Source organism: Thalia democratica, chromosome 2, assembly GCF_965202585.1.
Source record: "Thalia democratica chromosome 2, ktThaDemo2.hap1.1, whole genome shotgun sequence".
Lineage (NCBI taxonomy): Eukaryota > Metazoa > Chordata > Thaliacea > Salpida > Salpidae > Thalia > Thalia democratica.
In genome coordinates, this window is record NC_139166.1 from 25,205,695 (window position 1) to 25,277,783 (window position 72,089).

The 72,089-nt window shown below is 25.4% G+C and overlaps 4 protein-coding genes across 5 annotated transcripts; 2 read left to right on the forward strand and 2 right to left on the reverse strand.

Moving 5' to 3' along the window:
• The first annotated feature begins 16,093 nt into the window (after positions 1–16,093).
• On the forward strand, positions 16,094–23,544 carry LOC145828479 (uncharacterized). Its single transcript, XM_082936234.1, has 8 exons — positions 16,094–16,372; positions 20,416–20,605; positions 20,667–20,766; positions 21,493–21,635; positions 21,941–22,061; positions 22,219–22,413; positions 22,841–22,959; positions 23,384–23,544. Exons 1-8 carry the CDS (start codon positions 16,094–16,096, stop codon positions 23,542–23,544), a joined length of 1,308 nt encoding a protein of 435 aa, XP_082792360.1.
• A 19,602-nt stretch (positions 23,545–43,146) lies between these two features.
• On the forward strand, positions 43,147–47,134 carry LOC145829769 (uncharacterized). Its single transcript, XM_082937638.1, has 3 exons — positions 43,147–43,396; positions 44,302–44,418; positions 46,286–47,134. The coding sequence occupies exons 1-3, from the start codon at positions 43,307–43,309 to the stop codon at positions 46,448–46,450; spliced, it is 372 nt and encodes a 123-aa protein (XP_082793764.1). The 5' UTR covers positions 43,147–43,306; the 3' UTR covers positions 46,451–47,134.
• Positions 47,135–54,990: 7,856 nt separating this feature from the next.
• LOC145829217 (GDP-fucose transporter 1-like) lies at positions 54,991–61,075 on the reverse strand. Of its 2 annotated transcripts, XM_082936953.1 has the most exons (7): positions 60,490–61,075; positions 59,737–59,910; positions 58,770–58,984; positions 58,403–58,549; positions 57,168–57,343; positions 56,676–56,864; positions 54,991–56,039 (listed from the first exon to the last, which is right to left on the reverse strand). In XM_082936953.1, the coding sequence occupies exons 1-7, from the start codon at positions 60,543–60,545 to the stop codon at positions 55,983–55,985; spliced, it is 1,014 nt and encodes a 337-aa protein (XP_082793079.1). In that variant the 5' UTR covers positions 60,546–61,075; the 3' UTR covers positions 54,991–55,982. The 2 variants fall into 2 exon arrangements, with proteins under 2 accessions (XP_082793079.1, XP_082793080.1); XM_082936954.1 differs by lacking the exon at positions 60,490–61,075 and having other exon boundaries at positions 59,728–59,855.
• A 126-nt stretch (positions 61,076–61,201) lies between these two features.
• LOC145829206 (uncharacterized) lies at positions 61,202–63,476 on the reverse strand. The gene has a single exon (XM_082936939.1). The coding sequence runs from the start codon at positions 63,461–63,463 to the stop codon at positions 61,493–61,495; it is 1,971 nt and encodes a 656-aa protein (XP_082793065.1). The 5' UTR covers positions 63,464–63,476; the 3' UTR covers positions 61,202–61,492.
• Between the last annotated feature and the right edge of the window lie 8,613 nt (positions 63,477–72,089).

Below are 72,089 nucleotides of genomic sequence, written 5' to 3' on the forward strand. Positions count from 1 at the left end.
ATAGTAATGTTTTAAAAGCACATGAAAATATAAAAGTTTAATGAGTTCAATTTGTGATTATTATAAAAGCTATTCTATGTATTCAGACTTTTCGATTATTTAGAAATAAATACAACACGCTATACTTACATAAAAAACTTTTTGACCATAGCTTTCTATTATTACGACGTATTCTAAACAAACAGTTTTGTTGCAAAAACATAAATAGCTTATACTGACAGATGAGATTAATTAATTGACAATTCAACTAGCTCAAATAGTTCAATGTAGACAAAAGTCTACCATTAAACACATTATTTAAAACTAAAGCCTGCTATACATCAGAAGCCCGACATTCTTTTACCGTAAAGAAAGCAAAATGATTAAAATTTCGAGAATGTTAAACAAAATAGTAAAACAAAAAAGAATTTGCAAGCTGATTTAAACTCTTAATTAGGAAGATACCTGGTATACTGATTACAAAACTAAAATCAATACATCAGATTTTTTGCTGTACAAAAAAAAATTATGCTCTTAAAATATTTTAAATAAAATTAAAGGCTTAATGTAAAATGAGTTTACAATGATCCTAAAACATGATAAAAAACAAACTCAACGGTTAGTTATAAAATCAATGAAACCCTGTTTTTTGTGTAAATTTACAAGTAAAATTTTAGTAAAAAAATTTAGGAGCTATTTATATAATTTGATACAAGTGTAACTTAAAGCTAAACAAGTTTATATTAGCTTACTAAAAAACATTCTTTCCCATGAAAATGAGCTAATTTTTCGGTTACGTGTAATAAAAAAGAATACATATACCGTAAAAAATAAATTAAAAATTTGAATACAGTTTATCAAAGCTTTTTAAAACTGTAACTTTTTAGATACATAAGTGTTCTAAAAAATTATTTAGCTTATTTAGTCGGACTAACAATCATTAAAATATGTTTGACAATGATGCAATTAGTTAAGTATAAAAGTACGATGTTTTACAAATGTTATTTTTGTTAAATCTATTAACATTATGTAAATTAAAACAATTTTTTTTTATCTAAAACTAGTTTTAAAAAACAACGAAAGTAGTTAAAACTTCAATTTCAAAAGCTAATATTCTGTTAGTTTCTAAATTATCAGTTTTAAATGTCTTACAGTTGTAGTTGATTTTGTAATTTTGCAGATGTGTTAATTTTAGCTTTTTATAAATAGCAATAAATCATGATTATTTTGGTAATTAATTATTTGATTACTTATATACGATGCAGTGAACTGTTTTAGTTAGAAACCTACTAGTAGTACTTTTTACTGTAGTAAAAAAGTTTTACAAAAAAAATATTTAAATTTTTTTTTTGTAAGCACTTTCAAGTAATCAAAAACCTTGAAAAAAACTTGTTAGGATAAGAACTTTAATGTATAAAGCAAAATAAATTAATTGCTCATTTTCAGAAGTTAATTTCAAAAAAAATTAAATTCAAACTTTTATGATACTTTTTTATTATTTACCTAACAAACTTTTTTTATTTTTTAACTACCATATAAAATATTGAAACGAGTTTATCCACTTTTATGAGCAATGCTCGGTTTAAGGGTTCTTTCTTAAATATCCTAAAGTTCCAAAATACAAAAATAAAAGTTAATTCTAAAATTATATTTTAGTCAAAATTTTTAATAAATGCAAGATATTCAGAAAAAAAAACATTATCGACTCAAACTATTTATACTTCTTTATATGATTGTTTTTATAATAAATAAAATCTTGCGTTGTTTATAAGCTTGCTTAGGCCAAATATAAAGGTCCAAAATGTTTACTAAAGTAAGTTAAAAACACAATTAAACGCATCTTTTAACTTGTTTTAAATAAATTACACGCAATGTTTAAAGTTTTAGCGTTTTGAAGTTCTTAAAGCACGCGATAAACAAATATTTTGCTTCAATTTTGTTAAACAAAAACAGATTAGAGTTTTGTAAATAATCCTTTTACGGATGAGAATAAATTATTTTGAATATTCCACAAAATTAAGCATTCTTTGTTTAATAAACGAATCTTATTATGGCAGAAAGACTGCAAAACCTGACAAGTAGGCTTTTAATCAGCAAAAAATGAACATGTATTTTTGAAGAATTATATTTAATACTTAAACTTGAAGTTGTTTTGTAAAATCAAAATATTTCCTCTATAACACCAACTGTAAGCTAATTTACATAGAAATATAAAGTTTTTAAACAAGTTATTGCTGATAATTGATACTAAAATCCAACTACTTAGTTTAACATAGTTGCCAAAAGGCATCAGTTTAAACACCCGCTTCGTCTCTGATGTAGATGAAGGCAGAGCTACTTTAAATGAAGGTTTTTTTTAATTCTAAAACTGTGATGTCAGAAGTATGATAATGCAGGTGAAAAAACAAAAATGTTTCTTTAAAATGCTAGATTGAAAACAACTTGTTTCAACAATGCTTTATGGTGTTTAATTATTTTCAGTATAACAGTCTTCAACTTGAACTGATTGCTAAGTTAAATCTGTTTTAACCACATGTTCAGAAAATCTTTCTTTTTGAAAACAACTGTTACTAGCTTATAGATTATAAACTTGTGAAAGGAAAGATAAATATTTGTTTTAATATTAAAAATTTTTGTATTTTTATTTAGTTTTATTTTAATTCTTTAACAAGTTATAAATGTTTTAATTAAGTTTATGAAGTAAAAAGAAAACATTGAAATTAATGTTTGCTATAGAGAAATTGCATATAATTTTACATTTTCAATGGAAAACTTTTTGAATATACACTTATCTATATTATAGTTCTAAATAAGATATTTTGTTTTCGCAACAAGCACAAAAACTATTTTATATATTATTCTAGTTCGTGATAATTTTTGGTATTTAAACTTTTTTAAAATAAACAAACACAGTTATTGATTGTTTTATAACAATTACGTTTTCTATGCAACTGCTTATGCTTTTATCTAAATACTTTAAAGAGTTATATGTCCAATAAAAAACTAATAAGTTTTTCTAAAGAAACTTGTATATTGCCAACACTTTTGCTTAGAAGTTATAGAAAAGCAAAAATAACGTTGAACAAAAAAAGTATAAAATAATAAAGTTCTTAGGTGGTCGAAAACTTTATTAAATACAGTAACCTCTCGTTTAGTTACGCATTTTAGAATTCTAAACAATTAAAAAATATAATTTTTTATTTTTTTAATAGTACACAAATTAGGTTTATTGTACTATTATTATGAAGTTTATCCTTATTTGTGCAAATATTAAATTAAAAAAAGTTGTAGTAACATAAACAGTTTTTATTAAACATTTTTCTTATATTTTACATATTTTGTTCATAAGAATAAGTTCATTACAGCATCAAATGCATATTTTATTAAAAGGCTATAGAAAAAAGTTTTTATATAAACACCACACCGTTTCTTAATTGTAAACAAATGCGTAATTATAAATTGAATTTGCTAAGTAGAACAGAATACAAATGTTAAGTATTAAATAAGTCACATATAAATAAAGATAAAATCTACTTATTATTAAAATTAGTAAAATTTTTCTGAAAATATTATTTTTTTTATAAATCCTTTTTTTTTAGTACATGTATAGTTTTATCTTTTGTTTTCATATTAATAAATAAAGTAAACAAGTTGTTAAAAGAGGGATAGTCCACAGTCTGCTTTTAACTGGAAGCAATATCAAAACACAGCCATTATAGTAAGTATATTTGGTACCTCTCGTATCTTTACGCTATTTTTCTGTGGACACAATGTGCGTAAATAAGTGAGAGGTTACTGTAAGTAGCTGTAAGTTTTAAAGCTCTCAAAAAATAAAAGTTTAAATTGTCTTTTTTTTAGCTAAAACACAAAATTGAGTGTACTATTAAAAAATATAAAGTTTATAAAGTTTTAAATTTTGACGTAATGTTACCATTTATTTTAGTTCATTTTTAAAAGGAGTTTTGTTTTTTAGATACAAGAAAAAAGAATACATATGAGTTAGAAAATATAAGACTTTGTACATTAAGAAAAAACGCAGTTTAATTTTACAAATAGGTTTAATATATTGAAAAAATTATTGATTAAAAACTTCTTAATAGTTTTAACTACAGTGATAAATCACTTTTAAATACTTTAGTGGTTTAAATGCTAATACGTAGTTTTTTAGTCTTAGTCTTTAATCTTTTTTAAAATAAGTTAGAAGAACTTATTTTCTCAAAACACAAATTAAGTATTTATACATATATAGTTATAAAAAAAAAATTTGATTTTATTCTACTTTAAGTAGTTTTACACATATTATTAGTTGTAAATACAAACTTAATACTAACTTTAGAAGAAATTTTTATTGTTTGTTTACTTATTTTTTCCATAGCGTTTTTGTAAGTTAGATTAAAGCTATTGTTTTTCTAAAACTTTTCTTTTTAATGTTGTATAGATGATGTTAAAAGCAAAGAAAACAATTTTTTAATTATAAAAAAGTTAAAAATACGCATTTAAACAATATTAGTTTAAACTAGTTTACTTTCTTTATCTTAAGCTAACAAAACAACGTTTAAAGGAAACTAAATAAATATAGAAACTAGTTGTATAATTAAATTTTTATTCTTTTTGGTAGGTTTGCGCGACTTGTTGTTTTTAATACCGGTTATTCAAAATGTGTGTTTTTAGGTAAACATTTAGAAACAATCAATAAAAATTTTCAATAAAAAAAGACAGAGTAAATAACAAAAGTTCTTACACAGTTTTAATTCTAATAAAATAAGTAATTAGAACTGATGCGAAAACTTCGTATTAATTAAATAAAACCTGTAGAAAAATACTTTTAGAAATAAATATTTTTTAATACTACTTTTAAACGAGACTTATAATAAAAGATTAAAAATTTTTTTTTTGTCATTTCACACAAAAACTATTCAAGTTAAACTTTTGAAATACACATAAAGGAAGTTTAAGTGCAATTCTAAAGTGTATGCAAATATACTTGCAAAAGTCACGTAGCAAGCATGTATTCATGTTTTACTTTGGTTTGTATGTAGTCGGCTTTTACTGAGAAGCTACGGAGTCAGAAAATACGTGCTGTTACTATCACAACGCTTTTCGCTTACTTTAAAATTTGTAAATCTTAAAAGTATTTATTGGTACAACATGTTTCTTACAAAGGAAATTAAGCTGAAAATTTTGAAAAAAAAATATTCAGTTTTGTTTTAGAAAATAGACTTTTTTAAGATAATTTAAGGGAAGTATGAATTCAAGCGTAATACTTTGAGTATGCAATCTGTATTTTTCTGACATAAAAACCTTAAGTACTCAATGATAAATTACTTAAAAGCTCTGTTTCACTTAAGATTTTTTTTCAACTGCCTGAATATAATTAAAAACAGTTGCTTTAAACCAAAATTTAGCCAACGCACTTACGTCTTTTTATCAAATTAATCCCAGACACGACTGGTTATTTTTACTTATATCAAGAAAAACCATTTAAACACGCTGGAAAAAGAATGATAACATAAGTTAGCAATACGCAGTGTTTTTCTAAAAAATTACACCTGTTGCTATTAACGAGGTATAAAAATAAATATATATATATAGTATGAACAGTCATTTGATATTGAATGATTACTGTTTCTAACCACGAAAATATATGTAATATAGCCTGTTTAGAAAGTAATTTTACATAATGGTTAAAATTAAATAATTTTTTTTTACTAACTTTAACTATAAGTAAAACTTTATTTTACCATAATAAAGTAGTTGAGTTTGTATAAAAAAATATTTTTTATTTCTCTAATTTTTTATTCGTCTATTCAAAAGCTTTATAACTTTAGAGACTGTATTTAACATACCATATAACCGATAGTTTTTTTATTTAATGATGCGTTTTTGTTAAATTACTTAATAAGGAAAAAATATGTATGGAATTGTTTTAATTAATCATAAAATAAAGTTTAAAAAGTTTCCAATTGAATATAAAAAAATTAAATCATTTGTTTTCAAGTATTAAGTGTGATAAATAGCTATTATTTTGTACAACAAAACACTAATCTATAGGTATACGAACTAATCTTTAGAAGTATTTCTAGTTTAGATTTATTAAAAACTATAACTGTTCTTTCAGATTCTTTCGAAAAATAATGATTTATTTTTATTTTGAGCGCACGATCGTATTGTTTAAACAAGTTGTTTTTTTAGCGTAACGGTTTAAGTATAGTTTCAAACCTCTGCTTAGTTTGTCGTTCTTATATGTTCTATCGACACAAAAACCTAGCACAGTTTTTGACATTTGACTTTATTTTTCTTCGATTGACAACTGGAAAACTTTATTCAATAAAATCAAAGTTAAGTATAGCATGAAACTTGACAAACAAAACATTGATGCATATTGAAATAGATAGCTCTTTTTACTTAAAAATGTGTGTGCTTCCGGCTCTAAGAGCTATTTATCTTGTATGTGTTACATGTTGATTTTAAAACCTTTATTATTTGAAAAAAACATTGTTTAGTTATCAAATTAAACTTTCCGTCAAGGAATTTTTTGTGTGAAGGAAGTCAGGTTTGTAACAAAAAATTTTTAGTTTCAAAAATAAAATTTAAAAAAAATAAATAATTAGCGTTGAAAATATCTTAAGATTCTCTTAAACTAATTTTCATGAAACCTACTTAAAAATATGTCTTGTTATAAAGTTTAAAACTAGACTTTTACCAACAAATTTTCTTGTAAGTTGTTATGATAAGATAGAAGTATTGCATTATGAAAAAAATATATCAAAAATTTTAGTTCAATGTAGTTTTTTATAACTATTTGTACCATAAAAACTTATTGTTTTAAAAAAAATCATTTGAGTAACATTTTAACTGTTTAAATGACATATTCACATTTTTACATAACAAAAATAATAAATAAGTCTCTTTAATTTAGTGTAACGAACATAATTATACTTAAACGCGATAAGTTTTTTGATTCAACCATTTCACTCTGTTAGTACACGTCTAAACAAGAAAATTTTAATCCCAGAATTCAACACTTAAGTTTTAAAATATCTTTTTCTAATACCTCAAAACTATTACTGGTGATTAAATTAGAAAAATAACAAATTTCTAATACTCGAGTTTATCAAAAACTTACTGAAAACAAAATTTCAATGGTTCTTTTAAACTGTAAGTTATACAAACAAAAGTTGTTCACCTTTTACGCATTTATCTATTACATGCTTTAAGTTTTCTAAATACTTTGAGTTTGAGTCATAACTAATCTGGTTTGATGAATATAACACAATTAAGTTTAGAAAAACAATGACTTTAAGATTTACTGACTTAGAGATATGATTTTGTCCATTGATACATAGAAAAAATAAAGCTTTTACTTTTGTACCGATTTGATCCTTAAAATATTATAAAATAAAACTTCCACAAAAAACTACAATCAACTGCTTAATTAACATTTCAATTGGTATGTGACAATTATAAACTTTGTTTTCAATAGGAAATGTAAGAATTATTAAGAGCTTTGAAAGTAAAGATTTATATTGTTGTCCAAAAATGTCAAGATAAGTTCTCATTGTTAAGAACAATAATCATAAAAAAAGCTTTAGATCAACTTGAGGATATCGTTTTGGTGCCAGTATTTAATCATATTATATATAACCTAAGTTTTTGAATAAAAGGATTAAACAACTTAAGAATAGGTTAAACCTCTTACACGCTTGTCTAGCAAATTTTTTGCCTAAAACTTTGCTTTTATACACTTTTTTTAATTAAACAATTTTATGTTTTTACTTAATTTATCAGTCAAAACAGCTGCATTTTTAAAAAAAGTTTTAAAAAAGGAACCACATTACTACATCTGTTTTGTATTAAAATTAAACTTTATAAGTCAAAGTTTATTTTTAAAGTGTTTATGTAATATTGTTTTGCGTTTTTTAAACTTTGTGATAGTATTTTAATAATTTAAAGTTTATAATCACTTTGTTTTACAACATTGTTATAGTTTATTGAACGACAAAAAAAAGGACGCTCAAAATATTTGGTCCTAGGACCTGGTGCACAAAGAACCTTTCGGTTATCGAGTGTTTATATTAAAACAAAAAACCCTTTACTTACGTTTAAAAATTAGTTTTTACAACACTAGGAAAAAAATACTTGTGTACTATAAGTATCTTTGAACCGCACAACAAAATAATCTTTGATGCATCTTAGTTTAAACACATGTTAAGTTTTTTTTTTATTATTAGTAGAACACTAGGAATTTACAAAAATGAATGTTTTGTTAAAATTAAAATACCTTTTTAAATCAAATACTTACTTGATACAGATTTTAAAAGTTTTAAAAAGACGTGGATTATTAAAATTTAGATTAGTTTAGCATCTAACTCATTTACTATTAGTTAACAGCATAGGGGTCAGCAAATTGCTGCCTATAAGATAAATGTCACCTTTAAATCAAAACCTGTGGCTTGCTACTTTCTTTTTAGCTGAAACTATACATTTTTGAAACAATAAGAGTTTTTTTTTTATGTGAAAACTGTACAACTAGGCTCTTGATTTAGTTGTTAGTATTTACTACTTGTTTATTATTGCATATTTAACACGATTTTTCTTGAAAACAGTGTTTTCCTATTGGTAACTACATTTATTTTTAACAGCTTTAGCCTGCGAAAGACTTTTTGCTATATTGTGCGGCCTGTTAATTATAATAGGCTGTCGATTACTGTGGTGTTTTTTTTTTAGTTACAACAAAAAAAAATTCTTAAAAAAAAAAAAAAACTTTTTATTAGAAAACATTATACAACAGGAAGTATGACAATTTTTTTAATTTACTTAATTTTTTTTGTTTTGTCTACTTATTTTTTTATATTAACGTTTTAACATTTTTATGTTTACTTTAAAAATCTAAAAAAAATGATAACAAAATCCAAAGTAAAAATTACACCTAATTTTTTATCAAGTCCTTGACAAGACAATAAAAGCTATCAAGTGGTGTACGACTCGATAACCGAAATGTTCTTCGTCACCAGGTCCTAGGACCAAATATTTGAGCGCTTTTTTTGTCGTTCAATAAAATAATAAACTGTCAGTAAGTTATTTAATTTATTAAAATATTTAAACATATACGCATGTTCTTATGATTTATTAAAAAGTTGTTCAATTTGATTTTAATAATAAGATATGTTGCTAATTAGAAAATTGCAAAGTAAAAAAACAAATATTGTTAGCTGATAGATTATTATATGTTTTATAAACATTGAAGCGAAAAATTTCTTAAGATATGTTTTAAAATTTTAAATAAAGTTTATTTACAATCAAGCAATTTTCATTGACCATGTAAAAAAGTGAAAAAAATAGAAAAGTTTGTCTATAATTATTTTTTAGTTTCTACAATTTGTAGTCAAATTTTTAATTAAGTTATAAAGTAAGACTTATCTTTGCTAGCATGCTACTTAAAATAAAAATGTTTGTGGTTTAATTGTATCAAGTTTATTGTTTTGTTTATAAAATAACATAAAGTATTGAAATTATATATTTAGATTTGTATTAATAATTAGTTAATAAAAATGTAATATACATTAAATACATATATATTTTTAGGTTACATCAAACCATAAAATTACTTGAATTTTTGTATATATATAAATGTTTACAAGTATATTAGTACACCTCAAACAATTTACGTGTTTAAACTCGTACAGTTATAATGTTTATCAAAATAAAGTTAATACTTGGGTATAGAAAAGCAGATTCAAGTTTTATCTTAAAATATGAGCAAAAACTTTTTTTGTTCAAAACTTAACGTGTGTATGAGACATAAAAGAAAAAACGCTTGCATTATTTTATGAATGCCATTCTTATAGCCCAAATTTTTTAGAGAGTTGGTTTAATAACTAAAGTATTTATAAGTAAAACTGTTTTATTCTTGTTTTTGTTTAGAAATTTAGTTAAGCGGTTGATAGTTTTGTAATTTAGAAAAGTGCTTTAAACAGTACTTTTATATGCTATAAAGTGTTTTTTTTTCAAAAAAACTATATATTTTGTTTGCAAACGAAATTTTTAGTAGCTAAATTTAATTCAAAAGCTATCTATTTAAGGTATTTATTTACCTAAATTGTATGTCTTAGTTTAAACTTTGATAATCAATTGATATGCTTTGTGAAAAAAAAACAAAAAACAGAAATTATAATACAAATAAATCAAGCTGTATTAAAAGTATATGTTTATAAGTATCAGTAAGATAATTGATAATTAAAATAAAATATCTAATTGGTAATTGAAATAAACTATCCAAGAGTTCTAAATGAAATTCTCATTTAGAACCAAAATTATTTTATATAACAAGGCTTGCTCTGCTCAAAACAATTAATGAAAAAAAAGTCAACTTCCTTTACTTCCTTGTCTTAAACAAGTAAACTTTAATAACAAGCATAATGCTAAAAAAAAATTTTGATTATGAAAACCAAGTTTAAAAAATAAGTTACTAGTCTATGATATTTTGTTTTCTCTATAACTACTCGATTTAAAAACTGTCTTTAACTAAAAATGCTTATAAAAGGTATGTAGCAAATGTTTAAATTAGATCAAAATACGATGATTTTCATGTTTTATAAGAACTTTATAAAATTATTGTTTATTGTTTTTCAAATTCAAAAGAATTTCTGAACTACTGCATTACGTACGCCTACTCGTTATGAAAATGAATAATAGAAATTACTATTTTTACTTTATATGCTTGTCCTTAGCAGTATTTCAAAATAAAAATCACAGTAGTAGAAGCACATGTCTTTCAACTTGTTATCATAATTAGTTTAGTAACAATCTTCTGTTTAGCCGCGCATCAACTCATGCTAAATTTAGCAACCTAAGCAATCTTTGATTAAGTCAATATTTTTTTGCAAGAGAAAATAGTTTACTTTTATAATTTCTTCCTGTTTTTAAATGAGTATTATAAAAATTTTTGTTAAATAAGCATATTTAAATCATGTTTGTTAGTACAAAACAAAGATATGTTGATAGATTAGAGTATAAGCTAATCAGATAACACCAGCTATATTATATCAGGTTTTTGTTGCTTAGCATGTTTTAAAAGATATGTAAAACATAGAAGCTAACGTCTTATCTTTAAATAATAAAAATAACGAGGTATATCTCTAAAAAGGAATAATGGGGGAATGTTTTTTTATTTTTATAGTTAATTTCTATCTTCTTTACAAGAAATTATTAAATTATTTTTGAGGTGCACTTCGGGTCAAGTCAACGGTATGAATAACAGGTCAGAAATAGCTGGAAGAAAGTTGTTTTGTCATAAATCTGGTACCTAACGACCATTATTTTTTTTTCAAAACTACGAACTTAAAGTATATCTTTCAAGTGAAAAGTTCTGTAATATATTTACCTGTTGTTTGAATTAAAACTAAACTTAAAAAAATAATAAGTTGGCTATATTTACGTGTGTGTAAATTTTTGTTAAAAAATAAATATTTATAACTACTGTGTACAATTTTCTTCATTTTGCAGTATATTTAGTATAAAGTTTACTAGAAAAATAAATATTCATTAAACTAAATTTAAGCTTGTTTTAAAATTTTTAAATATTACTTTAGACTGTTATGTTAAATACCTTTTTGTTTTTATTATCTAGTTGTTATTACTTTAATTTACTACGAGAGTTTGACAATAAATTACTAGAGAGCTACGCACTGAAGGAGCCTATAAATACATAAATAAAACAAAAGTCTTACTGAATTTATTATTTTACAAATGTATCTCCCTTACACGATGGTCACAAGTAAAGTAATAAACTCAGTGAAACTTTTGTTTAAGTTATACAAAATTTACTAATTTAGTAAATTATTCAAAAAAAAGGCTTTAATATTTAAAATGTTTTTATGAATAGGTATAACAAAAAAATTAACTGGAACTTTTAATAAACACCTTGAAAATCTAAAACTAAATTTATATTAGGTTTTCACTTATGTATTTAGCTTTTGGCACTTTAAGCTAAGATCAAGCACGAATTTGTTTGGCATTCAGCAAAGTATAAATTAGAAATAGTTTTTGGCAAATTCAAGTTTATTTATGAGAAATAATTCAAATTATTTCAAAGGAAAAATAAATAAATTTTTCAATTTTTATTACTGCAGCATATGTTTAATCTTTATCTGTTTTTAAAATCTCCTTTAGATGTTTTTCAAACACATGAAAAAGTTGTGATTCAATTAAGAATAACATTAAGCTTTTAAAAAATTATACAGATAATTTTCAAATTTAATAATACAAAAATTATAGATTATTGTTAAAAGATTTTAACCCCTTTAATGAGAGATAAAATGTTATTTTTAGTTTAGTTTTTGGAGTTGATGTTTTTTGTTGTAAAATTTGTGCTTAAATGTATTTCAATTAGTTTTTAGAATCAATGAAATAATTTTAAAATCTAAGCTCTTTTTTTTAGTAGCTTTTTTTTTATAACTTAGATTTTGTTTTTGTAAAACTAATTACTATTGAACTTTTATGTACCCGAAGATTTTAAAATGATGTTTGTCTTAATTGTATCAAGCGTACTCTTTAAAATTAAAGAACTTACATAACTCAATTTTTTTCTATGCTTAGAAAACAATCATGAAATAACAATTTTTGATAAAGGTGTGTTGAGAAATGTACAAAAAAAGTATCTATAACTTAAAAAAGAAACTTTGAAAAATAATACAAAATGTATTTTTTTTTTAATTTACTGGTTTAAACTTGACATATTTAGAAGTAAAGCTTTAGCTGTAAAAGGAAGTTTGCTTTTTCAAACAGTCTCACCTTTCCAGGTAACGTTCCCACATCAATACTTGTCATAATTAACTGTAATCAAAAAATAAATTTAAAAAGATTATTTAATTGAGTTACCTAAATACTGCACTTTTAAAACATGTGCTTTTTATGAAAAAACACAAAAGAGCTTTTTGTTATCAAAATAGATTTTTTTTACATGGTGACTTAAATTAACATTAGACATGTTTATGTATGTACCAGGAGCATCGCGTCGACTGTAGCATTAAGGCAGATGCTCCACCTTAAATACTAAAAACCTTATCATAACTTTATAAAAATTTTAATACTAATATTTTTGACAAATTTTTTAATACTTTTTTTTTATTCTAGTTCTTTTATTTTACTAAATTGGTTTTAAAAACATATAATAAGGGTTTTTTAAAATACTTGTAAACTTTTCGCGCAAACATAATTAAGCGTTGCCACTGGTATGCACATAAGAACTTTAACACTGAACTTATTTTTCAATGTAAGTCAGGGAAAGCCTTTTTTTTACCTAAGGGGCAAATTTTTCAACCAAATTTTTCATTCTGGTCATACTCTGTATAAAAAGCTTTATGCGGGCCACAGTTATTTAAAATGTTTGACTTTATCAAGAAAAAATAAAATAAAATAAAAATACAAAATTAGTTATATTAAAGAACTTATTGTTATCAATCATTCAATTAAGAGTCTAATTGTAAAATTTATGACAAGTTTTTTTTTTTTAATAAGTAAGTTTTTAGCTTAACGAGTTGTACATTTTTGCTTTGCGGGCCGCAGTTTTTTAGTACAGGCAATCTAATTTGCACCGAAGAAAAAAAATATATAGCAACGTAATTTTTAGCTATTTATACGTAATGCATCTGAAAACATATGGTTAATATTTCCTTTTAAAGTAGTTCATACTGGTTTATGAGCATTGATTCGCACGTAATTTCTTTTATATGCTATCAATTACATGAGTCGAAAAACTAATTTTTGTGCTTTGAAACTGTGAAAATTTGGATACTTTTAATTAGTTTTCTGTTTAACTTAAGTATGAAAAAAAACTTAAAGTTGAGAGAAATTCGAAAGTTAGAATTTGTTTAAAACAAAAAAAGGCACTTATAAACATTGTTATTAGCAAATATTCCGAAAAAAAAGTAAATTTCTAATGTTAATACAGATATAAGTTTATCTACTCACTTATACACAAACTTAACAGGTTTACAATTGTTCTAAGCTGTCTATTGATTAAAATAGCTACGTAAATAAACATTGGTTTAAATAAGCAATATCGATTCAGCTTAGTTTAAACTTTACTTTGCGCCGTGTTGCCTTTACCTTTATTCGCGAAATATTGTAAAGCAGAGGTGTTAAGCTTTACGTTGTAACTGTGACTCAAATATGTAGCGTCCTTGTTTAGGACAGTTGTTCTGATAGCTTACTTGAAAATTTTAGAATATATATATTTTATTAATTTTTAGTTTTTTTTCTACTTATTAATAAAATGATAAGAACAGTTATGCTGATAATTTGTTTGAATGTTTTAGAATTTTTTATTTTATTTTTGTTTTGTTAATTAATATGATGGTCAACTTTTATGCAATCTTTGAAAAAAATTCAGAAGTAAAACAATATTTTATTAAATAAAGGAATTTGATCTATTTAAAAAAAAAAAATTTAAGTGAAACTTATAAAATACTTTTTTACATAAAAAGTAGCTTTTGTACAATGTGCATGTATCAAATTTTTAAAGTTTAACTAATTTATGAAACTATACTGATTGTTTTTTCAATAAATTCTTCAAAAAAAAATCAAAGTAATAAAACGTTTGGAAAGAGAAATTCGTTTGATTTGGCTACTATGCTAAATTAAATTTATCATAAATTACTTATATCGGAAGTCGTTGTAACTAACACACTTGGATCAGTAAACTCTCAAAAAAAAATTATAGAAAATGAACAAGCTAGTTCAGCTAGTTTTTAATTAACTGTACGTTTTAAAACGTAAAAGTCTTTCCTAAACAAACCTAAAACTTATTTGCGATTTAAGTAACTGTTTTTTAGAAGCATTAAAAAATCAACAAAATTTTATTACCTTTTTTCAAATACGATTAGTTGAAATACCGATTGTCAAATTGAAATACCTATGACGCTTATAATTGAATTGTTATAAAAACAATGTCTTTACTTAAAATTGAATAAACTATAAGCTCCCTTTTTATAAATAATTGAAAATCTCATTCAAAAAGTTTACATCCTTAAGCTTATAAAATTTGATAAAGATATTTATATACTGATATTTGTAAACATTCATAGTTTCAAGCTAATCGTTTGTTAATAAAGATCCTACCGAAGCAAGTTCACTTGAATATATTATTTAAAAAAATTCACAGTAGTTTAATTAAGAAAGAGTATTTTAAAATTTGTTGTTATTATGATGATATTTGTTAATTTAAAAAAGTAAAAAAAAAATTTATAAACCATAAGTTTAAGCCTGTTTAGCTTAACAGATCATTTTTAGGTACAAAGATAAGTTTTTACAAAACTTTATTTTTCTTTTCGAAGTTAACTTAAAAAGTTAAAATTTGGTTTTTTAGTTTTCTAAATTATAAATGAGAGTGATTAATCTTGTATTGGGCTAAAATTAGCTTCTAGCAAGACTACAGTTTGAGTAATTGCTGTAATATATTAAAAAAACACATAAAGCTCTATATAGATTAAATCTATATATCTATTTTATGTTCACAACATACGAACACTTTTTGTTTAGTTTTTTGATGTTTTACTCTTGTTTGTCGAACATTGATTTTTAAATCGTTGGTAAAATCTCTCATCCAAATGACATTTGAAATGAGATTTTCAACTTCTCTTTGAAAGTAAACCAATTCTATTGCAATTGTTTAGACTAAAATTCATATGTTTTTATCTTCAGTTTATTTTTTTAATCAGTACTAACATTTTTGCTATGTGGTGGCATGCAGTGGTAGCCGTATATAAAGATATAGTTTTTATATGATATGATTTTTGTTTGTAGTAAAATAATTAAAGTTTTACCAAAAATATTGAAATACTGAAAAACAGCTTAGGGTTTAAAATTTTTGTTTTTCACTTAAAATAGATTTGTTAAAACAACTTAATGGTATCTTATTAAAATTTATTATTATATTAAGTTTTCTTAAGTTAGTCTAGCTTTTTTAGACATCTTTTAAACTTATTTTTTTATATATATATAAATATGTTGTCAATATGTTTATTAGGATAAAAACTAAGTTTACAAACTCAGTAAAAAATATTAGTAAAAAAGCTCAACTCTAAAACCTTAGCTTAATAATACAACACCTACTATGACCACTCGAGCATACGATGACGTCGGCAACGACACCGTCATCGCAAACGTCACGTCACCCAAAATCGACTTCGCGGAAAGCCCTTGCTCTGGAAGGCACGACATTAAATTCGTTTTCTTCTCTCTGCTGCCGGTGTTCACGGTGGTGATGAACGCGCTGGTGCTGGCCGCCGTGCTGCGGAGTTACAAGCGGCTAGTGCGGAGGAACCACGTGTACGTGCACGTCATAAGCTCCCTGGTGGCCAACCTCGTCTTCGGAGTGCTCGCGTTGATACAAGTTTGCTTTTTGTTTAAAATTATTTTGTACAAACTATCGGTGTTTTGTAAACTAGCAGCCTTCGAACTAGTTGTTGAAGCGAAGTTTCGGCTCACGAATTGTTTATTAAAGTTAAATTTTTATTTTGCATAATTTTTTTTAGTTTTTACTTGGTCGGTTTTACTAATTTTAAAGTCTATTTGTAAGAACGAGTCACCTACTTATGGTAATCAAATCACTAAATACATCAAATTTTTATTTACAATTTTATTTGTTATAAAAGTTATTCTCAAAATTATTTATACTAGTCAATAAAATTTCACACCCACAACTGAATTTTTACAAAGCTGCTATGAAAAAAACATCAAAGCGTTTTAAAACACTAAAGTGTTTTTTATTAGTGTTCATCGATTAAATTACTCATTGAGTTTTATGATAACAGTGACGCTGTTATCTTGTTTTTCTCAGTGATGATTGTCGTCTTCTTTTTACTTAAACAAAAAGTGTTTTTAATTTTATTTTTACTTACTTTATAAACATTTAATGTGTCCTGATCAAATATTCACCTAACTCATATTATCTTAAATTTCTTCTGTATTTTTCAAAAACAATTCGTTGTTCTAGTTCACGTTATTTATATAAAATTGGCTTTTATAACAATTTTTAGTTTTGTATTAATTGTGTGGGTAATTTAAAAATATTATTTGTGATTTTAATGTGCTTCCAAATCATATAATAGTAAGTAAATTTCAAAAACTTTACAAAATGTTTTTAGTTATTTTAGTTCTTTTATTAGCTGAATATAAATAAAAAAATTAAAACAGCAGTTACAAATTCCAACTATGCTACAAAGTTACCTTTGTCCTAATGCGTTGAAAACGTGTTTATTTTAGCAAAAAAATTGTTTTTCAAAAAAACACTTTCAACGCCAAAACCGAGTCAAAGCGTAAAATGTTCAAATGCTAACCTTTAACTTTAATTAGGTTGAGTTAAAGTAACAAAAGCCTTTTATTCAGTTTTGACATTCTGTAATTTTACAAAAGTTTTTTTTCCAGCAGCAAATTTCATAATTGCTCTAAACTTTTTTTATTATTTTAAAGTAAACATATTTCAATTTTCATAGTGGTTTTGTTTATTAATCAGTTATAAACCGTCTTATAAAGAATTTTATTTTTATTAACAGTATTTTCTATAAATATATATATATATATCACAGATGTTCTTGTGCTAAAACTTTATTTCAACTAACGGCGTTTGAAATAAAGTTTGAATAAAAATAAAGTTTTAAGAAATAAAGTTTGAAATAAAGTTTTAGCACAAGAACATCTGTGATATACATTCCGATAAGCTTAGCTTATCAGGATCTCCAGGATTTAACGCCTTATAACGTTACATCTTATATATATATATAAATAGTTTGGTTTTGGTACTGGTTTTAATTAAAAAGTTTAAACATAACTGACTCATTTACGAAAAAAGTTTATTTATTAATTTCGTTTAGCTCTCTTCAGAATAACATTGCTAAAAACTATGAATATTGTAGAGTAATTTTAGTTATATATAATGAATTTGAAAAGTCTAACAAAAAATAGTTACGTCATAAAGTATAAAAGTCTGTTTAGAAAAAGTTTGAAAAATAGAATAGAACTGTACTGAACTAACTTGAAGTAATTTATAAGACAAAATTGCTAAAACAAAAACATTTAAAAACGTAGAAATTTTTACCTTAAACTAAATTAAATAAAAAGCACATTAAAAATACGACAATAACGACAACAAAAATAATACTACTAAAGACCCTATTTGTAAAGTTTTAAATTGTAAAAATCTCTTTGTTTGCAAATTTTTGGCTCGCGAGATCTAATAAACAGAGATTCTAGAACTGAAAGATGGTAGGTGTTTCTAGCTCGGGATAGGATTTCAAACCTATTATCCAGGTAGTTCTCGGCACAAACAGGGTTGTTGAGGAGGTGCTGATGAATAGATGACTGCTCACCTTTAGGCTTCACGTCGTCATTAAAAATAAATCTTTTAAGCTTTTTCGTGACATGCTGCTCTCGCCTGACGTGGAAACGTTGAGATGTACGACCTACGTAGTCATTTCCGCAATGACATTTAAATATGTAAACTACATTACTCAAATCATGGGTAGGTGTGGCATCTTTTACGATTCCGTTAAGTGGGCGGTTGGTGTTGTACACAACACGTAGCGAAACGCTGTTAAAGGTGGATTTTATAGCCAATGAAGCTTGCTTAGCCAGTCCTATTGAGTTTTCACCCATATAAGGAAGGCGGAGGTACACTGGGCAAGGATGTGGGCCGAAAAAGGGTAAGCGATTCATTTTGGACTGAGTTGCCTTAATTGTCTTCTTGATGACTGTTTCAGGGTAACCTAGTGAGAGAAAAATTTTGTAGATGTTGTCAAATTCTAGATTCAAACAGTCAGCAGTGCAAATTTTAATAGCTCTGTTGGTAATGCATTGTATGATCTTCAATTTTTGTTTAGTGGGACAAAACGAATTCCAGGAAATGTAGTGTGGACTAAAATTTTCTTTTCTATAGACAGAAGTAGAAAAGGTGTTGTTACTGTTTCTAGTGATATTAATGTCTAAAAAGTGAATTTTACCGGAAACTTCTTCTTCAACGGTAAAAGCTATGCATTTGTGCATCTTATTTTGCTAAATAAGATGCACAAATGCATAGCTTTTACCGTTGAAGAAGAAGTTTCCGGTAAAATTCACTTTTTAGACATTAATATCACTAGAAACAGTAACAACACCTTTTCTACTTCTGTCTATAGAAAAGAAAATTTTAGTCCACACTACATTTCCTGGAATTCGTTTTGTCCCACTAAACAAAAATTGAAGATCATACAATGCATTACCAACAGAGCTATTAAAATTTGCACTGCTGACTGTTTGAATCTAGAATTTGACAACATCTACAAAATTTTTCTCTCACTAGGTTACCCTGAAACAGTCATCAAGAAGACAATTAAGGCAACTCAGTCCAAAATGAATCGCTTACCCTTTTTCGGCCCACATCCTTGCCCAGTGTACCTCCGCCTTCCTTATATGGGTGAAAACTCAATAGGACTGGCTAAGCAAGCTTCATTGGCTATAAAATCCACCTTTAACAGCGTTTCGCTACGTGTTGTGTACAACACCAACCGCCCACTTAACGGAATCGTAAAAGATGCCACACCTACCCATGATTTGAGTAATGTAGTTTACATATTTAAATGTCATTGCGGAAATGACTACGTAGGTCGTACATCTCAACGTTTCCACGTCAGGCGAGAGCAGCATGTCACGAAAAAGCTTAAAAGATTTATTTTTAATGACGACGTGAAGCCTAAAGGTGAGCAGTCATCTATTCATCAGCACCTCCTCAACAACCCTGTTTGTGCCGAGAACTACCTGGATAATAGGTTTGAAATCCTATCCCGAGCTAGAAACACCTACCATCTTTCAGTTCTAGAATCTCTGTTTATTAGATCTCGCGAGCCAAAAATTTGCAAACAAAGAGATTTTTACAATTTAAAACTTTACAAATAGGGTCTTTAGTAGTATTATTTTTGTTGTCGTTATTGTCGTATTTTTAATGTGCTTTTTATTTAATTTAGTTTAAGGTAAAAATTTCTACGTTTTTAAATGTTTTTGTTTTAGCAATTTTGTCTTATAAATTACTTCAAGTTAGTTCAGTACAGTTCTATTCTATTTTTCAAACTTTTTCTAAACAGACTTTTATACTTTATGACGTAACTATTTTTTGTTAGACTTTTCAAATTCATTATATATAACTAAAATTACTCTACAATATTCATAGTTTTTAGCAATGTTATTCTGAAGAGAGCTAAACGAAATTAATAAATAAACTTTTTTCGTAAATGAGTCAGTTATGTTTAAACTTTTTAATATATATATAAGCGCAAAAATAGTGTCTTATTTTGTTTTTTACAACTACTTCAGTACTATAAGCTCAAATTGTTACCATTTCGTACTTGTAACTTGGATAAAAAAAGTTAAAAAATTTAACTTTATTTGTAAACTGTCATTTCTCAGATACTCTGTCTTTACTACAACGTCGGAGCCGAAGCCGTAGACCGACCCGAGAACTTGCTCAGCATCAAAAAGCCGTACATAACTGTGCTGAACAACGAAAAGAACCACGTGAACAAATCTGTCAAGTTCCTGTGGACGCTTTACAAGGGCCTCCTCTGCGCCATGTTCCTGGTGATGAGCGGTAACATAGGTGAGGTGGTTGTGGTTTCGAGTGTGAACAGTTTTTGATAGTTTGTGTTTGATTTTAACAGGTCTGTTGATAAACAGCATAAGGGACTCCACAATCACGCAGTTGAGACTGGCGTCTGGTTACAGAAGGCATTCAGCTAACAAACAGAAAAATGGAAAATGGTAAATTTTTTGTTAATTACATGTTTAAAAAAGTAGCAAAAGTGAATTATTAAAGTTTTTTTTCCTCTCTTTTTAAGTTGTCTGTATGAAAAAAGCTATTTTCTAACTTTTTTATTTTAAGTTGAAAAAAAAAACGTTAGGTAATAGTTTTTTTTTTGATTTTTAGGTTGTAAAAATAGTAAACCATTATACTCTTTAGAAAACTAAAGCTTCAATTTTTTAAGATAACTTGAAATATTTGGTGTTAGTAATTCAATTTAATAAGCTTTCAAAAATAAAACTAAGCTCGTTTTTAAAAGAAAACAACTACAAAATATAATCTTGTTAAGGATTTTAACTTGGACTGAAATTGTGTTTTAGAAACTAGATTCTCTACTTAAGATATAAAACCTTGTCTCTGATTGAAAACAAAATATTCAATGAACTTCGAACAAAATAAACTTTGGTTCAATGCATACATGACTAATTAAAAAACATATTTGTTCTTGAATTTGAAAAAAAATGTTTGCTTAGAGAGGTCTTTATTCTTATAATTTGTTTGATTTTAATGCTGATTAACTTGCATAGAAAAGCAAACTAAGATTTGATTCACGTTTTAGTTAGCAAAGTTATGCTTAAATACTTATTTAATAGTAAGATATTTCTTTAAGATTTGCTTTGTTGAAAATTTTTAAATTTAAATATTTCTATCTTTTTTTAAAACCAAACATATTATGACTTAAACAGCACGCCTAATTATTCTCGCAAAGCCTGGTTGATAGTAGCTGTGCTTTGGCTCGTACCAGCTATTTACGTGGCAACTTCACTGGACACATACAACTGTTCTCACCAATGCACTTGTCTCTCTGAATGTTACCCAAAAAGCATGGGTTTTTTTGTAACTTTGTTCTAAAATAGATTTCAGATACTAAACCATGAACTAAAAGGCTGTTGTGTTTTTTAACAGTCATAAAATTGTCAGTTTAAACTATAGCCGTTGACTTATTTAATTTATCTATGAAGCTTTTGTGAAAATTTTAAACATATAAATATGTACAACAAAACTTAGATTTAATTTAAGAATAAAAATTCTATTTAATTTTATAAAAACCGCAATTTAAAAATTTTTAGTTTATAGTTTTATTGTTTTATAGCTTAATTGTGGAAAAAGTTAAAGAATATTTCTTTTTTGCAGCTAAAAACGAGACTGACCCGTCTTGTTCTCGGGTATTTCCCCCAATGAAGAACATGTGGCTGCTGTTCACTGTTGTCACGTGGTCTTTCGGCTCCTTCTTTATTTTCTACTACTTGAAAAGGTTTGAACCCGATATAGTTATCTTAAACTTCAACAACTTTTTTGGAAACATTGTTTTTGACTTTTTACTTTACAATATATGGCTTTAAAAATCTTTTTGTAATAGTTGCTTTTAGTGTTACGAAATAAAAAATGTACTAAAATAAGTTTATGAACAGGTCAACAATAATTATTCTCAACATACAACGTCAATTAAGAGGTGGTGGAGAACTAAAAAAAGCTTCTTCCTCTCGACACAGCAGGTCCTCTGGAATTACCATGGCAACGACGGATGCTTGCTCCTGCGACGGAATGTCTTCAAAAAGTGAAAATCGCCGTCATTCATCAATGACGATGACAAAATTCGTTACTAGGTAAGTTAGCATCTTTTAGCTTTAAAATCAATGAATATCCCTAAATTATAAAAATTTGAGTGACTTATTTAATTTCTTTTTTAATTAATAATTTATAAAGGATCGTTTAAACTGTTTAAAGTTATATAAAAAAATTAAAATTTTACTTCATATGTTTAGCTTTAATGAATAAATTAAAAATATTTTATAAATATTGAAATTGTTTTTAAACAGTTTTATTGCATAGATTTTTTACTTGGTAAATTTTTTTTTAAATCTTCTAGCGAAGTTTCAAACTAAAATGATTATGTATGAAACATTTGTTCATGAATAGACACGTAATTAATTTCAATTATTCAAATTTACTCTACTTTGAATGACTTAAAATGGATTTTTGCCAATAGCCTTGTTGCAAAAATCACGTTAAAACTTAATGAATCATATACAGATTTAAGAAAGGAAAGATCGTGACTCACCATTTGAAGTACGTGTTGTACTTATCTGTCGCGTTTGTGGTATGCACCGCTCCTGCGATGATCCTCTTTCTGCTGGACATCATCAACCCTGGTTTGTTTTTGTTTTTTTTACGAAAATAAATTATCAAAAAATCACAAATATCAAGCTATTAAGTTCCTATGATAAAAGATTAAATAAATTTTCAACCGCAAGAAAGTAATTAAAGACGTATCGAAGTTTTTGCTTTTATTTTTGACTATGTTCTTTTATTTTTGTCTGAATTATAAGTACATCTATAAAATATTATAGCTTTGGTTTAATTCTCATTTTAAGTTACAATTTTAACAAATACTACGTTTAACATGCTTTAAGCTACAGAATACTATTAATGCTGTACATAAAGTTTTACAACTTAATAGTTTGTGTCAACTTTTTTTTCAAAGAATCTTGTGTTAAGTTGCTTCACCTTTACTAAAAAACAAAAAAAATAATTCAGGTATGATACAATTTAACGAAGCTTACTTTGTAATTCCAGGTGCAATGCTGAAAATGATAGCGATCAACTTGTGCTTGTGTCTCCCCTTTGTATACTGTCTGCTCTGTCCTCTGATCCTGGTCCAGTGTCTGCCCGGAGTTAAAAGCTCCATGTCGGAACTCTGCTTCAGAATTTACTCGCACACAACTGTGGCTAAATGATTTTTGAGCTTTGAAAACATTGTTGAGATTTTTGTATGAGAAAATAAAGAACGCAATGTGGAAGAAGAACACACGACTTTGGTAATATAAAGACTTATTTAAGCTGATAAAAAAATAAAACATGTTTAAAGGTAATAAAAACATATGTGTGCTTAACTCCTGAAATGAAAAGTGACAGAGTGCTGTTTTGTAACATATGTTTTTTAAACTTTTTAAAACAATGCTCAACTTTACCACTATATTTTAAAAGAAAAAGTTGCATTTGCTCGTACTTGAAATTTTAGCAACTAAAACTTTGTTTAGAAAATTTACAAACATAATCAGGTAAAGTAAAATGATCAAACTTGATTATTTTTGAACAGCTTCTATTTTGTTTGTTTTGTGGTGAATATGTATTAAATTATTTATTACAGTGTTTCTTTATTGCATAAATTTTCTCGCTCTAGTTATCGAGTATCTAACTACTTTTTTAAAGTATGTTGTTAACTTTAATTTTAGTTATTGCTACGACTTAAGTTATTTATATGAGCTCAGCTGTACATTAAATGATATCTTTGTGCGTTTCCTTTATTTTAAGAACTTTATTTTATGAAACTTATTTGTTTTTGCATGATTTTTAATAATACGTTTACTAAATTTAGCTTGCTCATTATAGTTATTAGTAGAGTTAAAAGCTTTTGTTTAATATAATTTCTATCAAACAAATTAAGTAGTTAGATTAGTTCTTAATTTTATTACTGTTTAATTGACCTTAATTTTATTAAAATTTTTATACATTGAACAATAAATAGAAGTTAAGCATTCAATTTTTCATGATCAAAATGAAACAAATTTGTTTAAGGTAAACAGTATTTTTTGAAAATCTAATTGTTGTAAATTTAAGGTGTTTCATATATAAGTATATAAAGGTGTTTTACTTTACTAAATTACAGATATGATAGTAAACTTAATTGGTTACATTTGTTTTTTTGTTAACTAAATTTAAGGTTGTTTCTAAAAAGATACCTAAATTAAGAAATTTTTAACGAATACATATTTTTTATTTTGTAGATGTATATTGTTTCAGTATATATTTTGTTTTGTATACTTTAAAAATACATTATTTTATTTAAAAATCTTAGTTTGATAAGTTTAAAAAAAAAACGGCTTTAAACAAAAATATAAGTTGTTATCTATAAAAAGCAGGCAAGAAATATTTTCAAACTTATACATACACTATAATGAAGACTGATCGTTGTTATCTTAAGTTTTCTCTGTTTATTTTATTTTTATCTAAAGCTATCTATCATTTTTTGAATTTTCTTTTTTGTAACTGCACAACTTACATTAAGTTAGCTTAATTTATTGTTTTTGTTAACAAGCTGTAAAAATTTTGTAGTGAAACAGTGTAAAAAAAATCTTTTACTATTTTGTACTTAATAAACCTAAACTTTGTTTTTTAGAAATGTTTTATTTTAACTTTTTACGGCCATCTTAGTTAGATTTTAATACTTTTCTTTTATTTCCTCGTTGTTTTTTAAACTTTGTACCTTTTTGTATACTTTATTAGTTGTTTATAAAACTCTATGTTTTTACATACTTTGTAATTTGTTCATTAGTTTGTTTTATTATAACTTTTAAATGCTTTTTTAATAACATTTCAGCTATATGAAAAAAATGTATTATGAAATACTAGTTTATAAACTATTAAATTAAGTTAAGAAAACTTTTATAACTTTGTATGTCAATTTAATATGATCCACATCACATACTATTAAATTTATACAGACAATTTAAAGTGTTTAAAATTGTTTTAATTTATAAATTTTAATCTTTTTGTAAATCTCAACTTTTAATAAAAGAATTACGGAATATATCAAAGTTACAAAAACTTAAATAGTTTAAACTTGACATTTCACAGTAAAAGAAGTAAATTAGTTTCATGAAATAATTTTTTGTTTTAGGATTTTATTCCAAACTTTTTATTTTAATATTTTTCTTTTACATTGCAATTCTAGTAATGGAAAGTAAAAATAAAACTAAATTTTACTTTTTTAAATGTTTTGCAACTTAGTTTTTACTTGTAGTTTACAGACACACAACTTTTAAAACACTTGATAAAGTTTACTTATTATTACTAATTTGTACCATTTTTTTACATTTATTATTAATTTTTTTGTTTGTTTCTTATAATGTTTAAGCTTTTAAATACATTAATTATTAATTTCTATTATACTTTATGCTAGTTTAACTTCATGAACATACACTAAATTTTATTATATTAAAAAGCTTTCTTATATAAACAAATTACTTAAAACTTTATTTTGAGTCTTAAAATTCTTAAACGTCGTAATAATATAAAATAACTTAAAATGTGCAATTTCAAAACAGCTTTGATTTAAAACCAATCAAAGACATAAAAAAAAAACTTTAATACTTTTATCAAAGTTTAAGAACTTTTACATCGGAATATCAAGTTAATATTTTTCAAGTGTTTTATTTCATCGAAAACAATATCATTTAACCGATATATATATATATATATATATGTCTGAGGGTTGTCATACTTATTTTTACAAAACTACTGGAAAAGTTTGAAAACTTTCTACAAGAAAACAAAAAATAAATAAACCTATTAACTAATATAAAAAGTTTTCAAAGAAAAACTTACAAAGTTAAACTTACTTTTGGACCCTTAGAAAGAACGAATTGAATTTATATTTTTTTTTTTTTTTTTTTTTATTAATAATTTAAATAAACTGTACCTGCTGGTAACTATTTCTTTTTTTTGTAATTTATTTTAAAGTATAAGTCAATAATTTGCTTTAAAACTGAAACTTCCAAGTTTAAGTTGGAAGACGCAGAACTTCTATTAAAAAGCTTCTGATTTCAAGAAAGCTGATGTTTTCAGCGAAAATTTATGAGCTATAGAATAACTTTGAACTGAATAAGAAATATATTTTCTTAGTTTTGATTTTTTTTTTTTTTGAAGATTACTTTGTTGATTAAGAAATTTAAAGAATAATAAAACCAGTAATAAAATGAGTTGAAAATTTTATTTTATGAGTATAAACCACAAGTGGTACAGCACTTTTTTCACTTGAGTACGCGATTAAAAACCGAGCCCAAAAGTGCGTAGTAAGACGAAAGCATGTACTTAAAAGTAGCTAGTCTAAAGTTCCAAACATTATATTTAATTATGATTAAATTTACTAATGTTTTCAGATAATCAAAACATTTCTGATTCAGTTTATTTTGTTTTTTAAACTTTTTTTTTTTTAATTTCAACACTACAGTAGCAGAAGAAGCTAAAGATCAAGGGTCGGTTGTTTTTCGACGTATTTATGTAAATAAGCTATTAATTAACTAATCAATGTTTTATAAATTTATAATATTACACCATTATGCTTGTTAAAAACTATCTGATACAAAATTTATAATATTTTAAGTTTTAGTAAAAAAATTGTTAAAACACCATTTTATCTTTTTATTCGTACTATTTTTAATTCTCTTCATTTTCTATTAAATGATTACGTTATTTTCTAAAAATTTAATGCCACATCTAATATTTGTCAATAACTATTTACGAACCTCATAAACTTGTCAAAAAAAATACCAAGTAAAAAGTTTTTAAATTTCATTGAAAAAAATTAAATAAATCAAAAAGTTTTATACTTTTAACTACTCGATAGACTTTTTTCTGGGTACGGGTCAAAATTGCACGAAGACAAAGTTGTACGAGGTTACTAAATTGCATGAAGGGACAAAACGAAGATGTTTTTGCAAGAAGACTAACTTGCACAAGGCACAAAAGTGCACGCGAAGAAAAAAACTGCACGAAGACTATTTTGCACCAAAGGTCATTTTTTGCAACAGTTAAAATTTCGCTGAGAGGGTCATTTTTTCACGAGAATAAAAAAAAAACATAAACAAGTATATAAAAAAAAAACACAAAAAAAAACTCAAAGATAAATTAATAAACAAACAAAAAGAAAAAAAGTTACTGACCGAGGGTAAGGGTTAGTGGTAACGGTGATAGTAATCATTTAAAAAAAATGACTAATAAAAGTTATCATAAAAAAAATGAATGGATAAAAATAATTTAATTGAAAAAGAGGCTACCAACCTAGGGTAAAGGTTAGGGGTAACATAATAGTAAAAAAAGTAATTAATTAATAATTAATAAAAAAAATTATAAGTTACCGTTTGAGGGTAAGGGAAAAGGGTGACAGTGATAGTAAAAAAAAAACTATATCAAAATTTTTTTTTAATTAATTTAAAAAATTAAAACTAAAAGTAATAAAAAATTCAACTCGTGCAAAAATTTATCCGTGCAAAAGTGTCTTCGTGCAATTTCGTACGCTCGTGCAAATTCGAAAACTATCCATTTTATTTATACAACTCGGCCCGTAGTTTATAAAAGGCTGCAAAACTGTGAAATTGAAGATTTTTGATCGATAGACTATGATAGCAGTCACGTGTTCAAAAAGGATCTTTAAAAAAACGATCCGTATTCAGTAAGGAGTAGTAGAAGATGAAATACAGATAAGAGTGAGAAAATGGACTTGTAAACAGCTAGTTAAGGATAACAAGATAATAATAGTGTTAATAATTACCCAACTTCTGTCAATTAAGAAGAAAAACTAATTTTTATAACAGCTATGGAACTTAATGATTCAGTTTTAATAAACTTGAAATTATTTTGAATGAAACATAACCTTAGCAACAACAAAGAGTGTCTACATAACCTAAAATAATTCAAACCTGGCTACTATAAAAGGGCCATTATCAAGATTTTCTAGCTCTAAGTAGATTTCAATTGCAATATTAGTTATTTTTATTTAGCTTAGGTTTAATATGTTATTTCTCTTTTATACTTATGACTTAATCTAAGGTATTTAACAACCACTTATGATTTTTGTTATTTATGTTAAACTAAAACTTGATACAATATTTATTTTCTATATATGTGTTTGAATCAAAAGGTATTTTGATACCAAATACAATGATTGTCATTTTGGTAAATGTTTAACTTATAGTCAGATTTTTTGTAATTTTGTATCTTTTTTATATTAAGCAAGAGAAAATTTGAGCAGGAAAAGTCTTTTTTTTTGTTTATACTTGCAGATAAAATGGTTTAGTGTTAAAGTATTAGTTTTGAAAACAATATTTATTCTTCAAAAACGCGTACCCAGCAAAAGATTACAATACATGATGAAGTAGTACTACATTTCCGACTTTTTCAAAATAACAGACTTTCTTAATATATATGTTTTGGGCAAATCTAAATTGATTTTAGTTAAGGTATGACCATTTTATTCGGTTTTAGAATACAATTATGCCTTTTTTTATTTAAACTTTTGTTGACATATTACTTTTAAAAATCCAGTAACTTGATAATTAAAAATATTTTGAACTTTTCAGTGTTACTTCTGTAGTACATTTGAAAGTTTTTAACTTTTGAAAGCTAATTAAAATAAACAGTAGATCAAATAAAAACGGCTTATTGAATGAAAACCTAATTAAACACTTCTACAGCTTTTCTTTAAATAATACCCAAAAAACAAACAATGCACGCCAAGTTTGAAAAGATTAATGGTAATCTTAATTCCGAGCTTGACATTTAATTGCAGATGGCTGCTCGCGTAGCTAGAATAATTATAAATCTATTTATGATTCATCTAATGATTTTGAACTTTTGGTATTATTTCTTTTTTCTGGTAATCCAATTTATTTTTCATGTAATTAAAAAAGTACAAAACAGATGTAAAAAAAAACGTATATGTAATTTTTTACTAATTATGCTTGGAACATTTAAAACACTTAACTAATTTAAAATACTTCAAATGCTTTTAATATTTTTTCAACAAACAAAAACTTTCAATTTAGTTTAACAGTAATTGATGAATTTAAAAGTTTTAGTTACTTTAACCTAGAATAAATACCAATAAGTAGAGCAATATATCTAAAGAATCGAAGCCTTGCAGAATTTATAGTAGCAGGTAAGCATAAACTTCATAGTTTATAAAAGTTAATATAACTACTTAGAACAATAATTTTTTTGTGTTTTTTAATAGTTATGAAGAGTATAACTTAAACTTTTTGTCAAAAAGTATAAAGTTTAAGTGTTTTTAAAATAAGTTGTTAAGTTTTTACTAAGCTGTCAACAACAAAAATTATGGTTCTACACTCTGCAAAATTTACAAGTTTTAGCAATAAAACAGTTAACAAAATATAAGTATACTCATTATTAAATAGTTATATTTAAAAGAGTTAATTGCTAAAACTTTTATAGTATCAAAAATAACTTTTTTTTTGATAACCTAAGTAAATTTAGCTAAAAAAAAATCTTTATGTTTTACCAAAAAACATTGTTTAGCTATACACTATCTTATACGATTCAATCTTACAATTTCTTTAATTGTGTAAAGATTGATCTTACAATTTCAATAATAAGTATTATTTTTAAATTTTTTTCAAATATCAAGTACGCAAAACAGTAAATTCTGCTCTACTTTATATTAAGAAAATGTCTTTTAATACATTTTTCTGTTTATTTTAAAAGTCTACAATTGTTACAACACCATATGTAAAAAACCATAAGAAAAATTTTATACATAATGATAACACCTGCTTCTTTTTATTTAAAAAATAGTTTTAGATTTTCTCATTTTTTCTAACTGTTTTTCTATTCATTTTACCTCAATTTTTATACCTATTGTATATTGTTTAATGAAAATATTTAAAAATAAGTTAATTATATTTATTTAAACATACTTAAGGGGTACTACACAACACAAACATGAATATTTGTTGAAATGAAGCACAAGGTCTGTAAATTTTTTAGTAGTCCCTTAAGTAACTACAAATTCTTTCGTAAAACAAAGTTTAGGTAGCTAAATTGTTATTATAAATTTTAGTTATTGATTTTTTCCTAAATTGTTCCTTTTAGACACATTTTTAGTTTATATGACAAAATTAAAAAAAAAACCTTTTTTTTGAAGAAATCTAAACAAAAAAAATCTTTATGTTTTACCAAAAAACATTGTTTAGCTATACACTATCTTATACGATTCAATCTTACAATTTCTTTAATTGTGTAAAGATTGATCTTACAATTTCAATAATAAGTATTATTTTTAAATTTTTTTAAATATCAAGTACGCAAAACAGTAAATTCTGCTCTACTTTATATTAAGAAAATGTCTTTTAATACATTTTTCTGTTTATTTTAAAAGTCTACAATTGTTACAACACCATATGTAAAAAACCATAAGAAAAATTTTATACATAATGATAACACCTGCTTCTTTTTATTTAAAAAATAGTTTTAGATTTTCTCATTTTTTCTAACTGTTTTTCTATTCATTCTACCTCAATTTTTATACCTATTGTATATTGTTTAATGAAAATATTTAAAAATAAGTTAATTATATTTATTTAAACATACTTAAGGGGTACTACACAACACAAACATGAATATTTGTTGAAATGAAGCACAAGGTCTGTAAATTTTTTAGTAGTCCCTTAAGTAACTACAAATTCTTTCGTAAAACAAAGTTTAGGTAGCTAAATTGTTATTATAAATTTTAGTTATTGATTTTTTCCTAAATTGTTCCTTTTAGACACATTTTTAGTTTATATGACAAAATTAAAAAAAAAACCTTTTTTTTGAAGAAATCTAAACAAAAAAAATCTTTATGTTTTACCAAAAAACATTGTTCAGCTATACACTATCTTATACGATTCAATCTTACAATTTCTTTAATTGTGTAAAGATTGATCTTACAATTTCAATAATAAGTATTATTTTTAAATTTTTTTAAATATCAAGTACGCAAAACAGTAAATTCTGCTCTACTTTATATTAAGAAAATGTCTTTTAATACATTTTTCTGTTTATTTTAAAAGTCTACAATTGTTACAACACCATATGTAAAAAACCATAAGAAAAATTTTATACATAATGATAACACCTGCTTCTTTTTATTTAAAAAATAGTTTTAGATTTTCTCATTTTTTCTAACTGTTTTTCTATTCATTCTACCTCAATTTTTATACCTATTGTATATTGTTTAATGAAAATATTTAAAAATAAGTTAATTATATTTATTTAAACATACTTAAGGGGTACTACACAACACAAACATGAATATTTGTTGAAATGAAGCACAAGGTCTGTAAATTTTTTAGTAGTCCCTTAAGTAACTACAAATTCTTTCGTAAAACAAAGTTTAGGTAGCTAAATTAATATTATAAATTTTAGTTATTGATTTTTTCCTAAATTGTTCCTTTTAGACACATTTTTAGTTTATATGACAAAATTAAAAAAAAAACCTTTTTTTTGAAGAAATCTAAACAATTATAATATATATAGATTGAAAGTGAATTAGCCGAAAAAAAGTTAAAAACATTTTTACTAGATCAAGTTATTTAGCACGCTTACCATAGTTCTTATTTCTAATAATTATACGATAAAAGTTTGTAAACAAACTAGACTAGTTAAATATATTTTAAATGATTTTAAACTGTTTTCCTAGTTTTCCTAATTGTTAATCTAGATTCTGAATCAATAAAAAAAAACTTGAAAGCTACTTTTCATAACAAAAATGTAATTGTGGAAGATAATTACTTCTTACTATCACTTCTGTAGTATAAAGATAAACAAGATCAGTATAAAATAAATTAAAATCCTTCTTTGAAGCAAATATTCCCTTAACCATTTAGTGTTTTCTTTTTTTTCTTCATTATATATTTTCATTGTTTATATCAGGAGTCGACAAGCATTTGATGGTCGCGGGCCAAATTAATATAATGAAATTATTGGGAAGTTATAAAAAGAGCACGCCCTATAGCTGACGGCAATAGCCCAATATGTAGGCTGTGTCTCAAAGAAGCATCAGCCGTTGTATATGCACTGAAAGACAAGAGATGCCTAAATAAAAGAATCGAATTTGTATCGTCTTGTAGACATATAAAAAAGTCGCTTTTAAAGTTTAACAAGTTTTAATTTCATCTTAAAATAACCTAAATTTCAATTTACATCTTAATTTTATCTTTATCTCTTTCAATTATCTGTCCTAATATATAGTTACTCACTGAAGTTTTATGAATTTTTGCCAGTTTATTGTCGATTGGTAAGTTAATTTTTGCACAAGCCGTTTTGCATGATTTTTGATAGTTTCAAAATTACGTCATAATTTATTTATGCAAAAAAATTTTAACTTTCATTCGTGATTTTGTTTTGTGCTTTATTTTAAACTTATTTTGAAGCTGATGAGTGCATAGGCACGAAACTCGAGTCCTTTGAGTTTTACATCTTTAAATAAACCTGTTTATTAATAAAGCCCTCAAGGTGGGCTCAGTGTGAAAAAATTTAATTTTTTAAGTTAAATAACTTAATTCTATATATATATATATATATATATATATATAAAGGTTTATTTAAAAATGTAAAACTCAAAGGACTCGGGTTTCGTGCCTATGCACTCATCAGCTTCAAAACAAACTTGAGTGCATAGGCACGAAACTCGAGTCCTTTGAGTTTTACATCTTTAAATAAACATTTTTATTAATAAAGCCCTCAAGGTGGGCTCAGTGTGAAAAAATTTGGTCTATAAGTTAAATAACTTATTTCTATATATATATACTATATATAGTATAAGCAGTAACTATATGTAGTATTAAAACTAAGTATTAACGCTAAAATTTTTGCGAAACAAACTTAGCAGTGTTCAAATAATAAAAGTACTAAAAAAGTATGTAGATTACTTTTGGTTAACTAAAAAATGATTAATTATATTTAACCTTTCTCGCTAAAAACATTTTATAAACTACTATATCAAAGTTTGAACCATTAGGAAACTTCATTTATTAAATTGTCTAATCATTATTTTAGAATAGTACAAAATCTGAAGTTATTATTTAACTAAAGATTTAGACATGTTATCAACTAATTTACTGCGAAATAATTTTAGTTAAATATTATTTCATATGTTTTTATATTTGAATGCAACCTTAAATTCACGTTGATATTTGAGATTTTGAGACTTTTACTCAAATCAATTAAGACAATTGAAATAGACAGAGAACTGTTTTACTACCACAGAAAAGCTTACTTAAAAATTTCAGGTACAAAATGTAAGTTTGGACAGTTAACCTTTTTTGAAAACGGAAAGTGAAAAAATACAAGTTTCAAATACAAAATCTCAAAGTTTCAAATTCAAAAAATACAAGACAGGAAAAGAATTTTTTTATTAACTCTAAAAGCAAGTTTGACAATAAAAAAAACAAAAATAATAAATCTTAAGTTTAAATGTGATTTTAACTTGTAGTAGAACTTAACGATAGGTGATTGGATTATTTTCTAAACATGTGTATAAATTTAGATCAATAATTGATTATTAATTCTTTTTGATAAAAAAGTTGTTATATTTTGTTCATTTAAAAGACTAAAGTATTTTTTACCTCTTTTATTAGAAACTTTTATGTGTTTTTTCTCGTTGATAAAAGAATGCTTTTAATCTATACCTAGATATTTTAAGAATTGTTGCAAATAAAACATAAAACTATTTTAAAATCATCTTTTTTAAACGAAAATAAATCTTTAATGTTTTACCTTGAAACTGTGTAGACCCATCATAAAATTTAAGAATATTGGCCATATTTCTTCTTATATAAAATCAAACAAACATAGATGTATTAAACATCAGTGAAAGTTGTTAACTGTTATTCAACAACTTCGTGTTTTAAAACCTTTTACCTTAAAAATATTAAAAGTTTACAAAATTAGTTTGCCTAACAATATGCCTGAACAACAACACTATACTATTGGTTGCTTTTTGTTTTTGTGTATATAGTATATTTGCATTTACTACTTCACACTTACCAGTGATCTAACTTTTTTGTCGGCCTTGTTTTGTATAAGATTCGACCAAGTCTTTATTTGAGAAAAAACACTTAGTGGGTCACTATTGTGCAGACAATGCTGCTAAAAGCCTATAAGCTTTTTATTTTTAGATAAAATGATCAAAAATACAACAAACTAGTAAATAGGTTTTTCTCATAAAAAGCTTTTAATAATCGGATCTTGATTTGAAAAAAAGTTTAGCTTAAGTTAAACTCCTTTAAAATGTTTAAAAAGTTAGTCGTGGGAACGAAATAAATTACAAAAAAATACTTTTAAAGATTGTTGTTCAGACTTTTTAACTTAAATTTTTGTACTATTCTATGTATGTTCAATTTTTTAAGAAACTTATTTTGCAAGAACTAAAATAACGTTTACATTTATCTTTTACTTTTTTTAGCTTCTTAAAAAACTAAAGTGTTTAACCTCTTTTTAATTTGTGACTTTTTTTATAAGCTAAGTTTTTTATTTAACTCTGAAGTACGATAATACAAATAACAACGACGAAAACAAGTAAGATTGTGATTTATTTTTATTATAACTTCAAAGTTTACTTTTTAGCTAAAAAAAATATCATAAAGCGTTACTTACTTATCAAAGTTAAATAGTCTAAAAAATACTGAACACCTAAAATTAATTACGATACTAGTATATTATAATCTATAAATTCTTTATAGAAAAATGGCAGTTTTCTTGCATGAAAATAATATATTGTTAACAATTTTCAATTTCATTTATTTCTTTTTGATTTAATTTGTTGGTAATTTAGATTGAACTGCTTAGTATAAAAAGACTTTTCTATCAAAACTACATGTGCTAAGTTATGTTTTCATTATCAACTTAATATAATACTAGAACTATTTAAAAATGGCATATAATAGCAGTCTAAAAGTATGCCACTTTTATTTTTATTTTTTGTTATTATTGCTATTACATTTTTATTATCAACACTTAGTTAGCCATCAAAACCTTGGCCACTTAAACTGAAAAAATATAACGAAGATTAGAAAAAGAAAAAAATATTACTAAACATTCACTTTGTTTAAAGTAAAAAAACATAGTTTAGTTTAAAATTTATAGATTAACATAAAAATAAAAATTTAGTATATAAAACTTAAATAAAAACAAATTATACAGTAATCTTCCTATATTGTACCAACATATGTTTCTGTGTGTTAACGAATCAACACACTTCAACTGGGTTCTGTAAAAAATAATTACTGTAATGAGAGAATAGAAGCATAGAATAAAGTAGGTGTATACATGTTTTCATTATAATTAAAATAAAATAAATTCTAAAAAAAATTACAGGTTAATAGTTAATAATAGGTAAAATACTTAAAGTTAAATCCGACTGTTATAAAACTATATAATATGTTGGTACAACAAAGGAAGATTACTGTATAACTTGTTTTTATTTATATCCCAGTGGACTTACTAGGATCTTTTGTGAGCAAACGATTAAATCTACATTTTGAACAGGTATATAAAACTTATCAACTTATTTACGTTAATCTCATCAACACTTTTAATTATCTAAGAGTTCCAAAAATAACAAAAACAGTTTAAATAGCAAAACTGATTTTCCATTTTAGCATCAACTTCCAACTTCTCACAAGTAAAAGTCCCTTTCTGCAAGAAAAACATACTGAGACGCTAAAGTCAATCATTTCAGTTATTTTGATGCAAAAATCAGCAACATAGTGAATCACGCACTTCTATATCAAAATAGGGTTCTCACAAGAATTAAAAATTCAAAACAACAATTAAAAATTTAAGGCTTATTTTTCTTCTACAACAAAAACCACCATGATATACAACTTCAGAATTTGGTTCTGCCGATTTTAAAAACCGATTTTTTTCTTTATTTATTTTTGATCTTTTCCAAGGCGTAATCGAGACAATTAAAAAGTACAATATCAGAATTTAGGTACAGACAATAGTCAGAAATAAAAACATTAAAATTTAACTACGTTGACAACGTTGACCACAAGATAATAAAAACCAAACCTCTAAAAACATACTAACAATATATAGGCCAAAAAAATACTTATTGAATACATTGAAAAAGGACTTATCATTTATAAAGGAAAGGCGCTCCTAATAAAACCAAACTATGGAATAAATTAGATTAAACAAATTAAATCAAAGGTTTATAAGGAAATCACAAAACAAACTACTTAACAATATTACTAGCAAAAATCTTATTTAACTAAGTTTTTCATTTTTAATTGAGATTTGTCAATTTTTTTGCAAGAAACTAATTCGTTTGTAAGTTTTTTCTACATTTCAACAGAGCATTAGAAAAGTAATAATGCTAAAGATCATTATCAAAATGGTGTATGTATATAAATTTTTAGTTTTTACCGCTCAGTATATATTTAAATTTTTTGAGGTTCATAAATGGATTGTAAACAAATTTCTATTACACTATTAACTAGTTTAAAAAAAGTGATGAGATTTTTTGTATTCTAAATATTTGATATTAAGTTTTGTTAGTCTATCAAGGTAAGAAGTTCAGAAAAGTTGCAGCGTTAGAAAATTATTCTTGTATTTTTTTTTGATCAGGTTCTAAATAATTAGTATCTTTTTTTAAGCATGGAAACCAGATTGTATTGTATTCTAACTTAGGACGAATGTATACGAGATATAACTTTTCAAGGATGTTTATATCCGTAGATTTAACACTTTTTAAAACTTGAAAAGATATAGTTGATGCGAATTTGTAAATGTAATAAATATCGTGATTCTGTTTAAAAAATTTCAGTAATAAAAACTCCAAGATATTTAAACACTTTAGTTGAAGATACGTTTATAATGTTTATCTAAATGTCAAAAGTAGATATAGTACTATCTTTTAAGTGTTTAGTACATTACATTTACTAGGGTTTGAGTTTAATTTTATTTCTTTTAGCCAATGTAAGTTTTATCTAAAAATCAAGAGAATGTGCCGGAAGAAAACTCGTATGAATAAGAAAATTTTGAAGAAAACCAAAAAGGTAAAAAGTTAGACAACTTTGAGGACTTTTATAGAGAAAAAAAAATCTTTGGACTAAATAGCAAATTATTGCTTTAAGATATTCGCTTGGGACACAAGTTATTTGTGCACGTCGAGATTCAGATCTTTTTTCTAGGAACGTGGACGATTTTTTGAACGAGAAGATGACGCAGGTGTATTATGACGTAGGAGTGGTGATTGACGTCATCTCTGTTCGGATGAGTTGTTACGCTGAATGATTGGCTCGTTTATTAGCCCCATTGATATTGAACTGGTCAATCTCGTGGTTGATATTTCCTTCACGCCGTGTACGTTTTCGTGGCTTCAAAGTTCGTTTACTTTGTTATTTTTAAAGTGTTATTTTAGTTTTAAGAATTTTATAAAGATTTTAAGAGAAGAATATAAAAATGTAAATGAATCTTACGCTTTTAAGTTAGATAAATATTATGGGTTTTTTGTTTTCTCTGCTACTCTGCTATCATTTTACAATACTGTACAAGTATTTGTTAATAAATTTTGTCTGAAAAACTTTTTTAGTTAATTTATGAAGTATCCATCGTTAAATTTTATTTGTTTATGGACCAATAACTTGACAAATAAGTAAATTTGCTAACAGTTCTGATTCTAAAAATCAATAGCTTTTTTGCTTTAGATGGGTATCATGAAGAGTCGCGAGAAAACCAACACCTGAAGTGGAAAACCAAAAAAAAACAAAAAAATAAAAGAAGTTTAAAAAACAACGAGCTGAAGGTATGATTGTTTACAGACCATTTTATTAATTCAAAAAGTATTTCAGTTTAAAAAAAATACTTAAACTTTATATTGAAGCGTTTGTTTTGAATTATTAGGATGTAACAACCTTAGTTTACAATGTACTTTTACAATGTACTTCTATGTTTAGAATAAAGACTTAACTAGTCTGAAAAATACAAACTTTTCTTAAAGCTAAACTTTATTTAAAAACTAATTTTAGGAAAAAAGGAGATGATGAAATTTTTGATGGATTGGAATCATGCATTGAAGATTCCAAACTTCAAGGAAATTTTCAAGACCCCAAGTTAGTCATAATAACAAGTGTTGACCTTAAAAAATTCCCTGAAACTGAAAGTGTGATCGTAAAAAATAAGGATGTGGAGTACACTGGGGAACAAAACAAAAAAGGTTAATATTTTACAAAACATTGGTTTATTTAGTATGTATGCTTAGTTAACTTAAAATTTATAAAAGTTTAGTGTTAGTTTCCTATGATTAACACTGTAGAATATACATTTTTCCTATTTTGGCTCTAAAACTGCGTATTTCACTTAACTTAAATATCAAAACAAATAAATTTAAATATTTTTAGTGCTTCAACGATCGCGAAGTCTTGGTAGGAACACAAACCTGTTTGTACCAACTCTGTGCACAGTGGTTGATTCAAAAAGAATGAAGATGCCCGGAAACCCTGGCTTAATTGACCAACCTACTAGCATTAGACAAAGGATGAAAGCCCAAAGAAACGCAATGAAAGCATCAGCAACCAAAACTGCTAAAAACCCTAGTGCACCAGCTATAAAGACATCAAAGACAATTTTTGTAGAAAAACTAAAAAGCTAAAAAACTGTTATTTAAATAGTTAACTTTTAAACATGTGTAAAAACGACTTGAAAAACCAGATTTTAGTTAACACTAGTTGTTTGTAACTTCATTTCAAACTATAAATTATGTTTTACAATTTTGATTTAAAAAAAACGATTTTTAATTGAAACATTTAGTGTTTTCTCAGTTAGACAAACCCTGGTTTAGAGTAACCATAAGTATTAAAAAACTGTATATTTAAGCTTTATACACGTGCTCAACGTCTTTTAAAAACATTCCCAAAGTTTAAGTTTATACATAAAATCCTTTAAGAAAACATTGAGTTCAATTTTCCTAACAAATGTAAGTAGTTTATAATAAACTGAAAAGAGTAATTACTAACAACAAACTAACACCTGAGCATTTTATATTTTATTGGTTTACTAAAGTTGTAGATTTTTTTAAATGGATTTCACTTAAAAGCAAAAAATTATGGTTATTCAGTCAAGACTTTTTTTATATACAAATAAAATATTTTATATTTATAAATTTATTTTTACTATAACTTTATAAAAATAAACTCTTCAAAACAATTTAAATTGAAACCCTAAAATTTTAAGCTTGAGTTTTTTTGTTTTACATATTAGAGTAAAAACTATGACTTTTTTTTAGCAATAAGAAATAATAAATGTAAATATTGGAAAAATTAAAAAAAAGGAAGCACTAAGATTAAAGTTTTACGCTTTCATTTCATCCTCTACATATAGAATAACAAAAGGTCTATAAATCCAACAAAAATCAGCCTCTACTATCTTCGCAAAAAATGACTTTTGTTAGAAACTGTAAAATTAATGTTTTTTTTAGATGCAACAACTAATTTAGCTAACTCGAAAAACATTTCAAAAACATTATAAATTTTGAAATTTTGATTGCTTGTACGTTTGAAAACTTTTTTGCTTGTCATGTAAACTTAGAACAAACTTTAGTAATTACAATTAGTTTATGTTTGGAAACTAACTTAGATCCTAAAGTTGCGTCTGGTTAAACAAGGCTTCCGAGCTATAGCAAAGATTTTGAAAGTTTGAATTGTTTCCTGTCACTTTAATTCGGACTAAACAAAAAGAGGCGTACAAGTTCTATACTATATTAACAATCTTAAACTTTACTGAAATGCCCTCTAACAAGGAGCGTACCTAGACTTTTTTCTGTGAGGCTGCAAAATTTTTTGTTCAGTAATAATTTCTTGTGTACTAGCTTTTAATTACACACTCTAGAAAACTACATAACGTTATATTAAATAACTATCTAAAAATTTTTTAGGTAAATTAAACGTTTAAATTTAAAACAGAATTCAAAATATTGATAAGTAATCCAGTTCCTTAATACTAAGTAAATAGTTTACATATAAACCTAATGTCCTGTTTTTTATTTAAAATGTAAAAATTTACTCTTACATTGTGAAGCTAACATGAACAACGAAATACTCTATACATAAGAATCTAAAAACGAAATACTAACCAATATAAGTAATTAACTTGTCTTGGTGATACAAAAACATACTCAACGATACTTATTCATGATAAATTACTTAGTCAAATAGTTTCAGTTAAAATAACTTAATTAAAAATCAAATTAAAATCCGAAACTAATTATATTTTTAAAAATACACAAATAGCAGACGTAAACAACTATTTTACAACTGGACGAAAAAATAAACAAATTGTAAAAGTACTGTTTTTATAATGCTGTAAAATTTCAAACAGTATGTAATTTAGTTAAAAGTTTTTAAAGTTAAAAATGAAACCCTTCGATTTGTAAAATTATTTAAAAGTAGTTTTTTTAAACGTTTTTTATGGGCTAATTTTGATTGAAAAGTTTCCTTTACCAAATTGTGAAACTTTAAGACTTTTAGTTTTTTTTTAATAGTTTATACAACTTTTTCTACAAAATAACTTATAAACTACGTCATTTTTGTTGTAGTTTATAACAAAAGATAACCTAACTTTATTTAATATAAAAATTTAGAAAATATCTTTAAAAAAAACAATTTCAATCGCTTTTTTATTACGTTTATCCCTTTTTTTTCAGGGGTCGCACAGGAAACAGAAAACCAGTCAAACAGTTGCTTTTTTACTTATAAATTTGTACAATACTGTGGTATTAACTTATGTCTCTTGTAGCTTGCACTGAAAGTATTTATGGTCAGTAGTAAAAAGAGATTTCAAACACCTAAAAAAACTGTACTTTTTGTTTTAAAAGACCGTACTTGATCTTCAAAAAAATTATTTCTTTTACATTTTGAGGTAGAAAATCAAACAAAGCTTCATATAAATTTTATTTATTTTGCCTAATATTGCCTAAATTCACTATGCTGTTTTCACAGCTTGAATTTTTTTTTACTTATTGTTTTAACATATTTTTTGCCGGATAATAATAAATGTAAGTCTAAAACATTCATAAACTTTTTTTGCTATTCTAATTGCAACTAGAGTTTGGTCTAAACTGTAGTCGAAATGATTTTAAAATGAAGTGTAATTATCATAACCAAAGTGTTACATATTTCAAATTTAAAAAAGTTGGACTAAAAACAACTTAAGCATGCTTAAGAGCTAATCCATACGTTGAGTTGGTGCTTCAACTTTTTTAAAGTTTAAACTTAATATCGTTTGATGATAAAAAAAATAATAATAAAAAATACTTGAAAAAGTTGTTTGTACCTGAATACTTAACTTTTTTTTATTTAGTAAAACGTTGTGTTTTAATTACTGATACTTTGCTAAGTAAACTAATTTTAGCTTTTTGGTCACGTGGTTATTATTTTTTAAAACTGCTTTTTTAATTTTTAATAAACAAAGCTAAGTAAGAAATGTTCATACAAAAAGGAGCTAAATAAATTTAAAAGATGTTATGCAGTGCAAATTGCAAGTTGCTCAAGAAAAAAAAAACAAACACGGTATTGTTGTTGCTTGTAGTTGAACATTTATAAAAGAAAATTAACATTTGTTTCAACAAGAAGTTTGCTTATCTTAAAAAGCATGCGCGAAGCAACATCATCATACGATTATCAGTTTACTTTACTTTTTTTTTTGTACAAGCTTAACGAGAGTTTTGACTTTCATTTATTTTAGATTAAACTTTACGAGCAGAAAAAACTTTTTTTTTGTTTTGTAGAGATTTGGCAGAATTGAGTAAAAACTTTCTTTATCTAAACTAAAATAGTTTTTTTGTTGTATCTGTTTAACATTATTTGCTTATGTTTGCTTTAGCTTTTAACATTTAGTTTATTTCAGCTGTTTATAAGTTTTATTATGTTGTTTATATAATTAAAAGTTTAAAATACCTTGAGGTATAAAACACGTGATTTCTAAATATTTTTTAACAGTTATAAAAAACGAAGTTTGTTTATAAAAACAAAGTATAAAAATTTTGAATTTTTTATGATGAAGCCTTATCAAAACTTTAGATGTTTGGTCTAGAAAAGTTAACACACCAGAAAAGCGTCTCAAACTTAAATAAACAAGCTTTAGGCTTTTTTGTTAATATCAGATGTGCAGAGGAAACATTATGCTCTAATGATTTTTTCTTGGCACAATCTACACAAAAATGTTTCCATGCGCAATTTAGCAATAGCAAGAAACACATTCATTCACATTGCACAGTGTTAAGAACAACATACCTTTAAGAATACAGCTTAGTGATTAGTTTTTCTTTAGCTGTGGTTTTTTTTACTACATATGACACGGCCTCGAGTCAAAAAAGTTATTTATTTATAGTAATGAAAATAAAATACAATGTAACTTCAAACGTAAAAAATTAAGTCTTGTGACAGTGAGATATATAAAATTGATGATAAGCTTTTTACATTTTTCTTTTATTTTTCAAACTATTTCATGAAAGAAAGTTTTTGTTCTCGGTGAGTAAAAATTTTTTGAATTTTTTTTGTTAAAATGCTTTAACAGTGTTTTAATTGAGATTAACACAAATTAAAATAAACAGTGTTTTTTTAAGTATGCCAACTAACACGTTTTTTTGTTTTAAATCTACTACTAACCACTTTCTTAAACTTTAAAAGTAATAAAATAATATAAAGTATTTTATTTATACATATTTTGTTTAAGAAACTATTAGATTATTTGAAAAAAAAGAAACAAACTACAGCATTATAAGTAGTACATACAATAAAGTACTAAGCTTGCAACTCATTCTAACTACAACTTCGGCTTATTATAAACACTCAAGTTTTAAACTCAACCTTAAAACTTTTTGAGCAATCAAGTAGCAACAAATAGAAGGAAAAGCAGCAAGTTGTTGCAATTGAAAGAATGCAATTGGCGGAAGTGGAAGCAAATTCAACGTTTTCTCATTTGTACAGCTCAATATCCACATCGCTCACTTTTTCGCATTCCGCAGATGTAAGTTTATATTTAGTTGCTTGTAAGGGGAAGTTTTGCATGATGACCGAAGTGTGCTATTTGGTGTGCAAACCATATGCAACAGTATTTATTGTTAATCTAAGCTAAATAGCATAAGAAGTTTGTGAGTGCAAACATTTTTGTTAAGGTACAGGTTTTATTTTAAAAAAAATATCTCATTTGAACATTAAGTTTTCAGTTTTTCAGTCAGGTTGTGCAGAATATTTCAAAATTAGTTTGATTTTTTTAATAACGTTTTACAAAGCTCGAATGTAGTTTAATTGCATACGAAGTACTTAAAGTAGCATGCTGGTTTTTTATTGCGTTTCAATGAGAAAATGCCGATGTCATGCAACTATTGATTTGTTTTTTATTTAATGCGGACTGCTGTTCGATGTTATGATGATATTGAAAATTGCAAATGTATATGTTAGTTTATCTAAAACTTTACACATTCTTATTTCTAAAGTAAAGATAGCTGGATTAAAGGCTTAATGAAAATTTGTTCAATAAAGCAAAATAAAGGAAACAATGAATTTAAAATAAAACAAATCTTTGTAATGTCTTAAAAAGTTAAAACAATTATCGAACTTGTTAGTCTATGTAATAATGTTTTTTTAGTTCATTAGCTTAAAGATAATTTGTATGTTGAGGCAAAACTATTTTTAGAAAAAACAACAATTTAAATAGTGAGGTTGAAAAAAAACGGTAGTACAAAATAGTAAGATGTACTTCATCAAAACTTTAAAAATCTCAAAATCATAAAATATATAATTTACAAAAACTAAAGCTGGTTTAATTTTGTGATTTATTTCTTCAACGTTATACAGTTATTTAGTGCTAATAAAATTCAAGTTCTCAAGTAAATCTAAAATAATTTTAAAATGATGCATAATTTTGTACAGGAAATTTCCGATTTTCTTCTAGGAATCGAATTTTGTTTAGCTATATTTGGGCTTTGGATAATAACATGCTTAATCGCTTGCTACATATTAGAAAAGCTGTTTCCTGATAATAAAAAAGTGAGTTTTAGCATGTAATACTACTTTATATAACTACAAGTAATTAAGTTTTCTATAAATAAAACTGTTCACTAGTCTTACTGTCTACACTGTTGATCCAATATGGTAGCACTGTTTATATAATTTTAGTAAGAACCTTTATCGCAAGTTTAAGTACAACTTATTTCATAAAGCTTAGCTAATAAAAAAAGTGAATTTATTAAGTATTGTAAGCATTTAAGCTGTATATAAGTAAAAATTAAATTTATTAGTTGTTAAACTAGCAGAAGTGAGACTTAAAATTTATAAAAAAAGTTTTAACCAAACTATAACATCACTATTTCATTGAACATTTCTCACAATCACTTAAAAAAAAACAATTTCTAGGTATTAAACTAAAACTAAATTAATAAGGATTGTTTTTGGAGAAGTTTTTTTAAAGAATTTAGTATATTTGTAAAATTAAGTATGTTTAGGTTCTTTATTAACCGATTTAATTGATCCTATGCTTTTTAGTTTTAAATTTTTACAATAAATGTAATCAATTAAAAATGTTTAGTTTATATTATGTCAAATATGCTTTTTAATGTTAAGTATTTAATGTTTTTGAAGTATTTTCAAAACAAAATTTGCTTTAAAATAAAAAATCATGTTACACTTCCTCTATTCCTGATAAATTACTTAGCATTCCTCACCAATTACTGTTTTAATTTACATTACCTACTTACAAAAAACAAATTTGTATTTGAAACAGCTGAAATTTAGTTATTAGTAAGGTGTAAAAAATCTTTTTAAGTTCATTAATAGTTTATTTCTAAATAAAAAAAAAAGACTTGTACTCCTCCTGTTATAATAGAAATAATCGTTTAAGACTTAGTTTTGTTTTTTTAATTAAAAGAAGTAGATTAAAACATTTGAGATGATAAACTGCTGTTCTAAACTATATAGATAAGTTTAGAAATAATTTAATTTATAAGTTTAGGTTTTAAAGATAGGTGAAGTTTGTACTAAAGAATAGGTTTAAGAGCGATTTTGACAAGACTAAATAATAAAATATTGCAAGTTTTAAGTTATTTAACAGTTTAACTAAACTTTCATATACATTTTTTTAGATTCTAATTTGTTTTGCAAAACTTTTAAAAACCTAAACAAAATAAGTTTAGGAGAAGATATATACTTAAAAAAAACTAGTATTAATTATCACTCGTTTACTTTAGTACCGCATATTACAATATGATAAACTTGTACATACTGTTCAATAATGTTTTTTAACATCAAGTAAAACTTAAAGTTTTCTGAAAAAAACTATAAATTTGCGTTTATGACTGTTAGTAAAAACTAAAAGATTAAGGAAGCGAACATAATTAACTCTAAGTTTCAAAAAGTACACAAGTTTATAATGATAAAATACATTAAGTTCATTAAGTAAGGTTTTGTTAGCAAAACTTAATTCTACCACGGTTGTTTATAAAGTTTATACAGGTGTATAGATTTAAGATTTAAACAAAGCAATTAATTCTATTTAATAGATGAAGCTTTATTGAAATAATAGAAACATTAGCACATCTAAAGTTGTTTAATACAACTTAAGAAAAAGCTTCATAACCTTTGAAGTAAAAACTTACTTGTAAACATATTTTTCCTTACATACTTGAAAACACTTTTTAAAATAAATATATTTTTTAGCGACTTCAGTTTATACTATAAAATCATAGTAAAACTAAATAAAAAATAATAAAATATAATACTTACTGGATAACACAAAAAAACTAGCTTAGTTTTTAAAAAGTTTTAAGATAAAATTAAAAACTTTCTTATTTTTAATAAAAAAAAACATATAGAACTGTTATAAGTAATTAAAATTTCTATAAAAAGTTATTTTGTTAAGAAACGGATTGTAAAGTCAAGAAACAAGCAAGACTCTGCAAGACTGCCAAATTCATTCGAACTAGCCAATCATATTTCCAGTACGATTATAAATAAAAGAAAAAGTCAACCTTTAACCCTCAGTATTATTGTGTCTAAACTTCCCTACCAAACAGACTCAGAATAGGGGTTTTATTTATTTGTAAAAGTTTTTTCGGTGGAATTTCAAGACTTAATTGAAATTTAAAGCACCTTCAATTACAATTATTTTGAAGAGGATTAGAATGCTACTAGCAAGTTTTATTTACTTTTTATACTAGTACTTAGAAATTCCAAAATTATAAAATTTTTGTTCATAAAACTAACTAAAGCTGCCTTAGTTAAGTTTCTCAAAAAATTTTTTTTTTATTTATTAAGCGCTATAAATGCGTTTTATGTACTACAAAAAGTTTGTTGTTGCTAAATAGTTTGCCTTCTTTTTAAATTTCTGAAAATTCAATCATGTGTTTTTTTGTTTAATGCTATTTTAAAAGTATTTTGCAAACCAAATTCATTTACACAACTAATATCAAAAGTATGAACAGCTGTTGAGAAAAGCCAAAAAAAAAGATAATGTTGAAATTTAATATGTTTTTTTTTACATAGTTACTTACAATAAATACATTTCAGTGTTTTTGACGTATATATTGTTTATTGAACGATGAAAAAAGTGCTTAAAAGGTTTGGTCTAAGGACCTGGTAACATACAGTTATTATAAGAAAATTTTCTGTATAAGCTTATTACAAAACTTGTTTTTTTATTTGTTTATTTCAAAGTTAAAATTTGTGATGTTTCTAAGTAAAGGTAAAAGTAAATTAAAGTTTATGTAAGTTATAATTTTTGTATTAGATTATTTTACAAAATTCTTATTTTAAATGCTTGAAATTTTTGTCGCTTTGTCGCGAAATTAAAATTTCTTGCTAAAGTTGTTGTTTTTTTGTTAGGTAAATATTTTACAAAAAAAATCCAATTGAAGTTTGAAAACTTCATCAAAACTTCTATCAAAACCTATTTAGTTTTGTTATAAGTTTGTATCATAAATATTTTGAAGTGAAATTTTGCAATATTAATTGAAAAAATATATCATGTTTGTATTAAATTCAGATATCAAAATTTGTTGTAAAATAATCTGTTATTTTTTAATCTTGATATATTTCAGTTTTTATATTATATCAACATTTAAAAACTATCTGAAAATATACTTTCACTTGAAATATTTTTATTAGTTTTATAAAAGAACAATAAAGCAAAAGTACTGAACAATGTTTTTTTATGGTGTAGTTGTAAGTAATCTTATGTAACTCCTAAATCATCAATACTGTAAAACCCCGATAAGAGCTATTGTATTGATCTTACTTCCTGTAATTCGCTTAAAACTAATACGCCGTCGCTTTTAAAATTTTCCCTCTCAAATTTATAATAGAAACTAAAGTTTTAAATGTTTTCTTAGTGATGTACTTAAATTAAGTAACTATAAACACTTTTATAACTAATATCTGTGATTTTTTATATTTAATGATTTTTTCTGCATTTCTTATTTTAGATTTCAACTAAAATAAAAAATATTAAATATAAACTCATCAAAAAGACTAAGATATAAAAACCTAATTTAAAATACAATTTTATTTACTTCAAGTATACTTTATATGTATAAAAATGTTTTAGCTTTTTTTTTTACTATTTTTAGTTAGTAATCTCGTTAAAAAATTAGAAATGTATTTTTAAAAATAGTAACACCAATTGGGACTGTACTTTCATTTATTCAACATATGTACGTTTTCAATACTTAGCAATTTACACTGTCCCAAAAAATTAGTTAACAAAAAAAAAGTATTGTACAAAATATTTTTATTATTGCAAATTTACACTTTATTACAATTTTAGAGCAAGTAATTTTTAATTACTTCTATGTTTTTTAATGTTTAGTTTTCTAGCATGTCACTTTTTTTGACATACTTAAAAATTCACTGTACTTTATTCAACCAGTACATTTAGCTAATTAAACAAAAGCTATTATATAATTATTAACAAAATCTAAAACTTAAATTTATGTTAGGAAGCAATAAGTCAGTAAATAGTTCAAGCATACTATATTAAAAATAATTAATTTGTTCAAATAAAATATAATTAAATTATAATCCTTATTTGTTTGCATACGAACAAAAACATAATTTATCAAGTAATTAAGCAGAAGTATATACAAAAAAAATGTACGTTAAAGCAACCAGTAAACTAATGTAAATGTTTTCAAAGAAATTGAAGCTTAAAACTCTAAGTTGTATTTCTTTTAAAGAAGTTTACTTATTAAAGTTCAAATATATTTTAAAGATTTCAGCCTCATTAGTTTTAAAAACATTGAGTTTTTATAATCGATTTTAAAAAACACCATAATAACAAGATGTTTTGTATTTAAACAACGCTGTTGTTGTTTAAAGTAAACTAGTTATTTGCTAGCGACGAGTACAATAGTTTTTATTAAATTTTACAAGTCGAATTATCGTACAAGTCAGGGGTCTGCAAGGCATAAATCTTCGGCCTGAAAAGTACTTTTTAGCTAAAATCATTCGTTTTAAGAAAAATAAAAGATTTTATAGTAAAAACATAAAGTTTGGCTTTTAGTTTGATAATTAGCAATTACTAGTGCTTTATAATTGCTTATTTCATCAATTTTTATGTTTCAAATAGTATTTTTATGGTTACAAAACAATTGCCGTCCGCGAAGGACCTTTAGAGTGCAGCCTGTGAGATAATTGTTTTAGGAAAAATTTCCTGCAACTTATTAAAAGCAGCCGACCCCTGGTCTAAGTTTTAAATAAATTAACTAATAGAGTTTTAGTAGCCTGAATACAAATTTTCGATAGACTTATAAACTTGAAATAATTAATGTTTTTATGATAACGCGTCAGAACTACACGTATTTAATATTCCTGTACGAGTGTGATTTCAGGGTTACAGTTAATAGTAAAGAATGAGAGTCATTGCTAGTTCCATTGATTAGGGTTAAAAGTTTGAATTGTATCAAGGAGTTAAGACTTTTCGTTTAGTGTTATTGTTAAGAATTACAGTTAATTTCTCCGTGCAAATGTGACATCAACATTTTTTTGTTGTCTTTTAATCTTTAACTATCATCAAAAAATATGTTTTAAATTTTTCAACTTTAAAATGATACTTAAAAGAAAAATAGTTAGTATACCTTATTGATTTAGACTGGGGAACTATAGAAAAATTTCAAACCATCATTATCACATCATTAAAAATTCAGTATTTACTTTAAAAACAAAGTAATTAGTTACCAGTTTTAAAGTAAAGTTTCGCTTCAATAAATAATGACACTAAACAACACATATAACTATTTAAATATAGAAATTAGTTGTCATAAGAAATAAAACAAACCTGTTCTTGGCAAACGTTTTATTTCAACAAGTATAAACAACACTGAGCCCAACTGCAATAGTTTATAGTGTATTCAAACTTAGTTGGAAAAAATTGTTTTTGAAATTATTTTGTTTAATAAAGTCTTTTTTATGAATTTTAATTTAACAAGTTCTATTTTTTAGTTATTTGAACAACAAAATACAAATACATAATTACCACTAATAATAATAAATTTCAAAGGTTAAAAGGTTTTACTTAAAAATATTTGAAGTCAATTATTCTAAGAACATATGTAGGAAAAGTTTTAATTTTGTTATAAATAGTTACAATATTTAATAAATATGAACAAGTTATTTTATTAATATTTTAAACCAGTTATCTTTAAACAGAATCATGTTAAATTCTAGAAGTTAGATTTTTATAAAAAATGTTAGAACAGGAAAAAATTATAAAAGTTTTATATAGAGTATGTAAAAGATAAAAAACAAATATAAAAAATTTAATTTCAATATTCAATACATTTAAAATTATAAATGTTTCAATTGCACTTTGTTCAACTGTTTTTTTACTTACTAATACTATTTTATTTTATTAAAGTTTTAAATTGAAGTTTCATAATGCTTAGTAATTTGACCTAAAATTTCGTAACAACAAGGAAGTAATACTACCTATATGTATAAGGAAAAAACTTACAACGCTAAAAAATGGCTTAACTTTATATATATATAATTCAGATTGTAATTTTTATCTTAAATTTACGCATTTCTAACATTTTAAATAAAATTTTAAAATTACTTTACAAGTTATACGAAATTATTAAATTACTAACAAAGATTTTTGGATTGATATATATTTATTAATAAAAATAAAAACAAGTTAATGTTTTAACAATTTGTTCTAAAGATACTATCAGTCTAACACTTGAATTTTATTACTGAAAATTTATTACAAAATAAATATAATTTGAACAATTTCCTCAGTTGGATTACGTTGAATAAAATTTAGTAACTTATTTACTAAATTTTAAAATATATGCATCCAATTGTGTTTTTAATCTGTTATTACTGTTTATTTTTATTAAACACTGTTGTAATTATTTACATATAAAACAGATAAAAACACAATTGGGTGCATATGTTATAAAATTTAAAGATTAAAAAATAGCTTACAAAGCTTAGGGTCGTAACGCTGAATCAAAGTTCTTTTGATGTTTAAGAGTCAAAATGTTTTTACATTGTCTAAGAATACTTAAGCTGGTGCTGTCATAGGGATTTACTATGTCAGGATCTAAGAAAAAGTATTTTGCTAATATGATGAAGGTTTTATTAAATTTTAATTGCATTATTTTAATATTTATGAATTTTTTAACACAGTTTGCTTGTATTCAACTCAGTAAAACTTGTCAAAAATAAATCTGAAACTGAAATTCTGTTGTTCTTTTGTTAGTAATGAAACTTAACAAAAACTATTAGAACTTACACACATAAATTATAACAAAAAAAAACGGTTTTAAAAATAAACTTGTTTCAGCTAAGCATAATCGTATACACCAGGGGCGTCGCGTGGGGTTTTGCGTTGCCGCAATTGCACCACCTTAAAATTTTATAAGAAAAAATTTAGTATCTATAACGTTTTCGCGAGTTTTTAGAAAAAAATCTCTTATAAAACTCCAATTTTGAAAACGACCATTTTGCTCACTTCACTGCCGCAAACTCTTAGCTAACTGCCGCAAATGAACTCAAAACAGCAAATTTTCTTTAAGAATTACCGCAAAATCAATATCTTGCGGTAAGTAAGCTAAGTTGAAAATTCCCTGAAACAGTACAGATTTAAGTATCATTCCACAAGTTATTGTAAACAAAAAATGAAAACAAAGCTAGGCAGATCACAGGCGATTCAAGCAGAGGCAACTCGAGCAGAAGCAACTCTAGCGAAAGCATTTCAAGCAGAGGCAACTCGAGCAGAAGCAACTCTAGCGAAAGCATTTTAAGCAGAGGCAACTCGAGCAGAAGCAACTCGAGAAGAGGCAACTCGAGAAGAAGCAACTCGAGAAGAGGCAACTCGAGAAGAAGTAACTCGAGCAGAAGCAACTCGAGCAGAGCCAACTCGAGCAGAAGCAACTCGAGCAGAAGCAACTTGAGAAGAGGCAACTCAAGCAGAAGCAACTCGAGCAGGGACAACTCAAGTAAGTGCAAATCGATCACCTTCAACTCGGATTTTTTTTTTCTGCACCACCTAAGAAAATACCACACGGCGCCACTGGTATACACTAATCTTGTAAAACTAAGTTGTTATTTTGTTTAATAATTTGCAAAAAAACATTTTGTAAAAACTGGTAAATAAAATTGTTTATTATTTTGAAGTGTTATGATTGCATAGGAAATACATTGGTAGGTAAGCCTTTTTTTTCTAAATGTAATCGATTTAATTCTATTTAAATTATATCAAAAATTAATGATGTCATGTTTTTCTTAATAATTTTAGTGATCTAATTTTTATTTTTTTGCTTCAGTTCGTTTATTTATTTTCTATTATTATTGTAAAAGACGATATCACTTAAAACCTTTAACTAGCTTGAAATCAAAATTATTTAGAAATATAATACAAAAATTACCACATTTTATGGTCTTGCAAGAAAGAGAGTATGGAAATCTGTAAACGACTAGATTTTGTATTTCAAAAATATAAATAATTTTATAGTTTATTGTTTTATCTTAAGAAACTGTTTTGATTTTAATGACTACTTCGAACATTGAAGTAGTTAATTTAGCTTCAGTTAAAGTGTACTTAAAACTAAATCTATTGTACTTAGATGGTAGAATGAATAGAGTTTATTTTTAGAACAATTAAAATAACATTCTTCAAATGACAAATATAAGAAAAGCCTAAACAAATCATAGATAAACAGTTCTTAGCTCGTTTATTATTCATCAAAACACAAAAAAAAAATGTTTAAAAGTATTTGTTAACTTTTTTATAGCTTAGTTTGCACAAAATTTGTTTTTCATTAAATTACTGTGAACAGCTATAAAAAGATTGAGAACAAAAGATTTGTAATAGTAATATCTACTTTTGAACGCTACTAGGATTGTGTAAGTGTCATTCCTCTAACAAAAAGTATAGCTTTTCAAATTTACTATTGTACTAATATCTCTTTATTTTGATTATATTAGCTCAAGTTAAAGTTGCTCTTTAGTCTTTTTTGTAATTATATAAAATACAACAATAATGTACACCAGGTACAAGACTTTGTTTTCAACTGTTTGTAAAGACCTGAACCAAAAATAAGCTGATAAAAATCTTTATTAACTCATCACTTTAAAAAAACCATTTACACAAAATAACTAGTTACAGAACATACTTGATGAGGCGCGGGTTAACAAATTTCGGCCCGTGAAGGTTAAACGCGTGACTGCGAGCATGTTTTTATTGTAAACAGGATGCGACCAGTGAAGGGAAAACTGCAGCTCTAAAAGGTAAAATGCGGCCCACGAGCATGCAAATCTGGCATGCGAAAGAAGTTTTACGCTAAATATTCTTGAGTTTGAAACGAAAACTAAAGTCTTATGTATAGTTTAAGAGAGATTTGAAGCTTACAGTAGATATTTTGGTGTCAACTAACTAAAATAAAAACTAAATCTACAACTGCGGTCCACAAATACTCTATTTTTGAAATTTGGCCCGCAACTACGAAAATCTTGCCGACTCCTGTATTAAGGTAATAAAATTTAATACAGTATCTTAAAATCAATAACTAGCTTTTATTATGTTTAATTTATTTTTAAAACGACTCCAAAACATTATTGGTCTTTAACCGAAGTTTTAAAAATATGTAGTTTATGAAAAGATTCAATGTATGTTCTGAACAAAACGTTATAAGGTATCCGTTGTGTGCGACTCGATAACCGAAAGGTTTTTTCGTGCACCAGTTCCTAAAACCAAGTATCTTGAGCAATTTTTTGGAAAAACTATATTGTTCAATAAACTATATTGTTTTGCTCATTCAGTTTAATTTTTTAAAAGAGGGTAAGAATTAAATTAAACAGGGCCTTAAATACAAGTTGATCTTTACCTTGGTATTAAACTTATAACAATCGTTACATAATGGTTTACTAAGAGCAAAGTTATACAACTTATAATTAAAAACATAAATTTACACAAAAGCGATTTTATTCAGTAAAATTTAAGGTCTTTTAAACAAATAAGTTCAAAAGAACTCATTAGAGTGTCAAAAAATGTTTAATTGTCTTTAAAAAAAGTTAAGGTTTCAGTAAATTTTTAATTAAAATGTCATTGTTAATTATTTTAGAAAATTCTACTAATCAGTTAGTAAAATGACTTTTATTGCCAACTTGAATTTGTCATTGCAAAACTCTTAGAATGAAGTACGATATTCAACATAATCATTAAAAATTGTTTCTTAAGTATTTTTATACAACATAGTTAGTTTCTTGGTAAAAAGCTATGAAACTCTTAAGTAAAAGTAAATTTTGTCAAGTATTAAACTTGAAAGAAAGTTATTAAAATCCCAGACACTAAGTTTCATCGCTGAACGGATTATCAAAATGCGATTCTTTTTCAAATAGAATCTACCTATTTTAATTATATTTGAATAAGAATGTCAGTTTGATAATCCGTTAAACGATGAAACTTAGTAACTGTCTGAAATTGTAATAAATATTTTTCAATACAAGAATAACTTTAATTGATTTTTAGTTAAAACTGTTTATTTCACATATTTTATAGGTTTAGATTTACAAAGTTGGTTTCAGTTCAATTAAATCAAAAAATGATAAAGTTATAAAATGTATATTATACCATTAAGTCATAACTTCTTTTAAGTAACTAATTTCCTAAATCTGATAAATACAATATTGTTTATAAAAATTTTGTGATAGCAGTCTTTCTAAGTATATTCCATTCGAAAACAAATTTCTTAATAGATAAATATGAAATTTTACAAGAAAAGAATGTTGGATAGCTTTAAAATATTTTTTGGATTGTAAAATTCTATTATTGCCCGTAAAAATTGAAGCAACTACAGTAAATTTCAAAAAGAAAAGTTTAAACTTTTTTGATTGTGCGATTTCTTTCATTATATACCTCACCAATTTATTAATAAAACTAAACTAGTGGCATTTAAAAATAAGTCCATTAATTTAAGTACTAAATATTCTTAGATATTTGGGGCCTTTTCGTGTATTTAAACTATTATGTTTTACAATTTATACTACTTACGTTTAAGTAATTAATTAAGCTACAAAATATAATAACTAATTGATTCTTCAACTAAATATGTAAAACAAAACGACTAGTTGGAAATTATTTTATTAAAATATTGTTCTAATAAGTACATAAAATACCTTATTTAAATAAAGAAGAAAAGAAAAACTTTATAATTTACCCAAGTTACGGAGATCCAATGTTAATAAAGGTTAAATTCAGTGTTAATTTTCACAATAAAGAATGATTCTAAATTTATTTATTTTAGGACAACCTTTTGTTTAAGGAGCAATTAAAAATGTAGGATAGTGACATTACAATCTAAGTTAAATAAAATTGTTTTATCAAAATAAATGTTCTAAGTTTAGCTGTTGAAAATACTTAAAATGTAACTTGAAAATAGACAATTTTATTAAACGCGGTAAAAGTTAATTGTTATATTAGTTTAAAATTTCTTATAAAACTAATAAATTAAAAATTTATGTAATAAAAATAATTTAAAGTAAAAAGTCATGGTAGAAGTCTAGTAAAAACGTACTATAAAAGATAATTAAAGCAAATAGATAACAAATAAATGGATAACAAATAAATAAATATTTTTTTTTTTGTTATTTCTGTTTCAAATCAAAAGCTTACAAATTAGCGTTTATACATTTCCTTGGATATTAAACTGTACATCATTTCAATCTTGCTTAACTATACTTTTTTTTAAATTATGTTTAAAAGTTGTTTGAATATTATTTAAGCTTCCAATCAACAACAAAAAAATTATCCGTCTTCAAACTTTTACACCCTAACAATATAAGTCATGATTTCGCTTTTGATTGCTCCTTCTAACGTTCTAACACGCAATAAATAGCATCACCCAGTCGAACTTATGTACCATCGAATGCTCAACAACTTGCACCGTCATCAGTATCAGGTAACAGAACGATGAAAATGAAAAGTTAGCACACATTTGTTAGTCACGCAATAAAGTTGGCTCTAAAGGTGGCACAACAAAGTAATCGTTAATGGCAAGGATCAGAAAGTTAAGCATAAAATAATCAAAAGAAGGTTAAAATTGCAAGGAAGATTTTCGTTAGTCGGATAGAAGAGGCCTTCCAGTTTCCATGTTGTCAACCTTTTCATATCTCAACTGTTTTTAAAATAGTAATTTTATAATAAAATATTGAAATTTTTTTAAATAATATTTAAAACTATTTAAAAAATGAGAAACAAAACTAATTGGTAAACAATAAAACATTTAAAAGTAGTGAAAACAGTTATGTTTTACTAAAATATACAACAAGAGAAATAAAAATTTCAAAGAAAGTTATATTAGCAGCTTTCCTTAAATAAATCCAGTCATACTTAGAAGAGATAAAAAATTAACATTTTCTATTTAAGTTTATTTTAAATCAAGTTAGTTTAATTTTTGAGCTTCAAAAAAAGTGATAAAAACTTCATTAATTTATATCCATTTATTACTAACTAAACATTTGAAAGTAAATTACTAAAAATACCAAAACATGCATATTTTGAACTAAAAATAAGTAAGTTATTTATTTTCAATATGAATAAACTAAAATAGTTCAAACAAATTCAATATGTGGAATAAATCCAAGGGGAATAAAAATTTTGCAGAATATATTTGAGAAACAGTCAATACTATTTACTTTATGAACTGCTATCAGCTTGCAAAAATAAAGATGATCTGTTGATGAAGGACTTCATTTTATTTACTAGAAATCTTTATTATTCCTTAATTTTCAAAAACAAACTAAAGCCTCACCTGTTCGGCGAACCTACTCTTCATCTTCCTTCTTTTGACGAGCGCAAACGCCACGGTGCCGGCGGCAACGGTGGCGTTGCTGAACCACCACGTGGCAGACTTGGTTTGGTTGAGCAGCAAAACCGCGAATGAGGTCTGCAAGCAGGTCTTCGCGCTTCCGCTGATGCCGTGCGTCAGCGGTGTTGTCACCTGATTTTTTTGTTAATTGAATTTGTAATGGACGTAATAAAATCAGTAAATAAAAATGTTTGTGTTAATAAAAAGCTTGGAGACATAAGTCATGCCTCGTACTAAAATATTTTATCGCCAATTTAATCTTTGAGCTATTTCTACTAAATGTGTTAGCACCTTTAATAAATAAACTTTGTAATTTTTAAGAAATTTGTTTAGTAGAACTTGCCTAAATTTACAAAGAAAAAATTTAACCAATATGAAATTGATAAGACATATAAAAAGAGTTTCCTACTAAATAAAATTCACATATGAGTGTACCTGAATTTCCCACGTCGACGACAGACTGACGAGGAAGCCCATGAAGCCCACAGACACCAGGATGAACCAGAAGTACTTGTGAGTTACGCGCTCGTAGTTGAATATGGTGGCCGGGTCGCCACTCACAAACACCAGTGGTACGAACAGTATGCAAGAGTTGAAGTTGTTGTAGTAAACTGTTTAGTTTATCACATTAGACCTTATAGACACTTTTTTTTGAACTTGGTAAAGGCTTTTGTAGTAGCCAAGTATGTTAAGGCTTGTTTAAAATAAAAAAGTATTTTATATTTTTTGATAACTTTAATTTGTACTGTTCTTAAATGAACAAATGTACTGATGAGTCCTAATAAGGACGAAACCGGTCTCAGTCTACCGAAACTTGTGGTCTGATGATCGAATTGGCGTGATCAACCCTATTGTTAAACTTGAGCTTGTCTCACGGCAAACGAAAGTCCAGGCTTCGGCACTGCTGACTTTCGCCGATGTTTTTTGTTGATCGTACTAAAACGAGCGTGCCAGATGTCTTGCTTAGTGGACAATGTTTTAAACGTTGCACGGCAAATGACAATGCTGACGTCACTGATCATTGCTAGCAAATAGTTGATTCATGTAAAAGCATGATAAACCGTTTGTAGATTGACGACTACAAGTTTTTCGGTTGTGACTGACTGATGAGTCCTAATAAGGACGAAACCGGTCTCAGTCTACCGAAACTTGTGGTCTGATGATCGAATTGGCGTGATCAACCCTATTATGAACAAATGTAGAAATTAAAGTGCTAACTTATTTAGCTTTCTAGTAATTAGTTAAATTTTACTTGATGTTATATAAATATATAACACAGAACTACCAACACATCTTTTAGCTTCGTGATAAATCAAAATTGTAGTTTAGACATATAAAATGTTTCAACTAAATAAAACAGAGGTTAGTTAATTGTACAACTGGCTCAAAAACACTAATCATTAGTACAATTTATGATTTGATAATTAGTTTAAACTATATTATTTATTAAGTCAGTTAAGGTGTGTACGCTAAAACAGTTTAAAAAGCATTTTTCAAAAATTTTTCTGTTAATACGAAAGTAAATTTAAGTTTTAAAATATAAGAGTTTATTAGAATTTTTTAAATAAGCTAATAAATAATCAAATTAAAATGATCGACTTTGAAACTTATTTTTAAATAACAATTTTAAAATAATTTACAAATGAAATTAAATATAAAACATAGCAAACCTAGTTTCCAAACATTATTGCCGACACTGGGCAGAACCCTTGCTGTTATGATGGCGTTCAGACTGCAGAACAAACTTGCGAGAGTGCAGTAAGAAATTCCCCACATCCAAAACTCAGTGTTTTCAGATGATATTCCCAATAAATAACCTGGGAAGTAATTACTCAGTAAAAAACAATCATAATTCAAAATTTAAATCGCAATTTTTATAATTGTCTTTTCATTTACTTATCATCAATCATCATTAACTAGAAACAAAAAATAAAATAAATTCTTAAGTAATCAAATGTTTGAGATCATTTTCTCAAATTCATTGAAATGTTAAAATAGAAACATATTTAAATAAGTTAGGTAGCTATAATAACCAACCGGCGATAACGACGAGGCAGCAGAGACAGGCCCTGATGGACGTGGTCTTCTTCAGCACAAAGTAGGAGAAGACTATTGTGAAGGCGGTGGTGAGGGAGCGACCGATGTTGAAGAAGCCCAAACCGAGCTCCCTCAAGCACAAGTTGTTGAAAGTGATCATGCACACGAAGCAGAAGGAAAGCGGCAGGACTTCCCGCGATATCTTCGCGTCAAATCTGCAACCGGTTGTTAAATTTTTATAATTTGACAATAGTCTGTTGGTATATAACTTAAAAATAACAGAAAAATAAACTGTTGCTCCGATTTTTGATGTGAAACATAACAATAAGCTATTTTAGTTTACTAAACTCTTTTCTTGTTTAAATACACTGTTTCTATTTATATTAAAACAATTGTTATGCAGGTATTTAATTGATAATGTAAACATTTTACATATAAACAGAGAATTTTCGTTAATCGTTATTATCTTACTCATTTTCTTGTGAACATCTACTAACTAGGTTTGCTAACTGTTTTTGGCAAATTTTCTGCAGGTTTTCAAAATTTCCTCCAGGTTTTTAAAAGTACACATTTTTGGGTCTATTTTAAATAAAATTTAAGTTTAAGGTAAGAAACTGTGTTAAAAAGTATCAAAATATTAAAAAGATACTGTTAAGCTACTTTAAATGTGTTTTTTGATAAAAAACTTTGATGTGGCAAAAAAAATATTTTTATGATAGATTTTTTGTGCCAAATCGAAATTTTACTACAGAACATGTTTAAATTGTTCAAAATTCCAGGTGTTATTTTCAAAATTTCTCAAATTCCAGGTTTTTAGCCTAAATTGTCAAATTCCAGGTTATTCCAGGTTATTCAAGGTTTTTTGGCAACCCTGACTAACTAATGATTTTGACAAATAAACAAGGTAACATTTAAATTTAATTCAAATAATTTAAATACACAGTTAAGCATAACTAACACTTCTTACTTAAATGAATAAGGTGATTCACTTCTAAAATACTTCGTTACAAATCCAAAAAGTTTACAAAGTGAAACTGCAACAAAACATTGAAAAAAGGCCACAAAGATTGGAGTATTTAATTGAAACTCATCTGATTTTAGTAATTTTTTGTTGAGGTATACCATCATCATGGAAGTTAACCTGTAAAAAATGTTAATACTCCAGCTATTTTTAAAATTGTTTAGGTACATATACTGCAAAAACTATACTTTTAAATATATTTAAAATTAATGTATTTTCTAAAACACTTTGGTTGTTATTTTGACATTTAAGACATAAATGATACGGTAAGTTTGTACACATGTATACGTATAACTTTTTTTAATACTATTTAACTATTTATATATAACTATTTATAGTATAACTATTTATATTATAATAACTATTTATATTATTAAAAGTCGTGAAAAGATAATGCAATTGTTACAATTTCAAACTTTTTTGTAGAATTGTATCTTAAATGATTTTTGCAAACTTATAAATTACCAAATAGTTTTACAGATAAAAGAGTAGACAATTGGTAATTTTGATACGGTCCTTATATAAGAGTAAACTAAATCAGCAATTAAGACATATGTAAATTAAGTTATTTTTACCTATAATAATATACATTTCAACTGTACTCTTTTATATAGTGAGCTAAATTAATTTTGTAAAAATATAAATGTTTTACCCCCTATGATTTCAATCGTATTTCTTGTTTGTAGTTAAAGTACTAACCAGTAAAAAACGACTACTATGGCAGTCCTATTACGCATTTTGTCATAGGAGTCCATTACCAGTTTGTTATGAAAACTTTTATCTAGAAATTAGAAACAGCACATGATAATTTTTAACTAAATCAAGTTAAAGCTCCTTTAAGTTTGTACCATAAAAGCTAAGAGAAGCAATATAATAAAGTACTAAACTGCAACAAATTTACTAACTTGGAGCAAGACAGCTTAAAATACTAGTAGTTACTGCTTTATTAAAGAAAAAAGAAAAAATCTTCTTTAATTTATTGTAAAAAGCAAAGTGAGATGATACTATTTATTCATTTGTACAAATAATCAAATTATTTAAAACAAGACAGCATTAATAAAAAAAATTATTACAAAAAAATCAATATACATTTATCCGAAATATAATTGGAAACCATAGTTAATAATCTAATATTAAAAACTCCTTTCTTTCTATTAAAGTTGCAGAATTAAATGCATCCTTGATCAAAAATAAAAATCATTTATTTTTTAAATTATTTTACTTAATTGATTTCCAATTTAAATATCAAACAAAATAAGAAAAAATTCACAGTTTAAACAGATCCACAACTAATAAATTTATATATCAATTTACAAACAAAAGTTATCTACTTATTAATAAAAATCCATATAAAATTTTAATAGTATTAATATTATTAGATAAACATTAAACTTCTTATTCAAAATTAATTTACCTTTTTTGCTTTTAACTGAGGTTAATATAGCTGACGTTAAAATAAATTTATCACATCAGTTCAATGACTCAGCTTTTTCAATGAAACTAACTAAACATTTGTAATTTAACACAAAATCAAAGACATAGTAATAAAAAATTTATATTTATCTACATTTACACAATAACCTAAAACAATCAACTAGTCTAAATTGTACATGAAACTATACTAAAAAATGTTTGTATATGTTTTTTCTTCTTTTTTTTCCTATTGTGACAGTCAACAAAAATGTAGAAACTTTACATAAGCTCATCGACTGAGCTTTCTGGGTGAAGATATAAGTCCAGGAGAAGAAACTTCCGGAGAACCAATTGAAAAACTATCACTTATTTCATTATTGCTGGATTGTGTAGCTGATACTTCAACAGCATATTTTGGATCATTAATTTCAGACCATTTAATCAAAAATGTAGCATAGTCACCCAAGTTTTTGTTGTGTTTATTTAAAATAAAGTCTATTCTTGAAGGGTTTTTCTTTCGTTCAATTTTATACTTCTTTCTTAACTGGTCATCTTTGTACTTTTTCATTATGCTCGACATGAGGTCAAAATTTGCACCAACATTTAATAGGCCGTCATAAAACTCTTCTGTTGCTTCTTTGGACCAGCGGGTTGACCTGATGTCTTTGCGTTTTCTAAAGCTGTTCTGATTGATTGGTTTAGATTCATCAGCATAAGTCAGCTCCTCCTCCTCTGAAGGATTATGAAACCTGGCCTCTTCCACGACCATCTCCCCATTTGCATCCAGCTTTAAATGAGCACCAGAGTAGCTGCATTCAGTTTCAGCAGCACAACTCTCATCCCGCGATATTTTTCTTTTAACTGCAACAGAACTTTCTTTGCTTTCTCTCCTTTTTTTTTCTTCTTTCTCCTCCCTGCGTTTGTTGATTCCTAATGCTTTTGCATGTTTTTTTGGAGGGTTCGCATACACCATGTCAGTCAAGGTCATTTCTCTGGGGTCAAAATCTGGCAGTTCAGTGCAATTGTCTCTCTTCATTTTCTTCATATGCTGGTTTAGTTTTTTGTTTGCAATTCGTCTAAAATGGTCAACTGGTTTCTTTTTCTTAGGTCGTAGCTTTAGTTCTTGAAGAGCTGGTACACAAGTATTTCCGTTTAAATTTTCAAGTTCTTTCAAAGGTTCCTGAAATCCAGGACTAACACAAGGTGAACCGGTTAATTCTAGTTGATCTGAAGTCTCTGTAAATGTCATGCCATTATTGCAATTCCTAGGAGCTAATGCTGGAGAATTTGAAACAGCTGATGAACTAGTTGTCGCAACTGTAGTCAGTGTTGAATAAACAAGTTCATTTCTAGCTGGGCTGACAACCAAAGAATCTTGTGGTGGTATATTTTTTGGAGATATAGTTTGCAGTTTTTCACTATCATTTGACAACTGTAATATTTCTACTTTATTAGCATCAGCAGTTTTCGAATTATTAGAACTGGTGTTTGAAGCAGCATCTTTACAGACTGCTTTACTATTAGGTTTGAATTTTTTACGTCTGCCAACAGCCATCTTTTTTGGCTTTTTATAGACAGGCTCAACCAATACTTCCTTGGGAACTTGAAATGATCCTGAACTTTGATCTAAAACAGTTTTGAATGATGAATCATGACCATAGTTAACTGGTTTTGTTTTTGAAGACATTGATGCAAGCAGACATTGATAAGACTCTGCTTTAGTTGAATTCTTGTCTTTGAGGCTGTTGGTTTTTTCATTCAAGGCATGTGAAGTGGGGTTAACAGTTTCAATTTTAAAAGACGACGATGTTTCTTGTGTTATCTTTTCAGGTGAGGTTGGCTCAAAAGACAAATCAAATTTCTTAATAGTTGATAAAACAATTTCATCCTCAGCAAGCTTTGTACCAATATTTTTAGTTGGTGATTTTGGTGGAACCTTGAGATGAGGACTTCTTTCAACTAATAATTGATTTTTCTGCTTTGTGTTGCTTGTATTTTCATTTATTTTTATTTGATCACACTTGGGACCAACTTTTTCTTTATTGTAACTGTTTTGATCAGAATAATTTAAGCATGGTGAATTTTGTTCACATTTTATATCAAAAACTTGTTTTTTGTCAGATTCAAGATCATCAATTTTAGGATCTGTAGCACATACTTTTTCTTCCTGGCTAGGTAAACTGCTTTGATTAATGATGCTAACAGGTTTAGCTTTTTTTGCTGGCTTGTTTTTTGGAGCAAACTTTCTTTTTATTGCCATACTAAAAATTAAATAAAACCTAGAAGAGTAATTATGCTTTATAATGTTAAACTTTAATACAAGCTTATTTTTGTTAAAGAAAATTAAAAAAAAAAATACTAGTATGAATAGAGAAAATTTGGTTTTAAATTTTACATAAGCTTTTATTATGTTTAATTAAATTTTAATTCTATGCTACATGTTTATTTTTAATCTGAAAAAGCTTTTGTGAAGACTTAAAACTTAACTAGTCTATTATAAAAACAAATAAGTAATAAAAGGTAAATTAGAAAATCAAAAAAATTTACTTTGTAACTTTTATGGTTTAAAATAAGTTGCTTAAAAAATGAACAATTCTTCTTAATATTTAAGTAGTTAAACAAAAATTTACTCATTTTTAAATCAGATTTTACTAAAAATCATCAAAATAATTTACCTCTTTTGTGTAAAATTTTTAAACTAATTTTAATTTGAATGAAATATATATAATAATTGTTCAGAAGTTTACTACTCAATCTATTGCAGACTTTATCAATAAAAATAAAGTAATGGCTATAAAGCCATAAATGTTTAATAATTTATTAAATAAAAAAACTGTTTACTAAAAGATATATCTCATAATCAAATTTAATTACATGGTCATTTTATTTTAAAAAGTTGTTTAAGTAACTTAGTCGAATAATTTTTTAATTAATATATATTGCAAGGTTGCCACTCTTTGAGACAAAAAAAACTGTCCTGAGTGACCTTAAACCTTCCTGAGTCATCTTGATTTGTTTTAAAATCCTTTTTTTTTCTCTTTTGCACTAACTACTTATTAGGGTGTTTATTTGTACAGATCCTTTTGATTTTCCGGCTGGAAAATTTTATGTTATGGAATTATCATAAAAACATCCTGTGCAATATTTTAAATGATTTAAACAGGGTTGCCATTTGTTTTTCAAAAAAAAAAAGTCCAAGTTTTTCAGATTTCTTCAAGGATTTTAAAACTACATATTTTTGGGTCTATTTATAGTTTAGAGTTAAGTTAAAAGTAAGAAACTGTTAAATAGTATAAAAACATTGAAAAGATACTACAAAGCTACTTTAACTATGTTTTTTAATAAAAAAATTTTTGATGATGACAATTTTTTTTATGATGTGTGATTATGACGTCATAAAAATACAAAAGCAGTTAAATGTCTTTATATGTATGCTTATAACTTTAAATTTTTATTTCTGATAAAAACTATAAGTCTAGGACATATATAGGTGACATTATTACTACTAAATTCAAAAATATTGAAAATATGTGAGTTTTGGGGTTAAAATCAGTTTTTTGGGCAGCAGCTTGGTTTTTTTGGCAATTTTTTTTTAATTATTCTTAATAACGCTAAAACACATCAAAATCATAGGCCCTCATATAAATTTTATACCATGACCAAAACAATGTGCTGTACTCCCTACCTCTAAAAATACTTATGTTTAATTTGTAAGTTTCTTTGCATGTTATTACACAAGAGTAAAACTCTCTGAGAAATAGAAGAATGTTTTGTTTTTAAAGATATGTGTGAATTTAATTGAATTCAAATAATATTTATATCACATACCTGTAAGTATTTCAACTACAATTATACATGCCCAATTCAAATAAATGATCTTAAAAGTAAAAACAACAAATTATACATACATCATATGATAGTTGTTAATTATGAGCAGCATTGGAACAAAATAAAAAATAGACATTTATTATATGCATTTTTTTTTCTTACCTACCAATTATTTTTGAGGTCATACTTCCAAAAAACAGACTAAAACCAGATAAAAAGTAACTAGAAAATTCTCATCTAGATTTAGTAGCTGTTGTAAACTTAGCTTATCCAGTGTGAAAATATTAAAATACATTCATTTTAAACTGTTAGGAGGGTAGCCATTGGTTTTTGTAACTTATTCCACAGATGTTCTGATTTCCTTCAATTTTAGTACAAGTTTTAATGGTCATCCTAAATGTTTAATATAAGACTTAGGGATCTTTATAAATATGTATTATGACTAATAACATAAGTTGTCATAGTCTCTGTTGCTGTAATGAATAAATAACTGACTTTTTAAGCAAAGACATAATAAATAAAACTTCTGTAAAAATAATTGCTTTTAAGTTCATTAAGATTTTACAACTAGACAAAAATTTTTATGTTTCTTATTTGTTTCTGAACAAGGTTTTTATCAACAACATAAGGGGTGAGGAAGACGGTGACCACTTTACCTGGAATTAAAAATGTAGGCAAAAATAGTTAAACTTTGTACAAATAATATGTAAATAAGTTAAATATTGACTAATTAACAATGATTAAAATAAAATAGAATTTTGTTTAAAATTCAGATTTTTGTTTATTAGAGAGCACATTTTAGTAGCCCTAGGCTCCGGTATCTTTTCAGTACTTTTACACTACTAACAATATGATTTTGATTTAAACAGATGTTTCTAAATAAAAATGTCCAGAGATAGTTTATGTTGAATTACCTGAAAGACAACCCTAAAACCTTTAAAATAATGTAAAACACCAGTGGCAAACCTGTAAGGTTTTTTTTTAAGTGATCAAAACTTAACAGTTTAAATCAAGTTTTTTAATGGAAGACACTAGCTTTATAACTAAAAATATATATCTTGCTAATATAATCTATTTTGGGAAGTTCTTTTAAGCAGTTGTTTTAAACTCTCTTAGTCTAATATAAGTAAAAATTTTATACTTTTCATTTGAGTAAAAGTTTTGCTTTCTTCACAAAATAAAAAAAGAATTTTTATGGTTACATATTTAGTTTTAAGTGTTTTAACAACATCTTGTAAAATTAAGAAATATTTTTTTGGGAATTTGAGATAAATTGGTTAAAAATGTATAAGATTTTAGTGATTTTTAACTTTATGAAAGTAGACAACAAAGTTTTTCTCAATAATTTTGTATTGGAGACCTTTTACAACAATGAATTTATTGAAAAACAAAGATTTTGTTTACTAATATTTTTTCATATGTAATTCATTTTATATAATTTTTAGCCTTTCAACAAGTGTCAAAATAACTTTTATTAAAAATCATTTGAATTCACTAAATTTTTGGCCTTAATTTGTTAAAACGGCACATGGTGACTTTATTGTCCGATATCAGATTATAATTAGAAAAACTCAATTTATGGAAACTTGCAAAATACCATGGAAATCCTAATTAAAAGTAACTTAAAATTTAGTTTTCAATTCAAAAATTGTTTAATACTCACTTATCCAATACAATCAAACAAAACTAACACAAAAGTGTAAATCCAACTGTGTTAAATTTGGAGTTTTGTTAATTTTAAATCTTGTTATAAAACATATACTTAGCATACAATCTTGATAAAATTATGCTTTATAAATCCTTTGTTATTGTTATAGGATAGTAAGCTATTGAAATATTTTTATTAGGACCTATAATAATATATAAAATTTTACAAAGAGATGTAAACAGTGTTAAGTAATGCTTTCATTTAGTAAAAATAGAACCAAATTAGTGTTTCTAACATTGTGTATTTTTATAATAAATCTCTTTTGTTGTTGTGTTATCAGGGACCAAAATCTTATTTTTTAAATAACTTAAAAAGTTCTTACTTATTGTTAAAAATAAAAGCAACGTCGTTGTTTAATTTATTTTCTAAATTTATTACTTTTTTAAAAGTTTCTACACTAAGCTTACAGCTATAAAATATCAAAATGCACTTTTACTTACTGACAAACTGAAAAATAAACGTAACCTAATTGTCTAAACTAAATCAATACTATGTATAATAAAGTAAGGAAAATCAAGTAAAAACCTACAGTTTTGAAAAGTAAAAATTTGCACTTAAAATTTATAAAATATACTGCAATTCTGAAAAATTTTTACTATATTATATAAAATAATGATTGTTTAAAAACTAACTGTACACTGTATAGCCTTTAGTTTTCAATTACTTAATGATAGTTAAAAATGTATGAGACTACCATTCAGATATCAAATTTATTTAGTTTTACACTAAATTAAACAAAAAAAAACTTTAGAAATGAAAAAATTGAAAAACAAAGAAACACATTAGTTTTAACGGATTTCTACACAACATTTCTACAATTCTTGTACAACAGTTCTACATTTGACATAATGTATAAAAGTATCTAAGTGGTGTACGTACGACTCGATAACCAATAAGTTCATCATACACCAGGTTCTAAGATAAATGAAATGTTCTAAGATAAATGAAAATTTTGTCGTTCAATAAATGATACATTTTACATTTAAAAAGGCTGTTATGAAAAAATATATGATTAAAATAAAAAGAACTTTAACTTATGAGAATAATTATTTAATGGTTATACTTGAAAGTTTTTATTAAAGACTTTATTTTATTAAAATTGCATAATATGTAATTATTAAACTAATAAATTGTTGAAGGGTAAGTATTGATAATTGTAAAAGATAGCTTTATAATTATAACTTTATATAGTAAAAAGGTAATAACAGAGCTGAAAGAAATAGAAAACTAATGTAAATATAAAATAACTTTATTACATCATAAAAACTAAAATATCGAAGAAAACTTAATGAATTAAAATTACTAATTAATTAAGTTTAAATAAGGTAATTGGTTTTAATTTTATAAGTTGCTTTATAATTTGTACTTCCAGGTTTACATAATTATTATATTTACTCTAATTTTTAATACAGCAAAAAAACTGCTATGAAATTAGTATTTTTTTTAATTACAAAAATTGTCAGTAAACACTTTACTAGTTGATAACAACATTTGCAAGTTATATTCCTAGCTCAACTGTTATAGTTTTCAAGACGGTTGAAAAACATTGTTAGTTTTTTTGAAACAAAACTCGTCAGTATTTTTTGAAAGTGTTTATTTTATGTTACTATATCTTAAAATTTAAATGTTATCAACTTTGTTACTTTAAAGTTAAAATGATTTGTTGACAGTTTTACAGTAAGTCAGTTTTTTTGAGATATAAGTACTTTGTTACAGTACATATGGTATAAATTATATAATAAAAGTATTAAAAATACAGCTTTTTTCTACTGAATAATATAATAATGTCTCTTGCTGTCTTTTATCAGTAACAAGCAGAAAGTTTTCTTTATAACAGTTCTTATAAAAAATCAACAGCTTAAAACTAGCAATAAAGTAAGTTCTACAAAAAATAGAAAAAGAAACAAAAGTGTAGTCGTATAAGTTGTAACACTTAGTATTTCCAAAGGTTAAACTTTGAATTTTGGTTACTGATTAAATCATATTAAATAAAACTTCTCTTAGTCCCTTGTTTTATAACTACTGTTACCAGGAAATGGCTAAGGAAAAATATAAAACTATTAAAAATCAATTGCGTTGAAAAAAACAATCTACCTATAAAAAATCTCAATTTAAATTTTGAATATAAAGCGCTTTTTAGGACTAAACTTGAATTTTTTACTTTGTATGACGTAAAAGAAAAAGGTAATTAAATTATGTTTTTTAATCAAGTCTTTCAATAAAGTTGGTTATAAAAAATAAAATAAGTATCAGAAAAAAATTGTTACTGGTTCATTTTATTCTCATTTAATTTCTAAAAAAAAACACTATGCAGTTTAAAAACAGTTTGAAACTAAACAGCTCAGAGTTTCTTATAAAAAACTTAAATAGCATTATTTTTTTAAATGTTCAACTAGGCATTAGTTCCTTAAGTTATCTAAAATATATAATAAATTAAAAAAATATCCAGAGTCATCCTAAGTGCACTTAGTATACTGAGCTTGTTGTGGCTGCCATTCTTGTTTAATATTAAACTTATTCTTAAGAAAATGCTTTATAAGTAAATATATAAAAAAATAGATAAAATATTAGGTTACTATAACTTCAAGAGGCAGCAAATGTTGAAAAAAAATTCAAACTTTTCACAAAATAATTTATACTACAATACACTATTTTTCATCTAAACCATGCCCAAAAATAAACTTATTTTGTTAAATTAAAAATAGAAAAATTGAAAAGTCGTTGAACAGATGCTGCCTTTTAAAGTTATAGTAACAAAATATAAAATGAGTAGAGTTTCTACATTACTTAATATTTTTAAATAAGAATGAGAAAATTAAACTAAAATTGTAAATACTTTTAACAAACTAAAATACATTAAAATTTTAAGATATGTTTTATATAAAAAAAAGAAATTATTTTAAGTTTTTAAATAGAACTAAACATAGAGTTAGTAGCAGAATCTAACCAGCCAGAAACTTTAAATAATTAATTCACTATTTTTACTCTAATGGATGTATTTACCTGAAAGTTTACAAAAAATGATTGAATTATATAAACTTTAATTAGTCCGTTTAGCTTTACTAATTTTATACATATCAAATAATCAAAACACATCAGTCTAGGTATATAAAACTGAAAAGAGCTAATCGCGAAAAACAAAGTCTTTCCAAACTAACTGGACCCGGATCCAACCGGATCTGGAAATTTCTTAAATTTAGCATCCAAGGAAAAAATGGTCGGATCCGTATCTTAGGTCCGATAGATCAATAATTAAAACTATCTTATTCTAAAAAATTATCAGTTTTGCTCTAAAATAAATTCAAAAAGTGTTTTTTCTACTCAATATGTATAAAGACTAAATATAATATCGTATCATGCAGAAAAAAAAAGTTCAGCACTAAACGCAAACTTTTACAAACCAAAAACTATTTAATTTCTTAATAGTAAAAACTTATTCTTTGTAATTTAAGCAGTACTAAATGAACAAATTTTAACTAACTTGTAAAAAAAATCTGCTGTACTACTCATATAAAAGTAAGAGAAAATTTATTACTATAAAGTACAAAAAATATCATATTGGTTTTATTAAATCTTTTTATTCTAGCTCAAAAGCTGAAAATATTTTTTGTCCTAACTTATGTTTTCATTCTCTTTTAAACAACATTGTTTTATAGAATAGCTAAAAACTTGTGGAAAAAATTTTGTAATTATTTTTTTTTGAAAACAACTAATAGTTGTGTTGTAACTGTTATATAGTTAGAAGTACTAAATTGTTCTGTGCTAAACACTAAATCTAAGCACTCAATTAAAAATTTGAGCACTCATTTTAATTCATCCTATATTTGTAAAAATTTTAAGAAAATATTATTCTAATGGTTAAAAAGTACCATAGTGTGTATACGAAACTGGTTTTATGTTTAAGTTAACTTGTTTGATAAAATAATTTTCAAACTTAAATTAACACTTTTCTGAATTATCTATTTATAATAAATAATGAGCTTTACCACACCACCATCAATAACGGTATCCGAGGTGACCTACAACCGGTTTCGTCTTAAATAGGATTCATCAGGTAGGCATCATTGCGAGAAACCCTTGTCGGATACTATTGTTGGGTCGTGTGACGACTCAACAGCGGTTTCTCGCAACTATGCCTGCCTTATGATTCCTAAAAAGGACGAAACCGGTCTCCTCAGATACTGCTATTGGTGGTCGTGTGGTTAAGTTTGTTATTGATGACGCGAAGTACCTCAACTTTGTTGATAATGGCCGTAATAAACACTGTTTAAAACAAAAGTATTTTAAAATAGTCTTAAGTGTATAAAATAGCTCATTAAAATCAAAATATTCTTGAAAAAAACATTAAAATTTAATTAAAAAAAAGAAGTTAAATAAGAATTAAACTAGCAAAACTTTAAAAAAATAAATTACTTTGTGAGTTTTTTTGATTGTATAAATTTAGTGTATAGAAAATAAATAAAAATACAAAATACGTTTTTTAATTTGCAAATTTTAAGTCAAAAGGATTAAAAAACTTTTTTAAATAGAGGTTATTTTTATCAAAATCTTTTTCAATTAGGAGTATGTTGTTTAAATAGTGTAAATTTATAATCAAATTTCAAAACAAACTTAATTTTAACAGCTATACAATAATTTTTTGTAAGAGTTTTTTTAAATTAAAAACTTTTCAACTCTAATACGCTATATATGTTTAGTTTGCTCAGATAACTTGCATGAAAATAAATGTCTTTTTATCAATGTTAATCGAAATAAATTTATATATTGCTTTAGAAAAAGACAAATATTACATTAATACATCTTTAAAACATTTGTAATAACAAGAATATTTTTAGATTAAATGTACAAAAATCAGCTCGCAAAACAAGTAGAAAACAGATATGAAAATAGCGAAATAGGAAAGCATACAACTACCTGTTTAACTTAAAGTTTAGATAAAACGTCATGCTACTAAAACAAAATGTACAAAGCTTGTTGAGATACAACCTTAAACTAGCAATAGGTGTTTTAAAATTGTCGTTACTTTGAGCTTAACGCAACCATATACCTTTTACTCAACTTTATAAAGCTTTATGAACATAATTAAACAACAACTTTATAAAGAATTAAATAATTCTTATTCAAAAATAAAAAAATCATCTTTTCAGATTTATTTTAAACTAAAGCTGAAGTTTAAAAACTTACATACAACTTTATAGATACATAACAACCTTTAATGCTAAATCCATAAAGTCTCAAAGTGCTAAGTTTGTTTTGGAGCTACTGAGTTTAAAAATTTTAAGTGAACTAATTTGTTTAACTTTAGTTTATTCAATTATTCTTGACAACAAACTTAAGTAAATCAGCTTGA

Bases quoted from the DNA above. Each gene is read 5' to 3' on its own strand.
- LOC145829217 (XM_082936953.1), bottom strand. From the start codon at position 60,545: ATGGACTCCTATGACAAAATGCGTAATAGGACTGCCATAGTAGTCGTT. The intron at 57,344-58,402 runs GTTTGCTATGTT...TAAACTAAACAG, and splicing joins CAATAATGTTTGGAAACTAG to TTTACTACAACAACTTCAAC. The intron at 56,040-56,675 runs GTGAGGCTTTAG...TTTTAAAAACAG, and splicing joins AGAGTAGGTTCGCCGAACAG to TTGAGATATGAAAAGGTTGA.
- LOC145829206 (XM_082936939.1), bottom strand. From the start codon at position 63,463: ATGGCAATAAAAAGAAAGTTTGCTCCAAAAAACAAGCCAGCAAAAAAA.
- LOC145828479 (XM_082936234.1), top strand. From the start codon at position 16,094: ATGACCACTCGAGCATACGATGACGTCGGCAACGACACCGTCATCGCA. The intron at 16,373-20,415 runs GTTTGCTTTTTG...GTCATTTCTCAG, and splicing joins GAGTGCTCGCGTTGATACAA to ATACTCTGTCTTTACTACAA. The intron at 22,062-22,218 runs GTTTGAACCCGA...GTTTATGAACAG, and splicing joins ATTTTCTACTACTTGAAAAG to GTCAACAATAATTATTCTCA.
- LOC145829769 (XM_082937638.1), top strand. From the start codon at position 43,307: ATGCAATTGGCGGAAGTGGAAGCAAATTCAACGTTTTCTCATTTGTAC. The intron at 43,397-44,301 runs GTAAGTTTATAT...AATTTTGTACAG, and splicing joins CTTTTTCGCATTCCGCAGAT to GAAATTTCCGATTTTCTTCT. The intron at 44,419-46,285 runs GTGAGTTTTAGC...TATTTTGTTAAG, and splicing joins TGTTTCCTGATAATAAAAAA to AAACGGATTGTAAAGTCAAG.